Genomic DNA, 72,089 nt, shown 5'->3' with positions numbered 1-72,089 from the left:
TTTGCTGTATATGAAAGTTGTGGTAATTTAGTTAGCCTAGTAGGGTTTATTATCTCCAGAGATGATTTTCTAATTCATATTTGTGAACCATGTTATGTATCCTAGCGTTGAAACTTCATCAAATTTTGTTCAAAAAATTTTTATTTCTGCGCATAAGGTCAAAATTACAAATAAATAAGTTCAATACATTGCAAATATCGACATAGTCAAGAAAATTTGCTAAAACATGAGAAATTTTCAAGCAGTTATCGCCAGGAACATTAAAAAGATGTCAGTGACAGAACCAACATAAAATAATTGGGAACAAATGATTGAGTAAAATTTCTTTTGTATTTCAACTTTCAACAAGGAAAGTTATAAAAAAACCCAGCTTATTGAAGAAATTCTATTTGTTTAGTGTGCAGAGGAAAATGGCATAGCGAAAAGCATTTTATTCGGTAAAGGCAAGCTGTTGAGGACCTTTCCAAGAGCAAAGTTTTGATCCCCTGCGAGACTGCAAGATTTTTAAGAAAATAACGTCGTGTGAGTTTTTTTTTCTATGAACTGCTCAATATCGTTAATAAATTTAATTGAATCGGTTTTAAAATATGTTTTTTCAGCTAGGTGTCTTGGCTCAAAAAGAATCGGCTGATCAAAAAGAGTTGTCATTAAAATCTTTCAAACTGTTAGATGATCGGGTACTTGTATACACATTTTATTGGATCTGGCAAAATTTTGAAAACACTGTGTCCACCACAACCCCCAAATAAGGTATTATCCGTGTTCATAGTGCTGCACCCCGACCCTTTGTTGTCCTAGTCACATAATAAAGCAAAATGGGAAGAAACCTTCAAAGGTATAAATCTGATAAGGAATGCCCTTATATAGCTATGAGAGTTTAAGCAGCTACTTGGAGAATCTTGGAAAACATGGATACCATTGATGGTTTATAAATCTAATTTGGACAACAAACTTTCTCAATGATCTCCATCTCCAGCTTTTTACATCATTTTCTTGCTTTACGCAGGACAGTTTTTTAATCTTATCAAGATGGTTTGCCACGGAATTGCTTTCACACGAAAATGCGCAAATCAGGTCAAAAGATTACCTTATATTGTAAGGAATAATTGAAGAACTAACTGGTGACACGTTGAATGTACATGGATCCTATCGGTATGTTACTAAAATAAAATATGCAACAAACCTTTCTTATCGGTTTCCACTCCCCGCTTTTTTCAACATTTTTGTGGTGCAAACTAAACTTTTTCCAATCTGGGCAAAATACGCCACTGCGATTAGAGTTTGTTTTGTGTTTGAGATAATTAATTAAAATAACATTTCTCATTGATCAACAAAACTTATGACATCTCAAAATTTTAAAAAAATATAAAAAACTTAAAGTTTTTTTTTCAGATAAAACTCAAACAAAAACACCAACTCCGACTCTACGGATGCTCCTGTGTTCTGTTCTCTAACGATGATGATATTGGGTCTGAACATATGCTAAGGGATTGTTCTAATGTGTTGTTTTCTTACAACTTATATATACTTCAAACAGTTGTTACTCGGTTTGTACAATGAGTCAAAAAAATTCATCTAATAAAAAGAGCTTGTTTTATTTCGATGGTTTGTTGTTCGCATCAGTTTTGTTACTTTTTAGATTGTTTTGGATTTTTACAATTTGTTATAGTTCAATTAGAACTAAGAGTTGTTACTTGGTTTGTAACATGATTCATAAATTTTTCGGCTATTAAAAGGAGCTCTTTTATTTTTGATGGTTTGTTGATCGCATCCGTTTTATTCTTTATAAGGGTTCTTTAATTTTTTAAATTTTTTATAGTTCTATTGGAATTAACAGTTGTTGCTCGTTTTGTAATATGATTCAAATAGTTCGTCAAATAAAAAGCTGTTGAGGACCTTTCCAAGAGCAAAGTTTTGATCCCCTGCGGAATAGACTGCATGTTTTTGAAGAAAATAACGTCGTGTGAGTTTTTTTTTCTATGAACTGCTCAATATCGTTAATAAACTTAATTGAATCGGTTTTAAAATATGTTTTTTCAGCTAGGTTTCTGGGCTCAGAAAAGAATAGGCTGTCCAAAAAGTAATGTCATTTTAATTTTCCAACCTGTTAGATAATCGTGTACTTGTAAACACATTTTAATGAATCTTGCAAAAATTTTGAAAACACTATGTCCTACACAACCCCCAAATAAGGTTTTATCCGTGTTCATAGTGCTGCACCCCGACCCTTTGTCGTCCTAGTCACATAATAAAGCAAAATGGTAAGAAACCTTCAAAGGTATATATCAGGTAAGGAAAGCCCTTATATAGCTATGAGAGTTTAAGCAGCTACCTGGGGAATCTTGGAAAACATGGATACCATTGATGGTTTATAAATCTAACTTGGACAACAAACTTTCTCAATGATCTCCATCTCCAGCTATTTACATCATTTTCTTGCTTTACGCAGGACAGTTTTTTAATCTTATCAAGATGGTTTGCCACGGAATTGCTTTCACACGAAAATGCGCAAATCAGGTCAAAAGATTACCTTATATTGTAAAGAATAATTGAAGAACTAACTGGTGACAAATTGAATGTACATGGATCCTATCGGTATGTTACTAAAATAAAATATGCAACAAATCTTTCTTATCGGTTTCCACTCCCCGCTTTTTTCAACATTTTTGTGGTGCAAACTAAACTTTTTCCAATCTGGGCAAAATACGCCACTGCGATTAGAGTTTGTTCTGTGTTTGAGATAATTAATTAAAATAACATTTCTCATTGATCAACAAAACTTATGACATCTCAAAATTTTAAAAAAATTTAAAAAACTTAAAGTTTTTTTTCAGATAAAACTCAAACAAAAACACCAACTCCGACTCTACGGATGCTCCTGTGTTCTGTTCTCTAACGATGATGGTATTGGGTCTGAACATATGCTAAGGGATTGTTCTAATGTGTTGTTTTCTTACAACCTATAAATACTTCAAACAGTTGTTACTCAGTTTTGTACAATGAGTCAAAAAAATTCATCTAATAAAAAGAGCTTGTTATATTTCGATGGTTTGTTGTTCGCATCAGTTTTGTTACTTTTTAGATTGTTTTGGATTTTTACAATTTGTTATAGTTCAATTGGAACTAAGAGTTGTTACTTGGTTTGTAACATGATTCATAAATTTTTCGGCTATTAAAAGGAGCTCTTTTATTTTTGATGGTTTGTTGATCGCATCCGTTTTATTCTGTATTAGGATTTTTTTAAAAATTTTTTATAGTTCTATTGGAATTAACAGTTGTTGCTCGTTTTGTAATGTGATTCAAAAAGTTCGTCAAATAAAAAGCTGTTGAGGACCTTTCCAAGAGCAAAGTTTTGATCCCCTGCGGAATAGACTGCAAGATTTTTAAGAAAATAACGTCGTGTGAGTTTTTTTTCTATGAACTGCTCAATATCGTTAATAAACTTAATTGAATCGGTTTTAAAATATGTTTTTTCGGCTAGGTTTCTGGGCTCAGAAAAGAATAGGCTGTCCAAAAAGTGTTGTCATTTTAATTTTCCAACCTGTTAGATAATCGGGTACTTGTAAACACATTTTAATGAATCTTGCAAAAATTTTGAAAACACTATGTCCTACACAACCCCCAAATAAGGTTTTATCCGTGTTCATAGTGCTGCACCCCGACCCTTTGTCGTCCTAGTCACATAATAAAGCAAAATGGTAGTAAACCTTCAAAGGTATATATCAGGTAAGGAATGCCCTTATATAGCTATGAGAGTTTAAGCAGCTATCTGGGGAATCTTGGAAAACATGGACACCATTGATGGTTTATAAATCTAATTTGGACAACAAACTTTCTCAATGATCTCCATCTCCAGCTATTTACATCATTTTCTTGCTTTACGCAGGACAGTTTTTTAATCTTATCAAGATGGTTTGCCACGGAATTGCTTTCACACGAAAATGCGCAAATCAGGTCAAAAGATTACCTTATATTGTAAAGAATAATTGAAGAACTAACTGGTGACACAATGAATGTACATGGATCCTATCGGTATGTTACTAAAATAAAATATGCAACAAATCTTTCTTATCGGTTTCCACTCCCCGCTTTTCTCAACATTTTTGTGGTGCAAACTAAACTTTTTCCAATCTGGGCAAAATACGCCACTGCGATTAGAGTTTGTTTTGTGTTTGAGATAATTAATTAAAATAACATTTCTCATTGATCAACAAAACTTATGACATCTCAAAATTTTAAAAAAATATAAAAAACCTAAAGTTTTTTTTCAGATAAAACTCAAACAAAAACACCAACTCCGACTCTAACGGTTCGTGTTCTGTTCTCTAACGATGATGACACATGAAGTTTTTTCGGATACCAGATAATCAACATGAAAACAAAATAACTGAAAAACTTTCAACATTAATTCCTAAGCATAATAAATTCTCAGCATTAACAGTCCTCCCCCGATTTCCGATTTTGGGGGGTTGGTGGACAGCGAAAAGAACTAACGAATAGATCTATTTTAATGCAAATCGTTTCTTTTAAATTTAGTTCAATTTTTTTCGAACTGTAAGTTAAAATTAGTTTTGCATTTGGAAACTAAATTATTGGGTCTGAACATATGCTAAGGGATTGTTCTAATGTGTTGTTTTCTTACAACCTATAAATACTTCAAACAGTTGTTACTCAGTTTTGTACAATGAGTCAAAAAAATTCATCTAATAAAAAGAGCTTGTTTTATTTCGGTGGTTTGTTGTTCGCATCAGTTTTGTTACTTTTTAGATTGTTTTGGATTTTTACAATTTGTTATAGTTCAATTGGAACTAAGAGTTGTTACTTGGTTTGCAACATGATTCATAAATTTTTCGGCTATTAAAAGGAGCTCTTTTATTTTTGATGGTTTGTTGATCGCATCCGTTTTATTCTGTATTAGGATTCTTTTTTTTTTAAATTTTTTATAGTTCTATTGGAATTAACAGTTGTTGCTCGTGATTCAAAAAGTTGCTCGTAATATGATTCAAAAAGTTCGTCAAATAAAAAGAGCTCATTTCGTTTCGATGGTTTGTTTTTCGTACCAGTTTTATTACTTTTTGATTGTACACGTGCTATGTTCAAAGCTTCGCTATAACTGCCTACCCTTTCTTAGCGCTATAAAATTCTCCTTTGCCTGATTTATGGATGCCATAGATGCTATCGATGAATTCTAAAACTAACATGGACTAAATATTCTTACTGATTTTTGTCCGGCCTTTGCATCATTTTTTTATTTCACAACGAACCTTTGTCAATCTGAGCAAAATAGGTTGTACTAAATTGTTTTCACGCTAGAGTTTCAATACGAATAAGTTTTTTTTGGTTATAGATAATTGATTGATAAAAAGTTTTCGCATTTATAAAAACTCATTACATCTTAAAATTTGAAAAATTTAAATTTAAAAGTATTTTCAAATAAAACTCACACACAAACACCGACACTACAGATGCCTCTTCGTTTTTCTAACAAATACGGCTCATAATTATGATCTTTAAAGTGTTATGTTCTATTTATTAAAGTTTTTTTCAATTGCCAGATAAAGAAATACGAATAGAAATTAATTTAATTCCATACCCGAAAACATTGCCAGTTTTCAGTGAAGTTTTTTCCAAACAATTTCCGGTGTCAACTGACTGTCTGAAAAATTCTACTTTGTTTCATTTCCTGTCATTCTTCTTCTTTATGTCTCGAAATTCTTTCAAATTGTATATTAAAAATGATTCTCCCGTGGAAAATTAATTTAATTGGTCCAAAACTATGTCAAGGGATTGTCCCAATGCGTCTACTTTTTTAAAAAAAACTTTAGATTGCTGAAGTTGGTTACCAGGAATTTCTACGTCTTATAGATGATTTGAATTTGCTGATGATACATCAAGTCAAAATGGCCAAAATTAGAAAAGTTGAAACTGTTGCCGCCAAAAAAATTGGTAACTTGACTTTGTTCAAACAAAACGTCTAAAACAAAAACCCTCCGATGAAAGAGACTGAACGTGACTTCATATTACTTGAATTACATTACTAGAAACGAGTTTTCTACACACAGGACAAATAGTTTTTACTGGCTTTCTGTGCAAAGATTTTGCAATCCCTCTGATAGAAATTTTTCCTTGCTCAGAAGCGTCCCCCTTCTCCCGCCTACTCTATGCAAGATAATTTGAATTTATCAACGACAGTTTAATGGTGGAAGTAAATTTTGTACAGTTACTGGAATTCTAAAAGATTTTCTTTGTTGGAGGATTTCCGTTTTGGTGGTGTTCTTTGACATTAAGTATTCTATGACAATGGGTTTTCTTTGACAATTTTTTACAATACCGAAAAAAATAATCAAAATCTAAAGTGTGACATTTTTTTGGAAAGTTTAGTTTTCAGTAGTCACCTTGAGAATGCCATGACATTTTTTTCAATTTCAGACGTTACTGCAGATAATCGTCCTAGGTCTCAGACGTCACCTAAGAAACCTGTTCTCCTTTAAAAAACTTTGATTCAAAAACCCGAATTTTTCTTAGCATAGCTGGAGAAAAAAAACAACCGTTTTTTTCTGGAAGTTCTGGCATTATTTCAAACCTTTCGGACAAATAATTAGTGATTGTGTTGCAAATAATTGATTAAAAAAGAGTTGATAGCAATTAAACCTCAGGCGCATCAAAATTAAAAACTGAGTGATCTTTTATCTTGTTAGAAAAGGACACGCTATTTAACAAAAAATGCTTCAATAAAAGTTTTCATTTTAAAATTTAAATTTTCAGAATCAGATATTAGAATCTGTCGGAATCTGTTTCAACGTTCCTTAAAACCGTGCTCTCTTCGGATCTATTCTGTCCCCCCAGCATAGCGAACATAAATTTTCTGTGACCTCCAGGCGCTATTTTCCTAAAAATTAACGTGCTATATAACAAAATATAATTTGTAACTGGGGGTCATAGAAAACAGTGGAGCCAAAACAGAATAGATCCCTTTCTTCTTTATAGATGAGTGGCTGCAATTATATTTGAAAGCAAATAAAAGTTTTAAACTCTTTTTTTAGTTTAATAGAGCAGCAATAATGTCTTTAGGCAAAAAAGAAAAATTGTTTGCTGCTCTTGTTGATTCATTGAGAACTGAAAGCTACCAGGGCAAAAATAATTTAAAACAACTGATCAAAAAAGCAAGTTGATAGCAAGATCAATTTTTTACTCGTCTTTTTTTCCTAACTCAGAAAAGTCTTGATCAAAACTTTTAACAACATAGCTTCTACAAAGCTCCGATTTTTTTCAATTTGTGCTTTGTCTCAACAGTTACATTTGAAGTCCCTTTTTGCCCTGGTTACAGACATTATCAAATAAATGAAGGAAGTTTTTTCCCAAAGGTCACAGTAGTTATCAACTGTCACATTAGAGATCAAAGATTTTCTGAAAAAGTGGTTTCTAACCTCACCTTAAAGGATGATGAAGATTGATGATTAAAGAATGATGGTTTAATACGTTACCTTAACATAAATTATTCTTCATTTTTCCGTTCAGAACGCCAAAAATAAAAGAAACAAACTGTTCAACTGAAAAAATCATTCTACAATAAAGTTTCAATGCAAGCTACTTGATTTTGTGCTCAGCAGCTCGTGTTGCTTGAACGCATCACCTTTAATTAATTACAAAATTATGTAGTGCCTTTCTTCTATTTGTGCCTCAGTAAAACTTGTTCGGTTATCGATCGATTGAAGTATCATAAAATATCTGGCAATTAATTGAGAGCAATTAAGAAAATCGAAAATCCTTGGTCTAATGTAACATTTTTTTAGTCTTTCTAAGTTCTCTGGTCAAACCTATTTTAAAAAAATAGCAACTATTTGAGTCTTTTGACAAAAAAATCGATTTACAACCGCACGTTCAACAGTTTTCGGTTTTTCTCAAACAAAAACTCATAAAGCTTTATTTTGTTTAATAATATAGTGTAACTAATTTCGAGTAATTTGCTTCGGGTAAAAAATTCAAACACAAAATCCATTTTTTAGTCCATCTGTTGATTTGGTTTTGGGCATCCTAACCCCTTACCACCATCAAACTTTCGCCGCGAAGAAAACTTTTTAAGCCGTTTTTACCTATCTCTAATTATTGAAGAACCCAAGAAAGACAAAGAGATCAGAAAAACAAGATGACATAGAAAAACTCTCAGAGCTATCAATTTGCGCTGAACATATTCAAGGTGCCAGGATTGAATTTCAAAAACTTATTCGATCTTCCGCAAATTGCAATTTCAAAGAAAAAAGCTTTAGAACGTTGAATTCTCTCATCAACAACATCAAAGAAACAAAGGACTCAGTTCGTCTGAAGCCACTGAAAAAGTTTTACTTTAACGCCCTCACTCAAGCACAGTTTCATCGATAACAAAAGGACGGTCCAATCTTCTCTCGAAATTGCAGATCTTCGAACATGAAATCAATAGCTTGGATGACGATGGACAACTCAAGCAGTCGTCTACACGATTACGAGATGACATTAGTGTCAGTTCGAAGTGCTTCTCACGATTTCTTGAGTGTAATACATCATCGCCAACACCAACCGAGAAGTCAGCGCAGGCTGTTTAGGACAACAACATTGAAGCTAAAGCTCGACTTCGATCACCACCAACACCTTACAGGACAAAACCTGCCCTTTTTGCCAACAAACAGCTGTTATGAAAATTTCTGAAAACTAGACAAACCTCAGCAGCCAAAAAGGTCGGAGCGAACCAACAACAGGATCTATCCACAAATCTGCTTGTCTTTGACAACATTCAAACTGATGGACTGAATCCCAGCGTAGCAGGAGATATCACATTATTTCCAACAGAACAACCGATAGACGTTAAATCTGATGATGATGTAAACTCCAACCAAAAAATTAACGATTTGCCAAAAATTTAGCCGTCAATAGCCAAGAGCATAGTTGTTGACACCAAACAAAATAACATAAACAATCAAATGCAGAACAAAAAGCTGAAAATACTTCAGGATATAGTAAAAACAACGTTGAGCCTAACATAAGTCAATAACAAGAAACACCCACTAAACATACCTGCACACGTATCAATTTGCTAAAGAAATTGGTATTCACAACAAAACTCACAATCAATTTCCTGTACCTGCCATTATTGATAGCATGCCAAGTTTTACAACTATCTCCCCTAGTGCCATTCAACAGGTAACACGGTCATATGAACAAACCCAGGAGCCTTTTTTAGCAATTCTAGCTGAAGGAACTTATCAGTTATTTTTCAAAACCGTGAAACGGGTGTTTCTGGAAATTTGAATGCCAAGAACCAATTGGAAGTGCATGTCTTTTCCACAACATGAGATAACATATGCAGCCAAACAGCGCCAGCGGTTGTTAGATAAAAAACAAAAAATCAGGAACTGCATGTTGACTCTGGAGATTTTGACATCAATGTACAAAGTCTCAAGTAGCAAGTATGACAAATTCAAACACAGAAAGTACAGCAACCTGCAATTATTACAGAAAAAAAAACATAATTATTATTTCCTCCTGGTACTATGGAAGAAACTACGACTGCTTCAAAAGTAAGGAACATTTACCCAAACAGTACCATTCAATTCTCAAATGAATTTTCAAATAAACCCTTGTACCTCGCAACACATAGTGACGTCAAACGGAAAGGGGAATAACATATATACTGCAAAGGGAGAGCAGTCAAACCATCCTTCTAACATCGTCAACTTGGTCGCATCGAAGAATATTGCGCAAAATACAGAAGATCAGATAGCTGGTAATTCACAGCCATGGCAGAGTTGACACTAGCAGCAGCTCCTTGGCAACCACTTAGTTCACAATGTGATTGAGAATAACATCGAACTGAGTCATTTTATACAACCATACAGGACGAAAACAATTAATGATTGTAATTCTGCATCGATGAAACAGTTGCGAGGACTAACGAAATAACACAAAAGGTACACAGCTGATCATTTAACATTAAACCACGGCCCCCCCGCCAAAATAGTTCATAACAACAGAAATAACTACTAGTATGAAATTCCCCAATTGCCAGGTCCAAAAATTGCAATGTTTAATGATGACAGCAACCCAAATCCTTCTCATTTTGCTCAATTAGCACAACCTTTGCCACCACCAGTTCCGGAAAACATATGCAAAAACTACATTGCCAACAACGTTGTAAGCAACAAGCAAGCCATCACTGCCGCAATTCAATGGTAACTTTCTCCGATACTACGAATGGATTAAAAATTTCATTTCTATGGTTCAAAATAATATTGTAAAACTGACCTACAACGGATCATATATCTCCAAAACTCAGTCTCTGAAAAAGCAAAACAACTCATTGAGTCGTGCTCACGTAACCCAGCGTACTAAGAAACACCTCTAAAGGAAATGATGAACCATTTTGGAGACCAAGTATTGTAGTAAGCGCCTTGATAAATCAACTCCACTCATGGCACGCCACTAATTCAAATGATAAAAAATTACAAAACTATTTGTCGCATTCTCAAATCATCTAAAGCGCTCAGTTCAAACATTTGAATACCTTGGCTTTCAGGTAGACCTTTGGAGCTCTACACTGCTTAAAAAAGCAAAGGAGAAAGTGCCTTACAATATTTTGTTGAAATTGTCTGAATATAGGCTTACAACAACAGCTGAACCAGCGTCAGCTCGTTCCTTTCAACAGTTTTCAGAACTTCTTGCTCAAATTTAGGAAACCATAAATCGCGAACAAGCCTTTAAGTCAATTAGACAACAACAAAACAACATAAATAACGTGAAGAAATTTAGTGTTCCGGATGCTCGCATTAAGCCGACATCAAAAATATTTAACCAGAACCTATCTGACAGTGACCGACCTAGCGCTGTTTTGCAGCCTATAAATAAACTTTAAATAACCACTCCTAATAGAGGCTAGTCATCATCGGTAACGGTCTCAGACAACACAAAAACGAACGGAAAGCAGCAAAACAAGCGGCATTGCCCCATTGCAATAATAACCATTTTTTGGTAATTTGTCCCGACTACCAAACGCAATCATCACAAGATCAATGTAAACTTTTTTTTATCAAAAATCAATTGTGTACGAAATCTTTGAGCACTAATGACCTCAGACAAAACTGTTTTTCAGAAAAAAACTGCCAAGACTGGAACGGCTGACCTCTTTCTACTTTACACGACACTTCAAAACAAGTCAAGCGACCGCCAGCAGCATGTTCAACAGAATCAGCTCTTTTCAATCCTACACGGCATTCATCAAATGAAGCGCCAGAAAGCCAAAATAAACAGCAGCACTGTCACTCTGGACAAATTTTGTTAAAACAAAAGAGCCAAAAACTCAAAGGAATAACCTCGATTTTCCTTCGTACAATCAAAGCTTCTGCGTAAATCAGAAACCGTCTCCTCTGAGAGATTTGTTTGAACAACTACAGCAGATGCAAGTGTCTTTTGTCAATTTCAACAAAGTTTCCAATACGTATGCACTCATAGATCATGGCAGCCGATTCACATTAACTAAACTCCAAAACGTGAATATCCAAGAAGAACGAAGTGCCTCTCGCAAAGACAACAGTGCCAGCCATTATTACTCCATATAAGTCATTGAGACAAAGCATTGAGATTACTCTTGCATACAGCACTCCTGCAATGAACATCAAATATATGACACATTGAGTAATCTCCTTCATATACAATTCCCTCAGAGAGCTGGTGGTAAAATTGGAGCCCTCCTAGGTGTAAACACCCTCATTTGCACTCATCCAATCGAATTAATACCGGGAATCTTCAATCAACCGTTTGGTGTGAAAACCAAACTAGGATGGACATTAATTGAGTATGAAACTGCTCTCAATGCTTCAGAATCTATATGTAGCTGTCATTCAACAGCAACAAAACCATTTGTTTATCATGTTTCATGACAGCAGACAAGAAAACCACATTTAAGTGAACTGGTTGAGCAATTCTGAAAAATTGCGAGTGAAGGAACCAAAGTCAAATAATAAAAAATTAAAAAATTGTTTGTCGCATTCTCAAATTATCTAAAGCGCTCAGTTCAAACAATTGAATACCTTGGCTTTCAGGTAGACTTTCGGAGCTCCACACTGCTTAAAAAGCAAAAGAGAAAGTGCCTTACAATATTGTGTTGAAATTGTCTGAACATAAGCTCTCAATAACAGCTGAACCAGCGTCAGCTCGTTCCTTTCAACAGATTTTAGAACTTCTTGCTCAAATTTAGGATACCATAATTCGCGAACAAGCCTTTAAGTCAATTAGACGACAACAAAACAACATAAATAACGTCAAAAAACTTTAGTGTTCCGGTTGCTCGCTCTAAACCGACATCAAAAATATATAACCAGAACCTATCTGACAGTGACCAGCCTAACGCTGTTTTGCAGCCTATAAATACACTTTAAAAAACAACTGCTAATAGAGGGTGGTCATCCTCGGTAACGATCTCAGACAACACAAAAACGAACGGAAAGCAGCAAAACAAACGTCATTGCCCCATTGCAACAATAACCATTTTTTGGTAATTTGTCCCGACTACCAAACGCAATTATCACAAGATCGATGTAAACTTTTTTTCATCAAAAATCAATTGTGTACGAAATCTTTGAGCTTTAATGACCTCAGACAAAACTGTTTTTCAGAAAAAAACTACCAAGCATGGAACGGCTGACTTATTTCTACTTTACACGACCGTCCAAAACAAGTCAAACGACCACCACCATCATCTAATGATATGCCAGAAAGCCAAAACAAACAGCAGCACTGTCACTCCGGACAAATTTTGTTAAAACAAAGGAGCCAAAAACTCAAAGGAGTAACCTCGATTCTCCTTCGAACTATCAAAGCTTCTGCGTAAATCAGAAACCGTCTCCTCCGAGAGATTTGTTTGAACAACTACAGCTGATGCAAGTGTCTTTTGTCAATGGCAACAAAGTTTCCAATACGTATGCATTCATAGATCAAGGCAGTCAATTCACATTAACTAAACTCCAAAACGTGAATACCCAAAATGAACGAATTGCCACTCTCGAAGACAGCAGTGCCAGTCATTATTACTCCATATAAGTCATTGAGACAAAGCATTGAGATTACTCTTGCATACAGCACTCCTGCAATGAACGTCAAACCAGGCAACATCTTTGAGCTGAATCAAATATATGACACAATGAGTAATCTCCTTCATATACAATTCCCTCAGAGAGCTGGTGGTAAAATTGGAGCCCTCCTAGGTGTAAACACCCTCATTTGCACTCATCCAATCGAATTAATACCGGGAATCTTAAATCAACCGTTTGGTGTGAAAACCAAACTAGGATGGACATTAGCTGAGTATGAAACTCCTCTCAATCTACATTTATGAAATCCCTCTCTAAGAATCTACATTTTGCTGTCATTCAACAGCAACAAAACCATTTGTTTATCATGTTTCACGACAGCAGACGGGAAAACCACATTTAAGTGAACTGGTTGAGCAATTCTGGAAAATTGAGAGTGAAGGAACCCAGTCTGTTCTCTCAGATGAAGACAATGATACCTTAAAAGTTTTTCGGAAAAAGTCAATTTTGGTTTTCCCAGGAAAATGCCTCACCTTTTGGAGAAAAATTTCTACTCTGCTCTTAAACAGCTCGTGTTTGGAGAAAAAAACCAGTTAAAAATCGGAAGATGAATGAAAAATACGATTAACGCTTTCAGCAGACTTAAACAAAAATTGCATAAAACCCGCCAAATTGACAGCACCTGAACCTGAAAAAATATGGTACCTGTCTTATCATCCGGATCAAAATCCAAAAAAACCTCGGAAACATTCGACGCGTGGCAAATGCCGCTTGAAAGTATCGAGGACAGTCATTGAACAGCAACCTCTTAACAGGTCCATATCACTTGAACAGCTCATTAGGCATACTGCAACTGGATGTTTTCGTGAACATCCAGTTTCAATACTTGCAGATATTGAAATCATTTTTATGCAAATTGCTGTCAAACAAGAAGAACAATCAGCACTTCGCTTTCCTTGGTCAAAAAACAACTTCATTATGCAATATCAGTGCACTTGCTTGATTATTAGGTGAACTTGTTTTCTCTCAATGCCCATAATTGTCCTTAAAAAATGTGCTAAGGGCAAGGCAGAAAGTTCTTCCAATGCTTTTGCTGCACTAGCGAAACAATTTTACAGGGGGGCGACTACGTTCATTTGCTGCCCACTGTCGCTGAAGCGAAAGACACTTTAATGCAAGTAAAAGATTGCCGCCAACAAAGAGGTTTCAAATTGACCAAACTGTTATCAAACTGTCCTGAAGCACAAATCACATGTGAAGACTTTGACTAGTCAAATGATTTCTCTTGCGCATTAGCACAAAAATGGAATTTTGGTGATGACAAATTTTTCATAAAACCGTTGGAAGAATTTCCAAAACATGCTTTAATGTATACCCAAAGAAAACTTTTCAGTCTTGTTGCGTCGATTTTCGACCCCATCGGTATTGCCTCACCGGTGACTATACGCTTCAATGTTGTAATGCGTGAATTTTGGGAACTGGGTTGAAAAGGGAACTCACCGCTGCCAGAGAAATAACGTAAACCAGTACAAAAAATACTAAACAGTTATTTCGGTTCACTCCCAATTGAACACTCGCGAACACTCAATTTTTTTGCAAATTAACAAGAAATTGACAATCAATTGCACGTCTTTGTTGATGTGTCTACGTGTGCTATGGCAGCAATAATTTATCTTCGGAGTTCTGGCAATAACACCAAACAAACAGAAAGCAACTGCACAACCAGTAATTACAAAGTAAAACCAATAAAATCCTTGAGCGTTCCATAACTTGATCTTGAGGCCGCAATAATCAGGATACGATTTATCAAAACAATTCAAAAAGAGACAACACTCAAGATTCACGAGACACATTTTTGGTCAGACAGTCGAGTTGTTCTTGATTGGATTGCTTCTACGAAGAAAAAAAACTGTTTGTCATCTTAAAAAAACACATGCATCTTCCAAATATACTCAAGGACATTATCTACCAACAAATGAAAATGCAACAGACCGTGGAACTCGTGGTCTAGAACCAGAAGAATTTTGTTCTAAATAGATAGAGGCTCCTGATTTCCTAAAAAAAGGATTACTCCGATTGAAACTCCACTCACAACAAATTAGTTTCAGTTCGCACAACGTGTATAGCAAATCCAAACGAATGGATCATTGACCCAGCACGTTTTTTTCTTGGACAAAACTACAGTTAACACTCGCAACTATTTACAACTTTCTCTTCAGAATTAAAAAATAACGAAATGGCAAAAGGCAGTACACTGCAGACATCAGTCAAGCACTTAATCCGAGTTTCACAAGAAAACGTTTTCCATCCTTGCTTTTCATTCGAGAACAAAAGAACATGAACCAGACTATAAGTGCAAGGTTCGATCCTTAAACCCATACCTAGACAAAAACGGAATACTTAGATCACAAGGCCGACAACAATTCGCTCCTGAAGAATACAGTTAGCTAAACTAACAATAATTGTTAATGTCAAAGACTAAACAACACGCCTGTCTTTTTAGCATGCGCATCGAAATTGTATATAACAAGTTGCCGAAGCCGTCAAAAATTCTGTTTAACAACGATACGTTGTCTTCGGCCTCAGGAGAACGTTTCTAAGCCTCCGATTTCATTTTTTTTGTTCCGCCGTTTTGATGCTCAAAAAATCCAGCCGTTAATGGCTCCACTGTCACTGTGCAGGTTTCCTTATACTCACTCGCGTTTCCATTCACCAATACAGGAATTGCTTTTTCGGACCCTTCTATATCGAAGACAACAAAGACAACCTCACCAAGTTCTGCGGCCTCAGTCACACATGCCGCGACATTCTGAGTCATGGTTTGATTTAAATACTTTTCGGACATTTTTATCTACGCTCTCCGACGTTTCGCATCACAAAGATGTCAACCAAAACTTATGAGTGACAAAGGTTAGGCATTTGTTGGAGCAAACGAAATTAAAGCAATGCGTCTGTAGTCTCGACAATCAGTGCATTGCTTCTGAAATTCTGATAATGAACACAATTGGGAAATTTAACCCACCATACCAGCCGCAGTTTGGTGGTGCCTGGGAAAGGTTGGTCTAAAATGCTAAACCCATCAGTTTGATCATTCTAGGGAGCAAGAGGCTTACATCAGATGACTTCCACACCATCATGATTGAGACCAAAAGCATGCTGAACTCTCAGCCCCTTACACATATGGCTGACGTACCAGACAATGAAGAGCCCATCGCCCAAACCAGTTTCTCGTGTAGAGACCTAACAATTCACTGCCACCAAGAGACGTTTTATCAACCATGCCAGCATCCTTCTATTCGTGGAGAAACGTACAGCAGCTTATGAACCACGTCTGGAGACGCCTAGATAATGAATACCCTGCCATTTTAACGAAGCGATGCAAATGGTCAGAACCGAGTTTGTTGAATGCTACTTGTTGAAAGTCAATGACCTGCTGTGGATCCTCAAAGACCTCACTCCGCGTGAAATATGTTCTCTGGGGCGAATTTTGGAAAAGATGGATCTGTAAGCGTTGTCCAGGTAAAAACGTCTTGCGGTACGTACGTCCGCCCCGTTAATGGTCTCGCACGTGTTTTGGCTGAGTAGCCGTTTTTGCTCACTTTTTTATCGGAACTCGGAACTGAAATCTAGGCAACGCGAGCTAGCCTCTGGTCTCTTGGTTACATCATTCGCCCCTTCATTGGTTTAATTTATGCGTTTCCTCTCCCTGTAGACTGTTGATGATACATCAACTCTGGATGGCCGAAGCCAATATTGGAGAAGTTGTAAAACACTAACTCTCTGATAAAAAAGATTGAACAGTACCTTATATTTCCGAAGTTACATTACTAGAAACGTGTTCTCTACACATAGAGTACAGAATTTAACTTTTGTTTCGGTTTGTACTGTGATTCGATAATTTTCGCCAAACAAAAGGAGCTCGTTTCATTTTGATGATTTTGAGTTAATATTCTTGGTGATTTTGTTTCAGGATCATCTGCTTGTTTGCGCATTTTTTTTCTACCGTTTTGGTTGTCTTCATAATCTTTGATCCGTCTTTTGTTTCAAAAACAGAAATTGATAATTCAAATTTTAATTACACTCTGTTTCTTTGATTTCCAAAAAACAATTTTCTGAGGGCGAAATTTTCACACTGCAAAAGTTTGGTCCCCTGGATTTTGCATCTTGAGATTTTAAAAAATTGCCGTTTTGTGAGATTTGTTCAAATAGCCTGCCCAATATCTTATACCCTTGAAAAAAATTGGTTCGCGCTAGTGCATGTTCAACGTGATTTCTGACGAAGCTATCGTACAGCATATAGGCGTGAAAGCTATGCCAAGATTATAACAAGCGCAAGAACATTTTTCGGCGCAATCAGAAATATGGATCAGAGTTCACTTTAGTCTGGGTCAGAGCAGAGGTTGTTTTTGGTTTTGTATGGTCCGATCAGAGGTCATTTCAACCTGAAGCAGATTTACGATCCTCTGACAAACTATTTATTTTTGTGACACACACAATGGAAGGTTTACGATATATCATTTTTTTTGTTTTCTTTTTGAAAATTCAGCTCGTTGACTGAGGTACCCCTGAAAACTTGTAGAAATCTGAGCAAATTAAGTTATATTTGTTGCCTCAAATTGGCTTTTGATCAGTCAATCTTTCGTGCATTCAAAACCACCGCTGAGCAGTAATATTCGCTGAACTCAAGCAAACCTCTGATCAGATTCAGGATAGACTGTTGTCCAGACTTTCAAAATATGTGATGGCGGATCGGACTTCCGACTATGCACTGGAGATGCATTCTCAGATAATGCTTTAATCTGGAACCTCGACAATTTTGGTTCCTTTCTTTGAGTCAAAGGGTATAGTAATTAATCCGCCTACAAGGTGCCTGTTTTGGCGACTCGCGTCCAATATTGTGGCGTGGAAAATCGCCTCGGGTGATTAGCCTTTATACGTTTCTAAGCCGAGTGAGTCCAGCAAAATGTACATAAACAGAACTATTCTCTCTTTGGCCATAAATTAATTAATTAGTCACACTTAACGACACAATTGATAAAAAGGATTAGTCATCCTAGCAACAACATTATTCTCAACATTGTTCTCATTTGCATTGCACAGATTCATTTAATTCTTGTTACGAGTTTTGAACATTAGTGTGCGTAAATAAATAATGTTGCTGATTTGATTCAATTGCTCTCGTATGCTCGATCGCCTCGTTGCCTGCTATAGACAGAACGTATTGCATTGATTAATGATTTGATTATTATCATTATCCTAGTTGTCGTTTAATTTGCGGCTTGTTTAGATTTCGTTCGCACCAGAAAGATCCATAGCCAAGACTAAGTATGTACGTGTGTTTGTAAAAGGCTATACGAAGTATATAGTTAAAGATAGTCGTAGTATTGGCATAAACAGGCCGTGTGGATTTCTGTTCATTATTCTTCTTAGCTGATAAATGCATGGAAAGCAGGAATAGAACGAACCTTATCGGCTATATGCAACCATACACACGGCACATTCATATATATGAATAGCTGAAAAATATTTAGTCACTTCTTTTAGTTCAAACGACATTTATTACACACGAGCATATTATAGTACACGAAACAATTATTTCAACTTTCATTATTCCATTTAGACGCATTAAAAGCGGGAACAAACATAATTATTTGTCAATCTGCAGTGCTCATATGCAAAATTACCGGACTAGTTCACGTGTACTGCAATCATTTCAACAAAAGTCACCAAAATCTTCAGTTTGAAAGGTTAGCATACTATTTGAACTAAGCTTTTGTTCATTTCTGTCGTTTTATGGAGATTTAGAGACAATTAACGGGGACAATTAAGCACTATGTTATTGATTGGGGGTATTGGTTTGATTTTGTTTGTACTAAAAAGTTAGAGCCGGTCAAAATCGGCGAGGGAAATGGTTTTGAATGGAAGCAAAGCGGGCGGGGGAGCGGTATAGGGACTGTATGTAGGGGTGGAAATGGGAAAATTGAGGAAAGGGGGGCTCTAGTTAGTTTGTGAACTGAAATGAACTGGGACTACTGGAGATAAAATTTTGCGTGACCTGTAGAAGAGAGAGAGAGAGAAAGAGCAAGAGAGAGAGAGAAAGAGAGAGAAAGAATATAGAGAGAGTATAAGCAAGAAAGAGAGAGAGAGAGAGTACAAATGAGAGCTACTAGCTAGTGATAGTTGTAAAATAGTATAGACTAAGCTTGTTTTTGCGGGAAAACACTCATAGAAAGAAAATCAGATAGAGCGAGTAACTATTGTCTGTCTATAGCTGTGGTGTGAAACCTCCCGGATGTAATATCTGAATTGCAGATTACGGTACGATTTACGAATTTGAAAAGTATCGAGAGACACCACACGTCCAAATACACACATACACATACTCTCTCTGTCTCTCTTTCTCTATTGCATTCACGTGTCGTTCCTAACACACACTCAAATATACCACAACTGCAGCCCTGCAGCCCCCCGCGCAATCCTACTCACGATTTCCACCACCCCAACCACCCCAATTAAGGCATCAATTCCTCGAACCTCTCTCTACAAACACGGCTCAAGATCCCGACATTTTCCACCTCCAGCCAGCCAGTCAGTCAGCCAAACAGCTCAAGACTTAAAACACAACAACAACAATCATTGTTGCCATATCTAACAGCCAACGCCACATAACTTGACTGTAAGTTGTTTTTCACCTTTTAATTATCTTAATACGCGCATTTAGCTGTGGTTAAAAACCAACACACACATTTTGTCGCGTCCATCCTAAAAGATAGAAACGTGTGTGTAATTTGTCTTTTTCAACTCTCTCGCTCTCTCACAAGATAAAACAAGCACTTACCATTTTGCATATTGTTGGAAAAGCTTATTATATTTGACATATCGTCAGAAAACAGGTAAGTGTGCCATTTCTGCTCCCCTCCCTGATTTAGATATAGCCTTAATTATGAGTTTACGGCCGAAACGAGTCGGCAACGTTTCTTGGGCAAATTGGCAAAACTATACTTGTATCACAAGTTCTGATAAGTTTTATATCAATCTGGCATGAGGGAAGTTCTTGGGTTTCATTTTGTAGAAAATAGCTACCTCTTTTTTACAGAATAAAAGCAACCGTTCGCTAACTTTTAATGTAGAGAATATTGTCCCGAGAAGGCAACGCGAGCCGTTTGATTCGGGACGCTCGACAGCCATTGACTATAAAGGCGAATCCCAATAACCTATCAGGGTTTCGTTCAATACGATGTCGGGGTTGTAATTATACATTTTAAAAGCACTAACTTCAAAAATTGTTCAGCCCTGTCATGAAAATTAACATAATAAACTAAATGACCGCAAACTTTAAAAAAAATGAATAATTTTGTTTTCTCAAAATTTTATTTCAAAAAACATTGCTATCCGTCTCTTTATTTTCTGCTGAAAACAGTTCTATCCGTCTCCTTGTTTTCTGCTGGTTAAACAGTATTGTAAGAACCATTTTGCCCTATATGGAAAAGATTTTTGGGAAACTGAAGCCTTCATGAAATCTAGAGCTCTCAAAATAGCAAAACTTAGCTTTAAAAATGTAAAACTATAAGCAGAAAAATGTATTATTTTCTCAATTCGATATTTTTTTTGCAAAAATTTCTTCTCATTCAATCTGAACTACCAATTTTAGTATTTAATCAGAACTACAAATTTTGGAAACGTAAAAAAACTAGTATCATGAAATGAATATCAAATCAACCAAATTCATTATTGAAAAAAAGAAATCTCGTTTTTATTTGTATTCTTTATTCGAACTAATCTTTTCTAATATAATACAATTCAAACTACAATTCGAACTAATCTTCTTTAATATAATAAAGTTTAGAGGAAATTGAAAGTAAGAGTGTTTATGGATTGTCAGGTTGGATAATTTATTACGTTCACAATTTTTTGAAAATGGAGAAAATAATTTTTCAATTCTGCAGTTTTAAATTTCTCTTCGAACTGATCTTTTCCAGTCTTTGGGTGTTTCTGTAAAATGAAAAACTAAATCCTCTATTCATTGTGAAGTTCACAGTTTTCTTTTGAAAGAAAAAAAATTTGTCTCAAAAAGATTTCCTATACTTTTACTTAGAAAAAATACTTTTACTTAGAGAATATTGTCCCGAGAAGGCAACGCGAGCCGTTTGATTCGGGACGCTCGACAGCCATTGACTATAAAGGCGAATCCCAATAACCTATCAGGGTTTCGTTCAATACGATGTCGGGGTTGTAATTATACATTTTGAAAGCACTAACTTCAAAAATTGTTCAGCCCTGTCATGAAAATTAACATAATAAACTAAATGACCGCAAACTTTAAAAAAAAAAATGAATAATTTTGTTTTCTCAAAATTTTATTTCAAAAAACATTGCTATCCGTCTCTTTATTTTCTGCTGAAAACAGTTCTATCCGTCTCCTTGTTTTCTGCTGGTTAAACACTATTGTAGGAACCATTTTGCCCTATATGGAAAAGATTTTTGGGAAACTGAAGCCTTCAGGAAATCTAGAGCTCTCAAAATAGCAAAACTTAGCTTTAAAAATATAAAACTATAAGCAGCAAAATGTATTATTTTGTCAATTCGAGTTTTTTTTGCAAAAATTTCTTCTCATTCAATCTGAACTACCAATTTTAGTATTTAATCAGAACTACAAATTTTGGAAACGTAAAAAAAACTAGTATCATGAAATGAATATCAAATCAACCAAATTCATTATTGAAAAAAAGAAATCTCGTTTTTATTTGTATTCTTTATTCGAACTAATCTTTTCTAATATAATACAATTCAAACTACAATTCGAACTAATCTTCTTTAATATAATAAAGTTTAGAGGAAATTGAAAGTAAGAGTGTTTATGGATTGTCAGGTTGGATAATTTATTACGTTCACAATTTTTTGAAAATGGAGAAAATAATTTTTCAATTCTGCAGTTTTAAATTTCTCTTCGAACTGATCTTTCCAGTCTTTGGGTGTTTCTGTAAAATGAAAAACTAAATCCTCTATTCATTGTGAAGTTCACAGTTTTCTTTTGAAAGAAAAAAAATTTGTCTCAAAAAGATTTCCTATACTTTTACTTAGAAAAAATTTTTCTGTTGAAAAGGGAAAAGGCCAAAATTTACTGATAACCATTGTTCCTCAAAGCTACTAAACGGGAGATTTTACGAACATCTTTTCACGTTTCTGTGCATGTTAAAAGTATATAGTGGCAAAGTGCAAAAACTGTCAGAAGTATTAAAACTTTATAAAATTATTCAAACGAAAGTGTTGCTAAAAATTGGGGTTTTAAATGTATTCAGAACCAGAATTTTTGTGGTCATCAATTTCTACCTTGTCTGTGCAATTTTTGAGAAAAAAAAACAAGCCGGAAGGTAATGCTCATGAAACGTCAAAAATGACAAGATATTCTAAAAATTAATCAGAAAAACAAAAGGATCAAGACACAAATCAACGGTGGGGAACACTGTGTACAAATCAGATGCCAAAATGAATTGTTGGGTGGCGAGATTTGTATTTGTTTTGGTGTCTGTGTGTTTTTGTGTGTGCGTGCGCGCCTCTGTGGCTGTTTGTATGGGTATGTGTATTTTCATTGTGTTTAGTATATGTGTAAGAGAGAGAGAAAGAAAAAAAGATATAGTGTGAAAGAAATAGTTCCTACAAATGTTGGGCACAGTAGAAGTGGAGAGGAACCCCTGGCAGAAATTAAGGCTTTTTGAAAAAGTACTTTTTTCTACAAATTTCTACAAGTTTTCTTCAAATTGCGGTGTTAAATATTTCCAATGCCAAGGATGCGTGCTTTTAATTCTCACTGATAACACTTGAGAAATTAAACCTCTCCATATGCTCATGAAACATCAAAAATGACAAACATTTCGAAAACCTTCAAAAAATTCAATTCAGATTTTACTGTCAGTTTTTTAAATAAAACTTTCCATTAAAATTGTTTATTGACATCTAAAACTTTTTTTTTTAGAAAAAGCAGTCAAGCGATATTAAACGGTGACGAATTGTGAAATTTGATTAAATGTCAAAAAAATACAAATGTGATGTAAATACCAGAGCTGCTTTTAAATCTCGCTGTATTACTGATAAAAATTTAATTGTCCCCTTGTGCCAGTTTTCCCGAAATATCAAAATTGAAAAACTTTCAAAAGTTACGTTTCATCCAAGTTTTGTGTAAAAATTACAGTTACCGGTACAATTGCCTCAAAAAGTCAACACCTAGTTTTTTAGAGAAAAAAACAAAGAACACCTAAATGAGCAATGGCGAACCTTGAGTAGTGACAAATTGTCAATTTTTTGGTGTTGGGCTTTGCATTTGTGTGTTGGTGTTTGTTTGGGTAATGTCTGTTGTGTGTGTGTGTGTGTGCGTGTTTGTTTGATTTTTCTGTCTTCCAGATTGTACTACACTTATCTTTCCAGAGTTGGTTTGAAAAAAGACGGCATTATTTTTGGATTCAAACAGCACAAGTAATTATCTTTGGAATACCTTGCAGAATTTAAAAGTTGTTTTTGCAACCTTGAGAGGTATGATGGAATTTTCTGTGCTATGCATTATCTCGCGCGAGCCGTCTTGTTTTTATTTTGTGCGATGTTCTGCCATTGATATTTTCTCGTCTGTTTGTCCTATATAACTTGATTATCGTGTTTAATGTATTTAAATTATATCTTGATCTTTTATTAATGATATACGAGTTTAAAGTGAATGAGTTTTTCTTGAATGAATTTTTGAGATTTTTTAATGACTGTTTGGGTAAGTTTTGGCCCGCCAGTGCTGGGGCGTAGAATGCATTTTAACCGAAAATCTCAATATTAATTCTCATTTATAGCAAGCAATTGTTAATGCTAATGTCAAAGATTTTGAGCTGGCAGTCAAGTTGGTTTCGCAGTATTTTGCTGGAATCCGTTGTATTTGTTTTTATGTAACGCTTCTCATAAAGCTATTGTTTCTCACCTCGTAAGTCTACAGTTGTTCCCATTTAATGTGCACATAAAAAGGCTACTACAGATTTTCAGAAAGAATTTAGTTTTTCTTTTACTTTTTTACTTTAAAAATAATTGAAGACCAACTTATAGTCTTTTTTTGGTTGTAGCTTCCCGTTGAAGATGGATAATTTAATCATTGTCGATGTTTATAATAAAATTTGTCGATCAGAGGTTTTATGTTTTGATAATTGAGTTTTTTTTATCGGATAGGTGATTAGTTTTCATCTCACTTTTGTATAAATCAAACAACCATTTAGTGTCTGTGTCTTGCTTATGTATCTCTTTGATTGTCCATAATTTACTGTATTCGTAGGTTTTTTTGGCAATATGTAGCAGTCAAATCATTTTTTTTATATTCTCTCCACGGTTCTTTTTTTCTCTACAAGTTGTTGCTAAGCTCACTAGGTTTTGGTCACAGCTTTGAATTTTTCTGCATTGTCTTGGTTTAAAAACTTTTCAGACTTTATTAACTCATTTTTGGGCATATTTTGTATTTTAAAGAATTTTCTTCTGTTTGTTTCGATAGCAAGTTCCTCGGATCACAATTTTTTTTTTGATTGTTGGTCTTTTCTTGCGCAACTAAGTTTGTTTGATTTTTGGTTTCTGTTGTCACCAAAAAGAGGCAATATTGCTCCATAATTTCCCTGTTTTGAGGTCTTATTTAGTCCGCGTTATGTTCTTTTCAGCATCTGAGATTCCTTTGAATTTTCAGCGTTTCCGTTTAATTTAGTTGACAATAGCTCAGTGAAAGACTATCTGCCCGTACTGAGCCCCCAGAGACCATCAGGCCTGATTCAGAAAAAAATCAGGCAAGGTCCCAGGCCTGATTCAGAGTCTGATCATGTCAAATACAAGGCTGCTAAGAGAACACTCCAGAGTCGATCTCTGAGGTTTCTATTGACATAGAAAAATCAAGACTTGGGGGTCTCTACCCAGAGAAATCCCAAGTCTTGGGTCTCTCTGCGAGTTTTTGAAAAACTTTCAAAAGTTACGTTTCATCCAAGTTTTGTGTAAAAATTACAGTTACCGGTACAATTGCCTCAAAAAGTCAACACCTAGTTTTTTAGAGAAAAAAACAAAGAACACCTAAATGAGCAATGGCGAACCTTGAGTAGTGACAAATTGTCAATTTTTTGGTGTTGGGCTTTGCATTTGTGTGTTGGTGTTTGTTTGGGTAATGTCTGTTGTGTGTGTGTGTGTGCGTGTTTGTTTGGTTTTTCTGTCTTCCAGATTGTACTACACTTATCTTTCCAGAGTTGGTTTGAAAAAAGACGGCATTATTTTTGGATTCAAACAGCACAAGTAATTATCTTTGGAATACCTTGCAGAATTTAAAAGTTGTTTTTGCAACCTTGAGAGGTATGATGGAATTTTCTGTGCTATGCATAATCTCGCGCGAGCCGTCTTGTTTTTATTTTGTGCGATGTTCTGCCATTGATATTTTCTCGTCTGTTTGTCCTATATAACTTGATTATCGTGTTTAATGTATTTAAATTATATCTTGATCTTTTATTAATGATATACGAGTTTAAAGTTAATGAGTTTTTCTTGAATGAATTTTTGAGATTTTTTAATGACTGTTTGGGTAAGTTTTGGCCCGCCAGTGCTGGGGCGTAGAATGCATTTTAACCGAAAATCTCAATATTAATTCTCATTTATAGCAAGCAATTGTTAATGCTAATGTCAAAGATTTTGAGCTGGCAGTCAAGTTGGTTTCGCAGTATTTTGCTGGAATCCGTTGTATTTGTTTTTATGTAACGCTTCTCATAAAGCTATTGTTTCTCACCTCGTAAGTCTACAGTTGTTCCCATTTAATGTGCACATAAAAAGGCTACTACAGATTTTCAGAAAGAATTTAGTTTTTCTTTTACTTTTTTACTTTAAAAATAATTGAAGACCAACTTATAGTCTTTTTTTGGTTGTAGCTTCCCGTTGAAGATGGATAATTTAATCATTGTCGATGTTTATAATAAAATTTGTCGATCAGAGGTTTTATGTTTTGATAATTGAGTTTTTTTTATCGGATAGGTGATTAGTTTTCATCTCACTTTTGTATAAATCAAACAACCATTTAGTGTCTGTGTCTTGCTTATGTATCTCTTTGATTGTCCATAATTTACTGTATTCGTAGGTTTTTTTGGCAATATGTAGCAGTCAAATCATTTTTTTTATATTCTCTCCACGGTTCTTTTTTTCTCTACAAGTTGTTGCTAAGCTCACTAGGTTTTGGTCACAGCTTTGAATTTTTCTGCATTGTCTTGGTTTAAAAACTTTTCAGACTTTATTAACTCATTTTTGGGCATATTTTGTATTTTAAAGAATTTTCTTCTGTTTGTTTCGATAGCAAGTTCCTCGGATCACAATTTTTTTTTGATTGTTGGTCTTTTCTTGCGCAACTAAGTTTGTTTGATTTTTGGTTTCTGTTGTCACCAAAAAGAGGCAATATTGCTCCATAATTTCCCTGTTTTGAGGTCTTATTTAGTCCGCGTTATGTTCTTTTCAGCATCTGAGATTCCTTTGAATTTTCAGCGTTTCCGTTTAATTTAGTTGACAATAGCTCAGTGAAAGACTATCTGCCCGTACTGAGCCCCCAGAGACCATCAGGCCTGATTCAGAAAAAAATCAGGCAAGGTCCCAGGCCTGATTCAGAGTCTGATCATGTCAAATACAAGGCTGCTAAGAGAACACTCCAGAGTCGATCTCTGAGGTTTCTATTGACATAGAAAAATCAAGACTTGGGGGTCTCTACCCAGAGAAATCCCAAGTCTTGGGTCTCTCTGCCAAGAGAAGGTCCAAATCTTGGGTCACTCTGTGCAGAGTACAACCAAGACTTGGTGACCTCTTGGCAGGCAAGACACAAGACTTGGGATTTCTCTTGGCAGAAAGAATGCAAGACTTGATTGTTTCTGGACAGAGGGTTAGAATGGTGCATTTTCTAGGTTCATGGGCACTTTTAAAATGAGTTTGAGTACCCTCAAGTAAAAATAAAGTACCAATTATGATTATGAAAGCTATTTAAACTATGTTCGTGGCTCTTGGTAAGGTATGGTCACCTTTTCAAGGCCAAATAGGTCCTTAAAAATAGAAATTCAATACTCACTGTTGAAGAGAAATGAAGAGCTATAGCTAAGAAAAACCACTACAATACCAAACATTGCAAATATACATAAAACAACATCCCAAAGCAAAAAAAAATTGAATTGGATTTTAAGGATATAGGAGAACTTCGATTTTCCTTACTTTTTTTATAGGTTTAGGCTTTTATTTTGGGATCTAATCACCAGTTCTGCAGGTGGACAGCTTTATGTGTGAAACAGTCAAAATTTTATTTGATCCACCTAACCTGCAAACGTTTCGTTTTTCTTTTTAACTTCAATTTACAGCTAGTCTTTTTTTGAGACCTAATACATAAGCATGGGTCCTATTTGGAAATGAAACACTCAGTTTTTACTTCTATCTTAGGGATATTTTGTAAATTAGTGAACGTCAAGAGAAGATACCGATTCTAAGACTTGGCAGAGAAACCCAAGTCTTGGATTTTCTCTGCCCAGAGAAGCCCCAAGTCGTGGGGTGAAGTTCACGAATTTCACCTGCAAATGATTTTTTTGACAGAAAACGTGTAATTGGGCGCCAAATTTATATAAAAAAAGTTGCCCTCATTAAATTTAAAACATCAGATCTTCATGATGTCAACCTTAACTTTGCTCAGAGAAACCCAAGACTTGGGTTCTGCGCTGCCCAGTAAAACCCAAGTCTTGGCCTCTCTCTGCCCAGAGATGTCTCAAGTCTTGGCTCCGCTACCCAAGTATTGGCATCTCTCTGCCGAGACTTGGCCTCCGGAAAATCTCTGAATCAGTCCTGATGGGCTCTGGGGGTTCGGTACGGGTGTTGTTTTTCAAATGTCCAATTGAGTTATAACATTTTGCTTTTTCAGTCATTTTAAAAGTTTGATTGTTTCGATTGGCTTCGTGTTATCTTTATCACATAGTGCTTTGTTTCCAGATTCAATTTGCAATGTTCCTTAAAACTCGTCAATCGCATATCAAAGTTTCTGTATCAAAAATGTGCCCATTTGTGCTCAAATTTTTGTGCGATCATTTCTTCCATCAAATCCTATTACTAGAAAGACTTAACTGGTTCGTAAATTTTATTACACACTCGTATTTTATAGGAATGAAAATGGCCCGTGCCTCTTTTATACGAAAAACCCTTAAGGCCACCATTAGTGTATTGTATGCTGAGCCTCTATGACGAAAACTTGTGAACTGAATTTTTTGGCACTGGACGTCACAAGGTTTACAGATTTGAATTTGCGTCTTTGTTGGAGTTTTTTCAGAAAAAGCCTAAAGTCTTTTTCCGAGCCTAAAACTTCTGCAGCGCATATTGTTATACCTATGAGAATAACTATAAGTCTTGAGGATAAATATACTTACGCAACAAGACTAGCAAGCGACTTGTTGAGTTCACGACTTGTTAATTTTTCAGGTTATCATCCGCATAGTATCATCCAGAAAAGGCTGCCCCAGTTTTAAGTTGAATTTCAAAAAACAATGAGATTCAATTAAAAAATAACTGATAAGCTGAGAAAAGGAGAATTACCCTTTTGCCTGTGTGTAGGCCTCCTTACTATGCTGATGTCTTATTGTTCATGTTTGTCCAAGTCTTCATTTGAAATCAAAGAAACTAGAAATTTCTACAAAGTTTTTTTTACAAATTTCTACAAATTTTTGATGAAATTCATGAGAATGGAAATAACTTCAGAATGGAAAATTTTTTAAAATTCCAATGGAAAAAGGAAAAGAAAAACTTTGTTGGATTCACATATCCGACTAAATCACTATTAATTGAATAGATATTTTTCACAAGTTGTCCGAATAAAATTTTGGCGTAGATTTCAGAATTCATCAAAACTTTTTGAAAAGTTCGCGAATAACTCGGTTGTTTGTAAAATGTTTTTTGTTTGATTTGATCTTAGTTTTTACAATCAACTGGCTATGCTCAAACTCAAGGCAATGAATGGACTGTCAAAAACTATTTAAAATATTTTTTAGGATTCGATTAGTTAGAATTGTGACCCCAAGAATTGTATCCCCTCACATCACTCTCTACTAAAATTTGCTCACATCACTCCGCTATTTAGAAAAGGTGATACTGACAATCCATTAAACTATAGACCAATCTCTTTAACACGCGTTTTGAAAAACTACTTAAAAAGAAAATTGAAGAAAGAATATCCTCACAAAGCCAATATCTACAGCAAAACGCCATTTGGGTTCAGGAAAAATTATTCCACGATAGACGATCTGGTATATAAAATTTGACTGGTTTAAATAAATCAGAAGGCTTCAGCAAGGTACTGTTCTCGGGCCCCTTTTATTCAATATGTACGATAACGACCTGCAATTCAAAATAGCCTTTAATATAGTTCAATACACAGTCATTTTCTCCGAAAAAAAGCTCAAGATAGCCCAGAAATTCTTCGAAAGGATGTAAAAAAATTGGTTGATTACTTTGATTGCAATTCTCTTAAGCTCAATGCTGACACAACGGATTTCATTTTATTTGGCTCCACGGAATCTAAAGATATGTCAGTTACAATTGATGGACAAAAGGTTAAAGAAAAAACGGAAGTAAAATATTTTGGGGCTAATATTGATAAAAAACTCACCTTTCAATCCGAGGTAAAAAATATTTTACGATGCTTGACAGAAGGCATAAAATCAGTCTATACATTACGGAACTGCGTTCCTGAAAGCTTCAAAAAAAACACTGATTAACTCTTTTGTTATAAGTCACCTGCAATATCCAGCAGTAGTTCTATGCTCATTATCTCAGAATCTGATAACAACTCTCGAAAAAACAATTAAACTGGGCAGTCAAAGCTTGGTAGAATCGTAGAAAGTTTGATTCATCTCACGATCTTAAGCTGATCAGTACCATATTACCTGTTCGAATGTTAATAGAATACAGGGTTGCACTATAGACTAGACAAATTTTTAGTTATAAAAAGCAAGCATTAAGAAATACTTCTGGCATTCCAATACCAACGGCCAACTTTTATTTTCACAATCGGACGAAAAAATTAGCAAATAAAATCATTGCTAGAACTAAACGCATTGAACAGGGGCTGATCAATAGTGGTGTAAGATGTCATTATGAAATTTTGAGGGCGAATGAAACCTTGTCCAAATCTTCCTTAGCTGCCAAAAAAATATACAAAAATGACTTTTTAGTAAAATTCAAGAAGGACGCAGGCCAAATTCAGTTTGGCCAATTAACGTTGCGTGAATTTAAATTTAGTTCATTATGTGTGCTGTTCCTACCTATCTATATACTAATCTATCTATCTGTCTATCATTTCAATTTTTCGGTGTTCACAATTCAAAAATAACTTTTTCTGTTTATTTATTTATTACATACACTACCTGCATGATGAATTTTATATATCATTTTAGGAATTTGCATGTTCCTTTTTTAATTGCTAAGAACATTGAAAGAGAGCCGATATTAAAATCCAAGAAACTAACTTAAGAGCTAAATAAAGATTGTAATGTTTCTCTGAATGCATAAAAAATGTTTCATAAGTGCCTTATAATATATTAGCTTTTTAACTGTATCAGATTATTATGCAGTTTGGTTTTTAAAAACAACTCTAACTTATTTCAGGTACAAGGTGAATTTGCTATTTGAAAACCTAAAAATCATTTTATTTAACCAAAACGAAAAATTAAAAGAAAGACAACAAACTCAAAAGGATTTTTTTTGTTGCTTTATACCGTATCCAAAACCCACGTTGAGATCAAGCTTCTCTATTTCTTTTTTGTTTGAAATATATTAAACAAATTTTTTTAGTTCGAAATAATTTAAACAAAGGAATTAAGCGAAGTGCGGTAGAGGAAACATGATTTAACAGAAACAGCAAAAAATTGTTGAATATGAGATTGATAAATTGAAAATGTAAAAAATTGTCAAAATTCTATCCTTTTTGTCTAACATGATTACGATTATTTTTTATAGACTGTAGCCGAGAAATGGTTTGGTATTCAATGTTCAGAAGTTGGGGATGGTTTTGAGCCGCTGTGTTCATACGATGTGCTCAAACACTTCCCAATTTTTGATATCAAGGGGATTCAAATAGAAGTTGCGATCTAAGTTAAGACAATGTAGGCCAGGAAAAGAAAAGCGTGTAGTTTTAAGGCGTGATTTATTTTTCCAACTGCCTGTAAAATGTGAAATTGGGTCTTGAACTAATTTCCGGTTTTTGAGAGAATGATTGACTTTGAGTCAATTCGACTTCTCTTATTTGCTTAATTTTTTATGAATGCCATTAGAAACTGACAAGGCGTCTTGGACGTGAATTTTTGCAACTGTTCATGTTTCAACTGGGTTTAACGTCTTTGGCACAATTCAATCACTTATTTTTACTGATATATCACTTAATAGATTTCTAATAAGGCATAAATTAATTTATTTAAAGGTTTTAAGTTACTGTCAATGCTTTTTTTCTTAATTTAATTCCCATTTGTTTTCGAAATTTAAAACATTTTAAAGCGTTTTAAGTTTGGCGCACAATTGTGGTAGTTTTTTGTAGTCTTGCGTCATATGTTATCTTTGTAGTCTTCGTACTTTGTTTCGATATTAGGGAGTGGGGGTGTGTTGCTTCAATTTACTGTGGCGTCATAACCTAATCTCTTTAGTTTTCTTGAGTTTGAGCTGGTATTGTTATGTTCATGACACTTTTGATTTCGTAAAACTTGTATTTTTAGTGAGATTTTAATTTTTAGTGAGGCATAGTTGAAGCTATGGAAGGGTTTTGGGTTTAAGCCGATAGCTTTTTTCATTTAAGCCCCATTTCCTTGCCAGAAAATAACTAAATTTTAAAAAATGCCTAAGTTTCCCGGTTTTTTTTCACCTTATTATAAGAATTGGTTTGTAAAGCGCTCTGTTTTGTTGCTAAAATGTTTTCCATGACTGAGCTTTAGAAACGGGATAAAAAGTTGAGTTTCATTAGAGGCTCTTATCTGGCTTTTTAGTCTTTCAAGTGCTTAGAGTGATGAGCTTGCTAAGAGGGTGGGCCTGATTTAACTGGATTTCAATATAATGCCTAAGTTTCTGGTTTTTTTCACGATTTTAGTATAAGAATTGGGTTGTGTAGCGCTATGTTTTGTTGGTAAAATGTTTTCTATGACTTTGAGCTTTCAAAACGCGATAAACAGGTGACGCCCAGCGGGCATTGAGTTTCATGAAAGGTTCTTATCTGGCTTTAGTGGTCTTTCAAGTGCTTGGATTGATGAAGCTGCTGAGAAGGCCTAAATTTAAGGTGAACACGTCATTGTTAGGCGCTTTTTTGCCCAAAGTGGTGCAATTTTTTACGGTTTTGTCATTTTTTAGTTTCTTGGTATAGAGTATTCATAAGTTGAAGTTTTTTTTTAAATTTGATAAAGGTCTTTTGGAAGACATTTTCTTTTGCGAGTTATGTGTTTCAGTATATCAAACTTAAGCACGCGAAATGATACTGTTTTTTACAATTTCTTTCAAGTTTGTTATTTTTTGCGTTTTTCGACTTTTAGGAGCAAGTAAAAGAATTTTAGGACTTTTATACTGGATAGTAAGGACTTTTAATACTGACGACTACGACTGGATATTTTCAAGATATAAAGAATTGGTTTTAGGGATATAGATATCGTGAATTTTGGAGACTTGTCATTAAGATTTACAATTTTTTTTTCGAATTTGTTGCCAATTTTTGCTGTTTTCCGAGTTTTGAATCTTCAGGGGTTTGTGACAATTCCCTAGGGTCTGAAATAACGTTATTGGATAGTTTCTAGTGGCAATAAAACAGGTTTCAAGATATTAATATTTCGAATTTGAGAGACGTTTTAGTAAAATTTGCTATTTTGATTTTTAAAAATATAGTCATTTTGAGTTTTTTATCTTTAGTGGCCTATGAAGCTTTTCAGTTCTTGAGGATGGGTAACTGGTTAGTTCATAGTGTTAACAAATTGGTTTCTAAGATAATAATATCAAGATCCTTAAGGACTTTTTTATAAGATCATTGTGAGGACATCATCGTCAAGAACGTATCTTTAGTTTTTCTATTATTTCTGTATTATTTGTTTTTGTTCCTACTAGTTCTTGCTTCTTGTTGTCGCTTTTAGGTCAGCCTAATTTCTGTTAGCCTGCAATTATTTATTCTGTAGATGTTTTATTCTGTAGAGCAAGAAAAAATGTTTTGAAGACAGGCAAATTCGAAATTACTTAGTTTTGCGATGAGTTCCGTTTTTCTAAGATTTTGGATTGTTTTTTGTCATTTTCAGTTTTCGGAGTTCAGTTCGCCAAATATATTGTTTGAGCTTGGTGTTGTTTTTGCTAAAATTTGAACATTACAGTTACGGTATGAAAATAACTGTTACGAGAAATCTCATTTTTTTAATTTGTAGTTTTTTTGTTCGTCTTTTTTCCTGCCCCTGATTGCCTCGTGTATATCTAGCAAGTTTTCACTACTTCCCAATTTTTTTTTTTTGATTTTTTACATTTTTTAACAGAGCCCTTGGCTTTCGACATGATGATCATAAAATTATGTACACTTTTAATTTTATTATAAATTGCTCTCGAACGAAGTTTAGCAGTTATATTAGTCCTGTGGTCTTTGTGCGACTTTTCGCTTGACTGATTGTTTGTGTGACCCTTTTAACTTTTCATCCTCAAAAACGAGATTAATAGGTAAAGACCTGAGGGGAATACGTGGCTGAGCGGCTCTCTTCAAAAATATCCTAACTAAGTGTGATTCACCAAAACTGTTTTGAGGTGACATTTTCATGGTGAAGGGCGGTTCTTAATCTTAAAGTTTGACCTCTTTGAGTCAACACCCCCACCCCAACTGTCCCCCGTACCCTCCAGCTGGCAATTTGTGCCCCCTCTCATGCAGATCTCCCGACCCTACCCCCCTCAACCCCACGCTTGACACAAATTCTTGGATTATTTCAGGACTTGTCCGCCTATGTTTTTAAATTCGTTTTTACCTTTCGATCAAATTTTTGTAAGTCGTGACTTCCGCGTTGGACTTCTGACCTACCTCACACACTAACTGTTTCAACTGAATAGAATTTAGAATTCCCAGCAAATTTGTTTGAAAACGTTCATAGCCAAAAAGCGGAATCAAAAAGTCAGGATAAACCAATAAACCCCGGTCACTAAGTCTCCATGTTTAAATACTTAGCGCGTTAAGTTATTAGTGTTTTTTTAAAGTGAACTGCTAACCGGTATTTGTATTAATTTGCTTGTTCTCCAATCTGGAGCCTGAATTAACCATATTTATTGAGTCTAAGGAAACTGCAAGAAAAAATTAGATCATTTTGACACTTAGAAAAAATGTTGGACTTTCGTAATTTTTTCTCTTTTTTCTTAGTGTTTGAATCTCAAAGGCGGTCGGTGAGGTCAATGGTTGCTCTTTTCCGACAATCTTCCGGCTATGTTCTAAATTTTTTGAAAGTTTCATTATAATTAATTCAGTTTTCCAATTGTAACATTTTTACGTGGATTTTTTTTTTCGTAAATTAACCTGATATTATTACTAAAGGCAGCCGTTTTGTCAGAAACTTTTCAATATCTAATTTTTTTTCTTATCTTTGGATTTCCTTGGTTTTTCAAAAAGCCGTTTTATTATTTCTAGCTATAAAAAGTGCAAATGGTTTTCATTAGTTTTTATTGGTCAGGACGACTTCGACACCGAGTTCTTGAAGAAAAGTGGTTTGGATTTTTTTGCCATTTTTTGTGTTCTTCCGGCTATTTTTATTTTTTGTAGGTTTCTATTTTCATTTGATATCTGTCAAGGAATTGATGCATTTATTAATTTTTTTAAGGTCTAATTTTATTTGTAGTAAACTTAATCTGCTGAAGTCGTTGGATTGTAATTCAGGTCATTTCTTGCTATGTCGCGGCGTCTATCGCTCAGCTTATGAATTTTTGAGCGTGATTTCACTCCTCTATACTTAGTTTGATGTTTAGTTCAATGATTTGGTAAGATTTCTGACCATGCACGACCTATCTTGCTCAACAAATGAATTGTGCTTTCTCTAAATGAATTTACACTTGTCATTAGAAAAATATGCGCAGGTCATCTGAGCGCAATTGATTAAAGTTTTAAATTCCATAGAGAACTCAGTGTTGACATTGGTGAAGAAAACTTCTTGAGAAAAACATAGACGGTCACTTTTTACCGTTTTTTGGCTGCCTCTTTATGTTGCTATGTGGTAGAGTAAAGTCAACCGCGGTTTTTCTCGCCATCTTGATTAAAATTTTATTGATTAAATTTTTAACTTTTAATTTTATTAAAATTGATTAAAATTTCAACACGATTAAATTTTTAATTGCATAGAGAATTCAGTGTTGAAATTGAGAAAACTTTTTGAGAAAAACGAATAGACGGTCACTTTGTATCATTTTGTTGGCTGCCTCTTTATGTTCCTATGTGGTAGAGCAAATTCATCCGCCTTTTTGGCCATCTACTCTCTATCTAATTTTAAGGCAATATTTGAACCTCAAAAGTGATTTATTAAACTGAAAAAAAATCCAAAATGACGAGGCCATACTAAAAACTGTATCTTACTTCGAAGCTGTTTTTTTTTCAACGTTTTAAGAGTTTATTTTTTGTAAGACAGCATAGATTTCATAAGCGTTAGATTTGTCAAATTACAAAAACACGGGTTCCAAAATTTTCTTGAAAACAGAAAAACGGACATTAAACTCAGTAGTTTTCCCCGTTTTTGGTTTAAACTTCAAAAAAAGTTCGGTTGTTTGATTTCAGTTGCATTGAAAAAGAAAATATTAAAGTTTCGTTTGCAAGCTGGTTTTATGATATGAATAGAACTCAAGTAGATTTTAATTGGGTTTTATTATCGGAAATTTTCTTCAATCCTATTTGAAGTAATTTGTAGTTGTTCTATTGATATTTTAGGAACTTCAATATTTAAAAAGGAAACTTCGATATTTGCTGAAAAATATAAGGCAACAAAACCGATAAATTCTCAGCTCTACTTACAATTAATTTGCCTTTAATTTCAATGTAGTTTTAATATTGCTCTATTGCGGTGCCTCTTTGCTTTGTGCATTATATAGAGCAAATGTTTCTGGGGAAAATTACTTGCATAAAAATAAAGAGTCGAATTATGGCTCGGTTCATTTAAAACTGCAATATTTTTTCCGGTAATTAAAGTTCTACCAAACGGGTTTGTTTGGTGTTTTTCAACCAAAATATTATTTCATCACGTAACAGTTTTTGGCGAATTATTTGGTATAGTATCGTTTGTTACTAACTGTGCTGGAATTGTGTTTAACTATCACTCTCTCCGTTCAGCTTCCAAAACGGCCTCAAACAAGATTGAACCGCAGAATCAACAAGATTACCTGGTGAAGACTTTATTGAATGTCTGTTTTCTTGTACTTTAATCCTTGCATTGAGAGTTTGTAATCGAAGTTTTTGTCAAATTCCTTACTCGGACTTTGGTCACATTGCGTTTCAGCGCTGTACCATTGACTTTCAATAGTAACAATTACTGTACCAGACAAATAGAAACTTTAGTCAGTCTGCCCGGACTCCATTAAGAAACATCTCAGCATGTCCCTAATCTTCTCACGTTATTTTCCAACACTGCGCAGATTGTTTCTTATTTCTCTTATTATCAGACTGATAGTACAAAGAACATAGAAATTTATGAACGTTTTGAATAACTCGATCACATGCATGAGAACTATAGAATGGCGATACCCTCAAAAGCTATTATAGCTTCAACTATACAATATGTTGGTGCATTTACATCTTTCGGGTGGAAGCGGTGGAGGTCGGTGGAAGTAGTTGGAGGTAAAAGGGGGTTGATGATCGATCTGCGTTGTCAAAATTAGTTGTGGTGTCTGAATAGTAGGCTCAATGGTCTTCATTTTGAAGTGTATTTCACAAGTTGACTGAATGTGGTTTTTTTTCAAGTTGTTGGTAATCTTTGTTTATTGATTGGTCATGACATCGGAAATCAGAATCGAGTTGTCCGTTGAAGAATCGGTTATCAATCAGTGCAATGAGTCCTTGCTTCACGCTATTAATCACACTGAAACATCTTTGGTGCATGGTATTGTTCTCTTCAAATCTTATGTTGCGATGGATAACGAGAAGGGCGAAGTGTTGAACCAGTTAATGTCTCGCAAAAGAGGGGTTGATCATATCGATCATTCGGTGGTGCATAAGCGGAAAACGAAATCGTTCGAATAAATGTTTCAAAAATGCCTTATAATGTATAAGCTATTTAGATATGTCAGATTATTATGCACTTTTTTTGAAAAATAACTAACTTATTTCGGATACAAGGTGCATTTGCTATTTGAAAACCTAAAAAGCAATTTTTTTAAACTAAATTGAAAGATTAAAGGAAAGACAAAGAACTAAAAGGAACTGTTTTGCTGGTTGTTTTATACCCTATCTATTACCAACGTTGAGATCAAGCTTCTCTATTTCTTTTTTGTTTGAAATATATTAAACGAAACATTTTTCAAAATTAATTACAGAGGAATTAAACGAAGTGCAGTTGCGGAAAGAATTTTTTTGGGAAAAATCAAAAAGGAGTGTGGAAAGTCTTTGAGTTACTTCTCCAGTATAAAATTTGTTAAATATGGGGTTGATAAATTGAAAGTGTAGAAAATTATAAATTTCAAAAGTCTATCCTTTTTGTCTAACATGATAACGATTAATTTTATAAAGTTATATAGACTGTAGCCGAGAAATGGTTTGGTATTCAATGTTCAGAAGTCGGGGATGGTTTTGAGCCGCTGTTCATTCGATGTGCTCAAACACTTCCCAATTTTTGATATCAAGGGGATTCAAATAGAAGTTGTGATCTAAGTTAAGACAATATAGACCAGGAAAAGAAAAGCGTGTAGTTTTAAGGCGTGATTTAGTTTTCCAACTGCCTGTAAAATGAGAAATTGGGTCTTGAACTAATTTCCGGTTTTTGAGAGAATGATTGACTTTGAGTCAATTCGACTTCTCTTCTTTTCTGCTTAATTTTTTATGAATGCCATTAGAAACTGACAAGGCGTCTTGGACGTGAGTTTTTGCAACTGTTCATGTTTCAACTGGGTTTAATTAACGTCTTTTTAGCACAATTCAATCACTTATTTTGACTGATATATGACTTAATCGGATTTCTAATGAGGCATAATTTAATTTAAAGGTTTTAAGTTACTGTCAATGCTTTTCTTAACTTTTTGGGAAATATCAAAAAAGGGAATATGGAAAATCTTTGAGTTATTTCTCCAGTATAGAGGAAACATGATTTAACAGTAACAGCAAAAAATTGTTGAATATGATATTGATAAATTGAAAATGTAAAAAATGTGAAAATTCTATCCGTTTTGTCTAACATGATTACTATTGATTTTTATATAGTTTTTTCAAAGGCAGTAGCCGAGAAGTAGTTTGGTGTTCAATTTTCAGAGGATGGGGATGGTATTGAGCCGCTGTGTTTTCAATCGATGTGCTCAAACACTTCCCATTTTTTGATATCAAGGGGGATTCAAATAGAAGTTGTGATCTAAGTTAAGACAACGCAGGCCAGGAAAAGAAAATGGAGTGGTTTTGAGGCGTGATTTGTTTTTCAAACTGCCTGTAAAATGAGAAATTGGGTCTTGAACTAATTTTCGGATTTTGAGAGAATGATTGACTTTGAGTCAATTCGACTTCTCTTCTTTTCTGCTTAATTTTTTATGAATGCCATTAGAAACTGAGAAAGCATCTTAGACGTGAATTTTTGCAACTGTTCATGTTTCAACTGAGTTTAACGTCTTTGGCTCGATTGAATCATTTATTTTTACTGATATATGGCCTCATCGGATTTCTAAGGAGGCGTAAATTAATTTACTCTCAATGCTTTGCTTTTCTTAATCTTAGTCCCATTTGTTTTCGTGAAATCAAACATTAGTGAGCGTTTTCGGATTCGCGCACATTTGTGGTTGTTTTTTTGAAGTCTTGCGTCATATGTTATTTTTGCAGTCTTCGTATTTTGTCTTGATATTGGGGGGGGGGGAGGGGGTTGCTTCAATTAACTGTATTGTCATAACTTAATCCATTTAGTTTTCTTGAGTTTGAGCTGGTGTTGTTATGTTCATGACACTTTTGATTTCGTAAAACTTGTATTTTTAGTGAGATTTTAATTTTTAGTGAGGCATAGTTGAAGCTATGGAAGGGTTTTAGGTTTAAGCCGGTAGCTTTTTTCATTTGAGCACCATTTTTTCCAGAAAATAACTAAATTTTAAAAAATGCCTAAGCTTCCTGGTTTTTTTCACCTTCTTATTATAAGAATTGGTTTGTATAGTGCTGTTTTGTTGGTAAAATGTTTTCCATTACTGAGCTTTAGAAACGGGATAAAAAGTTGAGGCCCAGTGGGCATTGAGTTTCATTAGAGGCTCTTATCTGGCTTTTTGGTCTTTCAAGTGCTTAGAGTGATGAGCTTGCTAAGAGGGTGGGCCTGAATTTAAGGTGAACAGGACATTCTTAGGCTCTTTTTTGTCCAAAATGGTGCATTTTTAACGGTTTTTTTGTCATTTTTAGTTTATTGGTATAGAGTAATCTTAAGTTAACGTTTTTTAAACTTGATAAAGGTTTTATCGGAAAATTTCTTCCTCTATTTGAAGTGATTTGTAGTTGTTTTTATTGATATTTTAGGAACTTCAATATTTACAAAAAGGAATCTTCGATGTTTGCTGAAAAATGGAATTAAATTCAATGTTCATACTCTTTTGCTTCAAGCTCGTTTGTTTGCTGTTGAAGTACTGTAGTAAAGAAAAAAAGTTGAGTTTCGTTTGGAGTTTCATTGAAAGAGTTTAATGAGAATAAAAATTTTAAAATAAGGCAATGAAACCGATTAATTCTCTACTCTACTTTTAATTAATTTGCCTTTAATTTCAATGTAGTTTTAATATTGCTCTATTGCGGTGCTTCTTGGCTTTGGCGCCTTATATAGAGCAAATGTTTCTGGGAAATTTTCTTGCTTAAAAATAGAATTATAGCTTGGTTCATTTAAAACTGCAATATTTTTTCCGGTAATAAAAGTTCTACCAAACGGGTTTGTGTTGTGTTTTTCAACCAAAATAGCATTTAAACTCGTAACAATTTTGCGAATTATTTAGTATAGTATCGTTTTTTACTTACTGTGCTGGAATTGTGTTTAAAGATCACTCTCTCTGTTCGGCTTTCCAAAACGGCCTCAAACAAGATCGAACCGCAGAATCAACAGGATTAACTGGTGAAGACTTGTCATTAATGTCTTTTAGATAACTTTATTGAACGTTCATGTGTTTATTTGTACTTTAATCCTCGAATTGAGAGTTTCTGCCAAATTCCTTAAATTCAACTTTTAAAGCACTTTTAATGCGTCATTATAAATAAATGCTCCTAAATTTCACCGTTTTTTTCTTTTGCTCTATTGTTTCGATGACAATTTTGCTCAAAAGAATCAAGCGCTGCTATTTTCCAGCAATTTGCTGGGTTTGTCCTAATGGCATTGGTTGACGTATACAGAAATATCATACGAAATATGCTATGATATGAGGAGTTATTTCGTAAGCTTGTTTCAGGAGCCCCCAACAGTGCCTGGGTTTGTTCAGAGACCGACTTCCAATTTTGTGATCTGCGAATTAGAAAAGATTCAAGACACTGAACGTTAGCTTGACTTCTACCTCTAAAAACAGAACCCAACAATAATTCCCTATTCAAAGAAAATTGTCTGAACGCGTTTTGTCATTGTTCGGTTCTAGAGCTGAACAAAATCTGAACAAAAATGGTAGTTTTGAGCGAGAAACGAGAATCCACTGCGGCAAAAGTGAAGCTTGCGGTTACCAACGGTGCTTCGATTAACGGAGGCCTATCTACGACTTCCGATCAGTGCTTGAACGGAGCTAGTGAAAATAGTCTAGAGATCGCAAAGTCATCACAAATGAAACGGAAACTTCAAGTGGTTGACAATGATAACATTGCGGAGGACGCTAAGAACTCCCCCGAAAATGGGTGCAGGTATGAAACATGAATTAAAACGTGCTTGAGATCAGTTTTGTCAATATTTGTTATGTGACGCAATAGCCGTGATTGCCTATACTTGGTAGGGTAGTCATTTCAACCAAATCAATTGCTATCATTGATGAATAATACATTTACATATATTTAATAATTGCGTAGATTGTATGTAAATGCTAGCTAGTATGACGAAATAAGGTGTATTGTTCACAAAAGTGCGCCGTTTTGCTAAATCTAAATCTTAACATACAGGTTGCACTTTGAATGTGTTGAGCAACGTTCTAATTTTTAGACCTTCTGGCAAGAAACATTGCAATACAAATGAATCGGTTCTTTCTCACAGTGACGTCAAAGCGGATCCCGATTCAAAGCTAGCTGAAGGCGGTGCTGGTCCAAAATCAGTGGAAAATTCCAACACAGACCAGCATGCTGAGTTAGTGTGTATTATTTGTATTGATTGCGTAACACGTTTCCATAGGTAATCAAGTGTTGCGTAATACTTTGCATTCTTGTCTATATTGTGACATATGAATTAATAGCGCCCTTATTCTCACGTCTGACATTAAACTTCATGACATAAGTTATTTGGTTGCTGGGTTTTCTTCTAAACAAGAAGCCTCATTGTTCAGATTGCTGTCTTATGAATTCTTAACTAGATTTGACAACTTTATGTGCATCTTGAAATATCTGTATTGTCATATATTAATATCAAGATCAAAGCCCCCCCTTACTCATTCTCAAAGACAGATCTATTAAATTGAATTTTGGATGCTCTTTATGGGCCTTTTCATCATCGATGCCTTAATTGTAAGTCACTGAAGAGTGAGATGGTAAAAATGATCAGTTCTAGACTCAAAATCTCCATCTAGGCACCAGGAGTTGGAAGATAGAGTCCTTGAGAGGTAGAAATTGAGATCATTTTGATTTTGGAACTGTATCAATGAATGGAACTGTATCAACCGCAAAGATATTGGTTTTGTGTATTAAGTCAAACTAAGTCGCGTTGTTTGGCTCAATTAAATGCATTCGAGTATTTTTGTGCAGTTAAACAACTAAAACTCCTCCATAGAGCACGATAAATATAGAATGTGCAAAATATTGTCTCTCAATTTATTGTCTAGTTACATGAAAATGTATCAGCGCACAAAAATCGAGCGATCACTTGAAAAACCGAAACATGCTTAGTTATTTTTCAGCAGATATAAAATGTGTTTTGTGCCAAATTTGTTCATTGAGGTTGGATTGAATAGTAATAGCATCGCAGTCAGTAACCGTATGAGAAAATATCACCATGTAACAATATTGATTTGGCTCTTTCTCTTTCTCTCGTTGAACTTTAAATATAGCATGTGCTCTTTTCTTCACTGCTGAGCTGCTGCCAAGTTTAACCATGGAAGTATGGGAAAGGTACCGAAAAAAATCCACCACAAACTAAATGCCGGGTAGGAATACTCAGGACTTGAAATAAACTTTAACAGGGTCAGGTAGTTTATTCGATCCATGGGACATCATAGAGTGATTTCTAGGCTGTAAGCTCTAAGCTGACCTTTTAAAAATTGCAATTTTTGAACTTAAAATACAAGTTTCCCCTCGTTCCCGTTTTTACATCCTATAAAATTTGTTTCGGCTGCAAGAAAGATCAATCTAAGCTTATTGGTGTGCACCATTTCTGTTTTATGTGATGATATTTGGTAGCCTAAGTTACTCAAAAAAAAGAATCTATTCTGTTTTGCCCCCACAGCTTAGTGGGCTGATATTTTTTACGCCCCCAGGCGCACGTGCTATATAACTGCAAAAAATTTGTAACTGGGGGGCGTAAAAAACACGGGGGGGGGGGACAGAATCGATCCAAAAAAATTGCCGGCTAAAGCTTTCAATTAAAGCCAAGTAAACACTATCGAAGTCACGTTAAGTATTGAGCTCGCAGTGTGTTATATTGCACATCGCCAACTATCATTTCTTCATTGTTCACACATTTTGCTGAACGGGTAAATCATTTCACGTCGTTCGATTGATGGCACACTAAAGCATCACGGATTGTTACGAACACAGTGCACATTTTTAGTCTGATACATTTCCCTTTCCTGTATCAGACGAATATTAAATGAACCAATGCTGAACAGTGACAAATTTACGGCATAGAAACCCTAATGGCGCTGTTGCAGCAATGTTGCAGACTAGGCGAAAAGCTTTGAGGTCATTGTTGTAATTTGTGCAAAAATTGACTGAACTTGGGTTGCCTGAAATGAAAACCAAGATATTCAAAATCTTGACCCAAATTAGCGAGCAGAAAAATAGATTTTTAAGCACAAAGAAAATTCTTTAGGATAGCAGTTGGGTAATAGGAATGTTGAATCCCCCAGTTTCGTCAAAGCGAGTACAGCAATTAAGGTGGAGTATGCTTGCGCGTGTTTCAGGGAGGGGGGGGGGGTGGGTGGGGTGGGGTGGGTGAGAATGATGAACAGTGTTGCTAGGGACTACTTTTTTATTTTAAGCCAATCAGTCAAGACAGTTAACCATTTAGACAATTAAGTTGATGCGCATTAAAAACGCATGTTCTTGAAATAGTTTCTCATTTATTGCACGTTTTTATATCATCATTGGAAGAACTAGATGACTCAACATTAATCTTGTTTCGGCGCGTGAATGGAACCAGGAGTGACTTTTCAGGAAGCGAGTTTAATTTACGCTGACTTCTTGAAAGCACTGAATTCTGACTCGAGTACTAAATGAGCTCGTTGAGAGTAAAATTCCTATCCAAGAATTCCCTGAGCAAAGTGAAATGGGTAAAGCTGCAATGGCTTGCGTGGATGAAAAAGAAACGGGAATTAGACGATCAATTTGAGCTGATTTCGTTGGATGATTTGATAGATTCTCGTCGAGACAATATGTTGCCTTACTTGGAGATGTTCATTCAAGAAACGAGAGACAAAAAGGGCCAGCTTTACTCTTCCGAAACGTTGCTTCATATTGCACAGATACTGCAAATGCACATCAAAAGCAAAGACACCAAACTAAGTATTTTCTACGGGCGAGAATTCGCCTCATTTCGATCTGTGTTGCAAAATAAAGTGAAAGAACTCAGTGGGTTAGGTTTCCGAAGACCTGGCATTAAGTCAGCAATAATAACGGAAGAAATGGAGCAGTACTTATGGTTTCAGAATATATTGGGAGCTGATGATCCTTCGAAGTTGCTGGCAACTGCCTTTTATATAGTGTGCAAATATTTTGGTGTCCGAAACCGTCGTGAGCATCATGATTTGGCATGGGGTCCCGAATCCAAAATTAAGTTAATTGGAACGGAACTGCTTCCCTTTTCGCATTATAGTGCTAAGTACTTCTACTAATTTTTGGTAGCTGTTATCAATTCCTTTAAAAATACTCCGCCAGTAAAAGAATTCAAATTTATGGTGCGCCTCCAATTTAAGCTGGTTGGGGTCAAAAATTTGAAATCTCGGCATTTATGAAAAGACCCATTTTTGCTTCTTTTGGGCCTAATGATATTTGAGAGCTCTTTGTTTCTTTCTTGTTTAATTCATTAGCAAGACTTTTATTGAACTTTTAAAACTCGGCGAGACAATAGTGGTTGTTGTGACCTGATAATTGTCTCCTAGTTAGGTGACAAGTCTTTGAAAAAGGTCTCCTCTAAGTTACAATGGTTCAGCGGGACTGAAAAGAATGTAATAGAGCGATGCTTTTCGTTGAATAACAATAGCGGATATGAACGGGGGAAATGCGTTCAATGCTCCCAAATACCAGTGAGTCACCAAAGTTTGATTATCAGCGATGCCAATCATGCAGCTCAGAGAGCTTTTTAAAGCCAACAAGGTGGATTATTAATTTGCGTTTGCACTAGCTCAAAATTTTTAATTGGAGGACTCCGGAGGTCGGGAGCTCTTAAAGGAGGTTTTCGGAGGTCGGGGGGTTTGAATCCATTACTTTTGTGATATTTTTGCACCCATAAAGAAACATTTATCTAGGCTACAGCCCCTGAATTAAATTGCCCCACCTGTCGTTCGAGAGCAATTTGTCCAACGTTTTTTTAAATTGCTTGAACGTTTTTGTTCTAGAACATTCTTTTGATTTCACTTCTCGAGTGACTTTTTCTTGCTTGACTTCTTGATTTTTGCGTGACTTAGAAAATAAGTGCTTCTAAAACAAAACCGATTGTAAGATGATTCACAAGGCCCTGAAAGCCGAGTGGTTAATGATTCAGTCTATTACGCCAGAATCGATGATGTTTGGAAATAATCCTTTCCTATTTTTTGTACGCTCAAGACCTGGCAATTGTTTAGCTGAAATATGTACAAGTCTTTATCCCAAGTAGCTAATATCAACAGCTAATGCAATTCAAACAAATATCTGTTGCCTGGATTTTGTTCCATGGTTGTCAGTGTTTAAGAGAAAAATTGACAAATGTAGCTTAGATTTTAAAAGCCTCGACAGTTCAAAATGAGAATTTTGTTTTTTGATAAATAACGAGAATCCTATTTTGACCAAAAAAAATCTCAAAAAATTGTTTTAGATTGATGACATTTAAACTATGGAATATTGGAAATGTCGCTAAAATTATTTTTCCCTGATGAATAATACCTTAGGTAATACTCAAAGGTAACACTAGAATTATTTTGATCTTGTTTCTTCTCTGTTAGATACACTTTGTTTGCTTATTTTAACTATTGGATAAGAAAATAATTGTTTTTCTTTATTTTTTTTGCTCCGTGGTTGGAGAACTAATCAATTTTATTAATGCAGATGTAGAGTGCTTGCTATTAGTAATTTTATCAAACTGATTCAAGCCTATACTTATTCGAGCCTTATGACCGTTAAACACGATGAACTCTTTTAAAACGAAATACCGGAAATGTTTGTCCAAAAATTGAGAATTTATAGGCAGCAGTTTAGATTCAACAAATGGCTTCCAATTCTAATCGATAATGCCGAGTCGATACGATGTTCAACGCAACATCAGTTAACATAAGTCAGTTAAATTAGCATCGGCGGCAAAAAGGCTAAAAACGAAACGTTAGCCTTTTTGCGGGCCAAAATTGGTTAATTCAGTTAATATATGACGTAATCGAGCCTTGCTTCGGCCCTAAAATCTACAGTTCAACCTTTGGGCTGTTTTATTGATACCTCGAGATTAAGACGGCTTATTTCTGCTCTATAACAAGTCGCTGCTCCAGCCACATGTATTAGAATAACTGATGCATTTAATTTGTTTTTGCGTGAAACAGGGGCCCGAACTAGCGACTTTGTTCATGTATTGCTCGTTTCCTTGTATAAGCAACAAAAGGTCAGAAAACTGAGGACACAATTCTCCAAAAACTTCTATTTCTTGACCTTTTGAAGATTAAATATAAAAAAACTATGAGAGAAGTACTGTTGTGAACGCCAAGGTTTCGATCTGTCTTCGCGATATGAAAACTTTGAAATGTTCAAGTATAAATTCATTTTTGCGAGAGCTGTGCATCAATATATCTCTCGAAGCTCTCCTTGGGGAACGTTGATCAGCCAAAATTGGCCGAAAAATTTGGGCTGTCATGAAATTAATCACGTTTCAAAGATTGTGGAAACAATAAATGGGCAAGTAAAATGGGGGATATTTGTGAATTATTTGACATTTTTTCTTTTTTAGCTGGAAATTAATTGCGAGAATCTAGTGAAAATTTGCGAGAATCTTTCTTAATATTGGTTATAACAAAAGTGGATTGAAATGTTGAATTGATTGAACATTTTTTCAAGCGGGTATTCATTTTTTCCAGGTGTCACGTGCGTTGCAGGGGTACCACGTTTCAAATCCCTCCAAAAATATTAACCATTGGTCAAAACCATCGATTAAATATAAAAACTATGAGTGAAGTACTGTTGAAATATTTATCAGCCAAAATTGGCCTAACAAAAAATCGGGCTGGCATGGGTTTCAGCACGTTTTATAGAAGGTTGAAACTATAAAGGAGCCTGGAAAATGAGGGACATGTGAATTGGTTGACATTTATCTTTTTTAGATGAAAATTATTTGCGAGAATCTAGTGAAAATATTCTCAATATTGGTTTTGCCAAAAGTGGATTGAAATGTTGAATTGATTGAACATTTGTTTTAAAGCGGCGATTTTTTTCCGTGTCAAGTGCGTTCCCGGTACCGTATTTCATGTCACTACGAAAATGATAGCCATTGTATTTGCTCCTTTTAATTTTCCAGACACTTGTTACAAAGCGGTTGTCATATTTGCTTTAAAAATGGAAAGGGAGTTTCCGGTAACGTGTCCGGACAAAACAGTCCCAGACAAAACAGTCCCAGACAAAACAGTCCCAAATTGCAAAATATTCCCAGACAAAACAGTCCCAGACAAAATAGTCCCAAGAAACCAGACAAAACAGTCCCAGACAAAATAGTCCCAAATAAAATGTACCTAATGCCATTATACCCAATGTACTTTGAAATGTTCGTTCAATAATCCGACAACAAATTAGCAGTCGCTATTACCCGTATGTTTTAACATACTTAATGGCCATGGCCATGCCTCAGCGGCCCGTGGGACTTGATATGAAACTATCACAACCGAACATGGGATTAAATTATCCGCTTGTTAAATCATACGTGTGAGAGCTATAATAATGGCCTTGGGACTATTTTGTCTGGGACTGTTTTGTCTGGTTTCTTGGGACTATTTTGTCTGGGACTGTTTTGTCTGGGAATATTTTGCTATTTGGGACTGTTTTGTCCGGGACTGTTTTGTCTGGGACTGTTTTGTCTGTTCACCTCCGGTAAAGGGGCTTTGTTTTAAAATATCTTAGTTTTAAAGTCTCCGATATGTACTTAAATGGTCATTTAGGCGCTCTTCGTGTTTCTAACGATATTCTCTTTTTCCTTTTACTTGTCTGTGTCATAATTTTCTTGTTTGATTTTTTGCGTACCTCACTCAGTTTTAACAAGATAGAGTTTAATATTCGTTCAACAAAATTTGCAATCGAAGTCAAACACAAAGCCAATAGAGTAATTGCTTAATGGTGTTAGTGTTAAACTTATCATCCTAATAATCAGAGACTGGGTGGGGGTATATTTATCTAATCTAATGAAACTGCGGAATAAATTAGAAAACGTTTGCCCTTCAAACAAATACATGATATCAATTTTTTGATCTGTATCAATCACAACGTCATTCAGTAGGGTAACTGGTGGCTGTTTTTAGCAACTTTTCGGCTGTGTAGAAGCTTGGTTACTCATTTTTTTGGTGTTGTGATGGCTGAGCTGAGCTATTATTGGTCTTCTCATGATTTTATTTTCTCACCAATATGTGGGTGGTCACGCGCACTTCAAATCGGCTTTTGTTAATTCATTAAGCAACCTTTGTAATGATTTGCGTGAGTGAATTCTTTTTTTCACTTGTTAGAGTGACTTTTTTTTCATGACCTTTGTGTCAATGGTTTTTGTCGCATTTGACTTTACTCGTTCACAAAATGGCCTGTTCTCTCTCGAATTGAATTTTGGTAACATAATTAAAGATCTTGAGCTCAATTGTGGATATCTTAAAGTAATCGAAATTTGTTTGAGAGCAGCTTTACAGTGCATGAGTTTAAACCAATTAAAGACATCGCAAGTAGTAGGAAAACAGTGTTTTTGAAAAATTATCAGGTCGTGTTTTTTCCTGGTCCCATGTGAATTTAAGAAATTACAAGTTGTAGAGAAACATTTTAGAGAAAAAAATCAGGTTCTATTCTTTTAATTACTGTTTCTAGGCTATCGCTGTTATTTTTTGGCATATTACCTACTATGCTTATTTGCTCTCGAACGAAGTTTGAAGCAGTTATTGTAATTGATAATTTTTTCTCTCGTTCTACTTTATACGCTTTTATTGAAGCATTCGGAGCAGCGAGTCGACGTAATGTAATGTTAAAATCAAAAACGAAACTTCAAAAAATACCCATAAAGCTCTTTAAAGCTTTATACTCAGACTTTTGCTTACTTTATTAATGTTTGATAGGTGTAATGCACTAACCCCTTCTATCTCCCAGTTAATAACCGTGATTAATTTGGCTTGTTTGTTTCATAATTTTGTGTCTGTTTTTAATTAAAATGGTGGCAATAGCATGGATTCTGATCACAATGGAAGTCATCGATATCCAGCTATTTTACGGCAGTCTGCTGTGTATGTTTTGCTATGTGATGAAAACCAAGCGCATTTATCGGGAACACGGGTTAAGCGAATTTATAAAGATACTAAATATTTAAGGAACAAATTTCCGCCTTAAAATTGAAAAAAAAAATCTGGCGTATTTGCATTATAACTCACCAAATTAGTGAAGTGAAATCTATGTAATTGTGCCAGTATTTGTGGCTTTATTATCAATGCGCTTTTAGTTAGAAAAGGAGCCGATTGCTTTGAAAAAGTTTCATTTAATTTGCATATTCTCAAATATTTAAGTATTTTTCAAATTTAATTTTTTGTGCGAAAAGGAAGCATTACTTAAGAAAGCGATGGTTCTCCTTACTTCATATTCAATGGAAGAAATACGAAACTCTATCTGCATCCAACTAAAAGCAAAAACTGTCCGTTTGAAATTCTCAAACTGTACATATCAAAGTTGCCAAAACGGGCTACCAAATTTTATTGTCGAGCACTCAGGCTTATAGATGATAAGACGAAATGGTTTGCTATTCAACCTATGGGCGAGAACTCACTAAGTGATATTATACAGCAATTGGCGAGTAAAGCTGGCTGGGATATGAGTTATAGATGGACGGCCATGTCTGTTCAGTGCAAGTTGATAAGAACTCGTAATCCTGAAGTTATAGACTCAAGTGAAGCTCAAGAGCGTCTTGAACCAAATGTTGCAACTAAAAGAAGCTTGTCCGAATCAGAGGATTCTGATAGCATGGTCGCAGCAAAACTTAGCAGGAACAAAAATATCTGCAACTTTGAGCTGGACGAAAATATCAGCAACTTTGAATTAGACAAAAATATCTGCAATTTCGAGTTGGACGAAAATATCTCCAACTTCGAGTTGGATGAAAATATCTCCAACTTCGAGTTGGACGAAAATATCTCCAACTTCGAGTTGGACAAAAACATCTCCAACTTTGAGTTGGACAAAAATATCTGCAACTTCGAGTTGGACGAAAATATCTTCAACTTTGAGTTGGATGAAAATATCTGCAACTTCGAGTCGGACGAAAATATCTCCAACTTTGAATTGGAAGATTTAGATACACTATTGAGTGAAATGTGAGATTTGTTTCTTAAACTATCAATGTGCTTTTCAAATGTAAAAGTTGTTGCCACTTCAAATTTTGATAGGAACATTGTTTACGACACGTAAAACCAAACCATTCAATGTAGCTATCAAGTTAACCGTTTGACTTTGTTTAGGGATCTCAAACCCGATGTTGAAAAGAACCCTGAAGATTGTGAACAGAGAAAACTGGAAGCTGCTAAAATCAGAGCTATGCTAATGCTGGAAGAAACTAACTTGCTTCTGTTAAAGAAGTTGAAAGCTTCCCAAACACCCAAACCAGCTCCATCGTCGAATCCTGCTCCCCAGACTACAGCCAGTGCTGCTGTTGTTGCTAATTCCGCTGCTACCTCAAACACGAACAACAATACAGGCAATAGCACTGCTGTCACTGCAACTGGAAACCTGAGTAACGTGCCCACTGTCAGCACTCCTGCTCCTAGTCTAACCCAAAGCACCGCTACGGGCCAAGTACCCTCAGTGCAAAGTGTGAACGCCCTTGTGAACAACTTGCAGAATCATGCGAACCAGAACCTGCTCACTGCTGCTCAACAGCAGCAGCAATTGTTGCAACAGATCCAGCAATCAACTCAAATCAAGGCAGCGGTTGCCCAACAACAGTTGGCAGCTGCAGCCGCTAACCAGAGACGAACTACTGTTATTCCAACTGCAACCAACTCTCAAGTTCCGACTGTTAACACGAACCCTCAGTCTCAACAAGCTGCTGCCAGATCAGTTGCGTCTCAGCTTCAGAGCAACTTGGCAAGTGCCGCTAAAGTTACCTCAGCTGCATTACCGCCCAACGTTGTGCCCAATGCTCTCTTCCGAGGACCCCCTCCTTCGGTTACTCCCGGAACTACTAACAACTCGACAGCACAAAACAGGAGTACTCCCACTCAGCCGCAACAACAGCAGCCCACAGTACGTGTGGACCCGGCGGCGGCTGCAAAGCGTGAACAGGCAGCCAAGCTTGCCCTGAAGAAGCAGCTTGAAAAGACTCTTCTTCAAATACCTCCTCCGCGACCACCCCCTTCCAACTTGGATTTCCTGGTGTGGCCCACGATCGAGTTTCTCTACTTGACTGGCCTGGAGGAAACAGTGGAGAATGTTTTGGTCAACACGCTTATGAAACCTTGCAACGATAAGAAGAAAGACGGCAAGAAAAAAGATCCCTTGCAGTGCGCTCAATGCCAGACAGATTTCACAACTGCCTGGAAACGGGACTCGGATTCTGGAAAAATTATCTGCGAACAGTGTTTGGTCAACAACAACAAGAAGGCCGTGAAAAAGGAGCACACCAACCGGCTGAAGTTGGCTGTGGAGCAAGCATTGCAGCAGGAGAAAGAAGTGATCCAGAAGCTAAAAGAGGAAGAACGAAAGCAAGCTCTTGCTAACCAGGCGGCCGCTCTGCGAGTTCAGCAACAGCAACAACAAATACAGCAGCAACAACAACAGCAGCAACCACACCAAAGCAACAATGTAAGCGCAGTGGTTGGATCACTCACAAATGCAAACGGATCAAACTCAATTTACGCCCAGCAAAACAAACAGCACCCTCCCCTGTTTATGAACCCGACCTTGAACTCCTCACCATCCGTATCATCAGTCAGTGTGAACTCGGCCAGGCCAACAGTCAACGTCAACCCACCACCAACCAAGGGTCGAATTTTGAACCCCGCTCCGGGTGGCAGATTTCTGAACCCAGCCCCAGGAGGCAGGCGATAACTGATGTTGACCTTTCCTGCTTGTGGAACTAACTGATAGAAAACTTAAAATCTTATTCAAAAAGCAAAAACATACTTATCAAATCTTAGATTGTGGAGATAGAAGAAAATGATTGTATCGCACCATAGCTTTTGTTGTTTAAACTTGTTTGTATCTAGATAGTTGTTTACGCTTCGATTAAGTTAAGTTGCTTCTTAAGAATAGAATACGGGACTACAACCACCACAGCACGTGGTCTGTGACGCTCTCTGATAATTACCACAGTTGACTTCCTTTTCAATTTCCTTTTATGCGATTTACTTAATGCCATTTGGTGCTACTGCTGCTGATGAATGTGTTAGTGATCATGGTGTACTTTTGTAGCATTAGATGAAGAGAGCAACACATTACTATCACAAATTTCATCAAATCCATCTCCACTCAGACAACATTGACCTCAAAAACTGTATCAAATGATTGATTAATGTGTTTACTCGCTCTACATTCTCTATAATCAATGCGAAATTTTCGCTCTTGTCAACCAACATGCCGCTCGACTTATACTACTGTAATTTTGCCCTTGAATTAAGTAACAGTGGCAAAAGGTTGTGATAACGAGACGAAATTTTCAGCTCAAATAACATGCCTGACGATTGCATATTGTAATCCCGGTTACGTCATAAAAGCCATTCATTCGTTCATTCCACAAAATAGATATATATCCGAAGTGCGAACTATTTTCTTCTCCGTGTTTACGTTTAATGCAATACCTCCAAGTCTGTTCTAAATTGGTGAAGGCAACAATAACTACTACTACTGCAGTCAGCAATGCGTCCATGTTTCAATGTAACAAACAACCTGCACCCCCTCCCCCCCCCCCCCCCTCAACTCCCTCCCCCTCATTATATCCCCAGTAGATTGAAATATGAGTAAAGAGAGGCACGCTAATCCCAAAAGGGGCTTCACTCCTCGAAGTTGCTTCAATCAGATTTGCCGTGATTTATCTTTGAAACCTCAACTTAAAGCCTGCACACACAAATGTGCGTTTGCTTGCTGACTTGTAATCACTTTCAGAATTTAATTTTTTCATAAGAAACTTTTGATAATTATGAATACAGAAAGATCAGTGACCAGTTGTAACAAGTAATACGTACTTTAAATGTCGCTCATATCGCTGCAGTGCTCAGCCGCTTTTTGTCAACAAAACGCTTTAGTTCATTTAATTGAGACGCTAGGATTTTGAAAGATTTAAACGCGCAGTCAAGTCTTGTAACACGCAGTCAAGTCTGATAAACTGCAAAGAGACAGATAATTTCAATTTTCAAGTTTTTCCTGTAAGGTTTCAATTTGCGCGCAAAAACCATTGATAAGTCATGTATGGAACGGTTTGATCCTAACGAATTGGAATTATCTCTGAAAAATTTTACAAGATTTTGTTTTAGAAATTTTGTATTCGAAAGCAATATCTTTGCAAAATTTGAGTGAAATAGTATAGACCACTGAATGTTAAAAATATTCAAACTACAGAAAATCACCAGGAGTTTCCAAAGGAATTGGATGCATCTAAAACTAAAACGCGCTGAAAAAGTGTGATGCAAATATGACTGATTTTTTTGCAGTAAAAAAGGTTTTTGTGCGATGCCTATTAAAAGATACAACCCCAAATTGATTAAAGAACACCAGTAGAACCGTGGTCAATGTTTGAACAGAAAGCAGTACATTTTTCATAGTTATAAGGGCAGGGTAAAGAAAAGGTTTATTTGCTTTGAGAAAACGCTTAAAACAATATGCAACATTTTGCGCACACTTGAAAAAAAATAATCCCTGCTTTTCTAAGCTTTTGAAACTGATCAGGAAGTTTTGAACCAAAAAAGAGCAAATTTCATAGTTTAATAGTTTTGATGGAAAACGGTCAATTTTGCTCATTAAAATAACTTAAATAATTACTAAAATAATTAAAAATGTAAATATTTCTATTCACACACGCAAAAAGTAGAAAGTAGTTTGTTTTGAAAAAGCTCTTATAGCTTTGAAAATAATAACGGTATAATTCTGACCCTTCAAGAGAAAGAATTCAAAATTTCCTGTTTTTTTGAGGTGGTTGCTTAAGAAACTGAAAATCTGAAAAACCTCTAAACTCTGAAAGTTTTCACGCTAATGCTAAAAAAACAGGAAATATTGAGTGACTTTCAGCAATTCTAAATGCAGAAATGGGCGCTTAAAAGAGTAAAAAATGCTATCTGTACCTTCACAACTTATGTATTGTTAATTGCAAAAACTTTAATTTGTCTCTGAACTTTTCGTCTTCTCTGAATAAATTGCCAGAAAATGTTGTCTGACCTTTCAATTGCCAGTTTTTACCTCACACTAGTCTTCAGTTCAATTAAAAATCAGTATCTGGTGTAAATTAGCTCAAGTAATTCTTGTAATGATTTTTTGGAAAATCAATTGCACATTTTTGCACCCTGCAAACAAAATTATTTGCCGTTCTAAGTGTCTGGCTTCAAGTTTTCCATTAAAAAACTATAGAAAAAAGTTGAGCTGCAGAGATAAACCGAAAATTTATTTAAAAATCATGTCTAATTAAATTATCTGTCTTTATGAATCATTAGAACTGCTTGCGAAAATTAAGGTTACTCTAAGTTAACACTTCAAGATTCACCAAGACAGTGCTGCTGTTATAAAGGACAAGCAAAATTGGTCTGGTTATATATGCTACGTTTATTTGACTTAAATTGTGTTTAATATTTTTGTCATTAACCTCCTTCACAAAAATTCTCAGGCATTTAAATCAAAGAACCAAGAAAAAAAATGAGACAAACTTAAGTTGAAGAATTTGAAGGTAGTTAGTTAGAAATTAGCTACTGAGTTAGAGAGGAAAGCAAATAGAACGACAACTCCCCAGATAAAGTTCAAACTTTTGATTCGACAAAGGTCTCTAATTGAAAACTGTAACAAAAAATCGAACAGTGATTCTTGATAACTACATAAATAAGGACAATTTATACTACTTACAGATATGTTAATTGAAAAAAAAACAGTATCTCATTTATTTACTTTCATAACTTTTCCAAATTTTCATGCAAAAAGATTTTCTTATCTAAAACGAAAGACCAAAAAAAGTAAAATAATAAAGGTTGTGGCACAGTCTTAGTTTGTGTGTGATATCCGTAGATATCTTATGTTCGTTTTTTTATTTGGTGCAGTAAAACTTGTATGATGTGCTAACTTAGTTCATTTCAATTTGCCCTTCATTTCATATTTTAAATCTTCTTCAACTTTCCTGTCACGAGTTGCTCTTTACTCATTTACCTTTTTTTCGCCTCGTGATCAGACATGACTGATCACACGTCCATGCTTTGTTGATAAGCACTTGAATTATAATTTAATTTCCTTAATTCAAACTCAGTTGTATCTTTCTCTTTGTATCTCGCACCGCAATTAAGCGAAAGTAGTTAAAGTTCGGATGTCGATCCGCGAATCGCACTTTTGAAAGAAGTAAGCTAACGCGCACTGCAAGTGACTGTTGAATTCAAATAATTTATGACATGGCGCAGCCAGCAAACAAACTTACACCACTCAGGATAGACACTTTTGGAACAAGCCAACGCCCGATCCCCCTCTTCGATGGAAAAAATGGAGAATGCAATATAAATTGGCACTGCTCGCAAAGGAGAATATAATCCTCGAGACTTTACTTGGACCAAAACCCGAGATAGTGAAGTGAAGAAACAATGATGCATTCATCGGCACAATCAGAAAAGAGAAAGAAATGCCCGAAACGCTCAGCAAAAACGAATTGGCAAAACAAATGAAAAGAACTAATCGAAATTGGCATAATGGGTGGAGACAAGCCATGGCCACTTGCGGATCGAAAAACAGTCTCACTTCCCTACTTGTGCATTGGGGTGGGAGGACTTCGAATTCTGAACTGTAAAATCACTCATTTAATGATCGATACCTCGTCAACTGCAGAATTTTGGAAGATTGTGGAAACCGCATTCATTCGACCTCGAAACATCACGTTCGATCGCCACGTTTTTCTAATAACAAAACAGCTTTGGGGTGAAACTGTTTGGGGTGTGTCGTACTTTATTATTTTGCTGTGATGATTTGCGGTGCGAGATTACAAAGAGAATATTATTTGACTATTCGCGGCGCGAGATCTACTTTCACTTTTGTTTCGCTTACTTGCGGAGCGGGAAATGATTTGTAATTGAGTGAATGAATGCTCGCGCTGCGCGTATGTCACTTTATTCCTAATTTGGATTAATTGTTTGTTGTTGCTGGTATTTTGCAGGGCGAGAGAGGTGCAAAGTGGATTTTGTGACGCGAGTGTACTTTAAATTGTTTAATTGACAAATACTATTTGAGGCATGATTTTGCGGAGCGAGTGAATTGCCAAATACATGTTCGCGTACTCGCGTAGCGCGGGTGTTAATTGAATTTACTGAGTTATTAGTGGTCCCAATTTTAGGTGTAGTTTGAAATGCGGGATCAAGTATCTCAATTTTAGATGTGTTTTGCGGGCCGAGAGTGTAATTTGTTAATAACTGGTGTAAATGTGATGCAGGGTGTTCAGTGTTTAATTCTAATGCGTTAACTGATTTCGAGATCAGTTTCAATTTGGCAACAATAAATTCTTCATCGCATGTAGAGATCTTTTTATCTTTTTGGGATGGATTGCGGGAAATATAATCGACCAAACCCATTTTTGCCCCAGGAAGGTGTTCGATATCAAATTGAAAAGGAAGAAGGCAATCGACCCAGCGGGTCAATCTACTATTGTATGATTTATTAGATCTATGTTCTTTCATAATCGAGAGAAGTGCTCTGTGATCGGTAATTACATTAAATTGTTTTCCATACAGTTAATTTTTAAAATATTCTGTTGACCAGACTACACCCAAAAGTTCCAGTTCATTTACACTATAAGGCTCTTCACAGGAATTTAAAAATCGAGACGCAAATGCAATTGGTTTCCACCCATCTACAGTTAATTGTTCGAGAGCCGCGCCAAGACCTGAGCGGGATGCGTCGCATTTCACGCGTGTTTCGAGTTGCTGGTTGTAATGACTATTTGCAGTTGCGTTCGCTATGCGAGTCTTAATTTCTTGAAAGCAGTTTTCATGTTCAGTTGTCCAGATGAATTTTGAAGACTTCCGCAGTAGCGGGCGAAGAGGATGACTTATTTGGGCTAGATTAGGGATAAATTTCCCAATATAATGAACGGATCCCAAAAATGAACGGAGTTTCTTTAAAGTTTTCGGAGCTTCGAGAGCCAGAATTGCCGCGGTCTTAGATTTGAGGGGCAAAATACCTTCTTGTGATGTGTGATACCCAAGGCAATCAATTTCTAATTTACCAAAGTGGCATTTAGGAAGATTTATCCTAAGATTTTTGTCGTCTAAACGTTGGAGACATTTCATGACATAATTTTTGTGATCAATCAGAGACCCTTTGCTAACAATCAAAATATCATCCAAAAAGCAATATGTATTTTCTTAGCCAAATAGAGTATAATCCATAGCTTTTTGAAATTCAGCTGGCATATCTGTAAGTCCGTAAAATCCTGTTTGAAATCTGTAAGTGCCAGTCATATCTCCACTAATAATATTAAAATTACAATGACTAGCTGTGTTGATGTCCAGATTTAATTGACTATAAGCGTATTTCAAATCAATCGTAGAAAAATACGTTATGTTTTGCGAAGCGGGAGCACTTATTTGCTGAGATATCGATTCAATTAGCGTATCAATGTTTGGCATTTGATACTTGTTCTTGTGAATAGCTTTATTCAAAACTTTTGAATCCAGTGCAAGCTTTATCGTTTGGTCTTTTTTAACTGTAACCACAATAGGTGACATGAAATAATTATCAGGACAGCTTGACAGTTTTATAATGTGTTTTTCAGCTAATAGTTTTCTAAGTTCTGTATTAACTTTATCTTGAAGATTGATAGGAATTCGTCTACCTTTTTGATGTCTAGGTTGGAAATTCTTGTGAAATTTAGATTTTGCTACATGATTTTTTGATCGTCCAATGCGTGATACCAAACCAGGAAATTTTGTGGCTATCTGTTCTTTAAATTCAGGGGATGCGATATTGTTGACACTGTTACCTTTAATAAGTGTAGACTGAGTTACAGCAAGTCCAAGTTGGTTGAACAAATCACGACCTATTAAGGACTTTAAACCGTCGGCCACAACTGTGAAAGTTGCTGTGTCGCATACCCATCCTTTGCTCGTTACGGGGGCTTGAATCTTCCCCAGTACCTGTATTGGTTCGTTAGAGAAGTTTCGTAGTTGTGGTGGTGACGATTCGTGAATCCAGAAAGCGCGGGGGCTGCTTTGTACCACTTGCGACGCGAGTGAATGATGAAGTATTTTGCATGCACTCCCGGAGTCCACGAGTAGAGTTGTATTGACATTTCCAATATTGAGGGGTTCAAATTTCTCCACTGCGGTTTCAATCAATGCGAGTGTGTTGTCCTCTTCACCGCTGCTGTAGTCTGATTCATAGAGTTTTGCCGGTTGGACAAAATTTACCGAGTCCTCTGGGTGTGGCTCTTCTTCTACCACCCGATCCATCTTTTTCTTGGGATCTTGTGGCTTTACGTTGATGTTCTTTTGCTGTTTACGGCAGACCTTTGCAAAGTGATTTAATAACCCGCAATTGTTGCATGTCTTTCCTTTTGCAATGCACTTTTCGCGATGATTTGGGAGCCAGACTCCGCCACAATTCGAACAATACAGTGTTGATCTATTATTTTGTTTTGGAACTTTATTATTGTTCTGCCAATACGGTCTTCGTGAGTTGTTGTTGGATTGAATAGCATTGACATTCGCCGGAACAACAATTTTATTGTGCTGTTGTATTTGATGTTGGTTTCGCATCCCGAGTTCCATATTGATTGCGAGTTCCAACGCCTGTCGCGGTTCTACCGTTTGTTTTAGTAGTTCTTTTTGGATTTCGGGATCGATCACATTTGTGATGAATACATCGCGTATCAGAGTTTCTTCTTTGTTTTCAAAATCACAGTTTTCCGCCAGTTCTTTTAATTTACCATAGAAATGCTCTACAGTTTCTCCTCTAAGCTGTTTTGTGATCAGGAAGACATGTCTGTCAAATGTTATGTTGCGTGGGCGAATGAATGCTTCCTCCACGTTTTTCCAAAAATCGACAGTAGCTAGAGTGTCTTTCATGATATGCGGGTTCTTACAATTAAGGATACGACGTCCCTCTATTCCGATGCTCAAGTAAAGAAGAGAGACTGTTTTTCGGTCTGCCAATGACCAGGGTTTGTCGCCACACATGATGCCTACCTCAATAAGTCGTTGGCATTTGTTTTGCCAGTTCATCTTTTGTTGCGCGTTGCGCACGTTCCTCTCCCTCTCTGATTGTGCAGATGCACCCACAATTGTCTCTTCGTAGATTGGCTCTAGAGGTAGTTCTACCGTATCAGGTTTTGGGCCGAGTAGCGTGTCCAAAATGATGTTTTCTTTGGCTAAGAGTGCCAGTTTGTATTGTACCCTCCACTTCTCCCAGTGGAGTGGTGGATCCGGTGTTGGTTTGTCCCAGAAAGGGTCGATTCCAAGGGGTGTTCTTTTCGTTGCTGACTGCGCCATGTCGTACTTTATTGTTTTGCTGTAATGATTTGCGGTGCGAGATTACAAAGAGAATATTATTTGACTATTCGCGGCGCGAGATCTACTTTCACTTTTGTTTCGCTTACTTGAGGAGCGGGAAATCAAGAGAAGGTTTTGCAAACTGAATTGAATTGCAGAAAGTCAGAACAATGAAATTAATAAACTGAAGCCACTCGAGCACAACGTGAATGCGTGATCAGACATGTCTGATCACGAAGCGGGAAACTAACCAGACAGTTGAAACAAGATCATAAGATAAAGATTAAAATAATGAACTTAATTAAGGGCATCATATAAATTTTACTGCATCAATGAAATTGAAGAATAAATAAATGTTCGGGTATCACAGGGTGAAAACAGCTTTGGGGTGAAACATTTCAACGCAAGCTAAAAGAAATAGCTGAAAACTGCGACTTCGAAATTAAAGAGGAAACCCTGATTAGTGATGTATTCATCACCAACCTGATTGATCCGGAGATTCAAAAAGAGCTCCTCAAACAGACAGTAGATCTCGCGCCGGGCAATAGAGTTGGCCATCAATATGAAACTCGGGATGCGAAATCAGCATCCAATTCAACCGCATAATGCCATTCAGTTTCCGAACAACCCCCGATCATCAAATTGGTCATTGTCGAAAAATTTCCAGAAGCCGAATAATAAACCTATTCTATTTTGCTCAAATTTTGGTGTGAACTGACTACCCAATCATCGCAATAAATGCATCACGAAGGGCAAAACTTGTAACAACTGCGGGTTAATGAACCACTTCGCTAAAGTCCGCAGAAAATAAAAGAACGCAAAACCTGAAAACTCTAAGAAGAGAACCGTGAACATAGTGGATGAAGAACCGCACCCGGAAGATTCAGTAAATTTTCTTCGGTTGACCAAACTCTACGAATCCGACTACAGCAGTGGGGAAGAAAAAACGGTTGCACTAATCAAGAACGGCATAGCAAAGATCGAACCCCTTGATATGCCCATCAAAATCGGCAACATTTCAGCTACACTTTTCGTGGACTCCTGGAGCGCGTGCAGTATTCTCAATCGATCACTCGCGTCGCAAGTAGTGAAAAGCAGTCCACATGCTATTTGGATTCATGAGAAGGTCAGTCCACAACTTAGAACATTCTCAAATGAACCAAATCACTTTGAAAAAAAATACAGACCCCCATTACAAACAACGGTTGCTTATCAACCTCAGCAACTTTCACTGTCCTTGCGGACGGTCTCAAATGTCTAATCTGATCTGTTCGACCAGCTGGTCCTAGCTGTAACACAATCTTCTTCATCTCAAGGTAACCAAGTCAACAACATTTCTTCATCGTCAGAATTCATCAAAAAACATATCGCAAAAAACTTTCTTAATTTGATCTTGCGTGTCAGAAGATCAAAAAACCATGAGGCTAAATCTAATTTTCACAAAGAGTTCCAACCTAGACGCGAAAGGGGTAGACGCATACTTATAAACCTTTGTTCAAACTATAAAGATAAAGATAATAAGGAACTCAAAAATTTACAAGACAGAAACACATAAAAAACTCTCTAGTTGCCCTGACAGGTATTTTATATCTCCCATTTTAGTCACTCTAACGAAAGATCAAACGATTAAACTTGCACTTGATTTCACTATATTAAATAAAGTTGTTTATAAAAACGAATATCAAATGCCTAAAATTGATACGTTTATTGAATCTATTTCTCAACAAATCAGTGCTCCCTCACCGCAGAACACAACATATTTTTCTACATTGGATTTTAGGTACGCGTATAGCCAATTAAATCTAGACCCTAACACAGCAAACCATTGTAATTTCAATATAATAAGCGGAGATATGACAGGCACGTACAGATTCCAAACAAGATTTTATGGCCGGCAGAATTTCAAAAAGCTATGGATTATACTCTATTTGGTTTAAAAAATACTTATTGTTTTCTCGACGATATTCTGATTGTAAGTAAAATATTAGAGGAAGAACATAAACAGTACGTTTTCAATTGTCTCAAACGTTTAAATGACGAAAATTTTAGGATCAACCTTCCAAAATGTCCTTTCTATAAATTTAAAATAGATTGGCTCGGTTAACAAATTTTACAGTCAGGTATCTAGCCTATCGAGAGCAAGACCTCCGCTAGTTTGACTCTTGAGGCTCCAAAGACTTTAAAGAAACTCCGTTCTTTTCTGGGATCAGTACACTACATCAGTAACTTTATACCAAACTTAGCTCAAATTAGCCACCCAATCCTTCCTTTGTTAGGAAAGTCATCAAAATTTATCTGGACTGAGGTGCATGAAAGTTGTTTTTTTTCGAAATAAAGAGTCGCATTGCGAATGTCAAGGATAATAGCCATTATAACCCGCAACTCGAGACGCTCGTAAAATGTGACGCCTCCCGTTCCGGTTTCGGGGCAGTCCTTGAACAATTAACAGTTGATTGGTGGAGACCCGATTTTTAAATTCATTTTAAAAACGATATAGTGTCAATGAACTCAAAATTCTTGGGGTAGTTTGGTCTAATGAATGTTTTCAAAATTATTTTTATGGCAAACATTTTACAGTTATTACAGATCACAGAGCTCTCTTTTCTATATTGGAAGAAAAACGATCCAATAAATCATAAAACGGGCGTTTAACTCGCTGGATTGACAGACTACTCTCATTTCAATTCGATATTGAACACATACCTGGAGCAAAAATGGGATTAGTATATTTAGTACATTACATTTCCCGGCATCCGAATCAGAAAGCTAGAAAATTTCTGTCTATGATGAGGAATTTATTGTGGCAAAATCAAAACTTAACTCTGCATCAGTTAATTCACTCAAATTAAAAACTACTGAATCTGCAAATAATTTGAACAAACTAATACAAGCACATAATCCCGCACATCAAATCGCATCTAAAATTGGGGTTACACATAATGCGATAAATTTAATTAGCACACACGCTACCCGTGTACATGAGCATGATTCTCAGTTATCACTCGCGCCACGAAATCAAATCGCAATTACTAGAGGTAATTTCAGCAATTTAAAATATGCATATCCCGCATCGCAAGTACCAATTAACACTTCACTCGCTAAGCAAAATACAAATCATTTTAAACAACCCTTCCAAACTCGGAATGAATTATCTCTCGCAACGCGCTAAACTCAATTCATCAGGTCTAATTTCCCGCAAATTAAGAGACATTCCACAAATATTTCTAAAAGTCACAACCCAGAAATAGAACCAGTGTTTTTTTGCCTCAAATCATCTTGGAAATCAGTTGCCCACTTTTTAATCAAATAACTCTCTTCAATTCAAAAACACCTTAGATATTAACTATATTGACTAGAATTCATCCAACATGCCTTCTAAAAAGCGCATCACTAAAGTTCGTTTAACTGACGCCCCTCGCACGGTGAATCCACCATCTACGCCTCCAACTATATCTCGAGCCGCAAATCAACGCTCTACTTCCCCAAGTGACACCCGCCCCGCAAGTTCTACCCAAATCTCAACTCCAACATCCCTAGCCCCATCTTCTAACGTCAGTACCCCCCTAACACCTAGCACACAGATCCTAACATTCAATCATATTGAATAAAATATTCATTAAGTCCCTAATTGCTTCCCTAACAAGCAAAGACGTTGTCTTAAAAGAGGTACGTGATTGTATGCTCACGAAAAACGAAAGTCGCCTAAAAGAACTCAACCCATACATACAATCTTTTTGGAGAGACCTCCATGTCCGTTCCGGCTGTGTTTGTAATGATGAAATGGTGGCTTTAACAAACGTTCTCCGAGAAGCGTTAATTGATGGCATCCACGCAAGTCACCCAGGTACCTGGGAAATGATTTGCATGGCCACGCACTGCTGGTGGCCATACATGAATCGCGAGCTTATAGTTAAAGCAACGGAGTGCAAACCGCGAACAGTAATCGGTAAGAATCTTAAATCTGTATTTCCTGCTATACAATTTCGACCCCATGTACCGTGTGTTGAACCAAACGAAGAACTTCAAAATGATTTTGTAGGTCCAATTTTCAATGAAAAGAGCAATGAGATATATTTTTGAGCCGCTATTGAACATTTTTCTAAATACGCCACTGCATGTATTTATGAAAAAGCTAATGGTCCGAACGTTTTATAGTTTTTGGACATGTACATTGAAAATCACGGATTTCCCAGATCTATTCGTTTGGATCAAGCAAAAAGTTTGCTTGGCAATCAAGTAATGAACTTCTGCAATAAAAATGTTAATGAAATTATTGAAGCTCCAGTAAACAATATTCACGCTATTGGCTTGGTAGAAAGACTCATTCAAACGATTAAGAGTCGACTTGCATTTATCTAAGAAGAAAAGTTGGCTAATAACGCATTTCACGTAAAGTATGCATTAAAGATTATCATTCACCAATTGCGGATATGTCAGCAGAATACAACAAAAATATCGGCCTTCGAAACACAATTTGGCCCACTGGGTAGTACCCCTCTGGGAGCAAACTCAACTAAGCCTAAGTTTTCTAACCTCTCATATAAAAATATTGTGAACCACTATTTAGATGAAGACACAGTCACCCCAGAGGAAAATCTACCGGTCGAGAAATGGACAAATGGCTGCGGAAGCGACATCGATGTAGAATCTGCAGTGACGCGGGCTACGCGGGAAGCTCATGAAAGAGAAAAGGAGAGCACGGACGGCCAGTTTCGCTTCCTTAGATCCGGCTATCCTCCAATACCACTTAAAGAACGAGATGTTCAGCTCAAATTGGCCAGGAAGATACACGGCAAGCGGCGCTCAAAGAAAAACTTAGAGGACCTATACGAGGATCTTGCTTCAGGCTAAAGCATTTTGAAAGTGAGCCCTACAACATCGACAACAAAAAAACCTGGAAAACCTATTGTCACGGTACGAAATAACGACATAGCAAAATTTGGAACTTTGCAAGAAAGACAGACTCCACTGACAGTCTATGCGGACCGACGGGGACCAGGAATCGGAGATAAGTTGTTGGAGGAGCACATCCAAAGCCATACTAAACAATTCACCCGGAAAATCCAGGGTGATAAAAATATGAAACATCGCAAGCGTGAACCGGGCAGTGGGGTTTCATCCTCAAGATCACACAGTTCACGCGCGATGCGTGGCACATCCCATAAGTACCAAATTTTCCCCCTCACCGAAATCAACGACAGGAAGAGAATGCCGCTTCAAACAGCGAGATTACTATCCTTCCCCAGCCTGCATCATTGTCCGCTCCAGCAACTTCAACTACACAGGGTAAAAGATCCTCCGATAGAAACCGCCGTAGCCCTTCATAAAACGGCTCCGTCAACTCGTCTTCGGATTCAACAATTGCAGCTCCACCTAAAAGTCCACGCCGAGAGGGAGACGTTGAGAACTTTCAGCCCCCACGTGCATCGGTTGTTGTAACTGTCCAAAATGATGCCGTCCAACAGCCTGAAGAAACCAATATTTCTCCAAGTATCGGAGAAATCTCGCCAGCTGCCCCGCAAGTTCTCTCAATTCTCGAACAAGATACTCCGACATCAAAAAATGTCCGACTAAATTCATTACGCAACCAAAACTGCGTAAACTGTAAACTTAAAAATTAGTATTTTTCTTTTTTTGGCAATGATAACCAGTACATATTTTGTTATTATTTATTTAACCGGAGCCCAAATATTAATTTGTAAACATTATTATTCTTATTATTATCAAAAAAACGAATCGCTAATGTCACAATTTTTCTTTGTTGCAACAAGAAATATGTGATACCCGTGGATGTCTTATGTTCATTTCATTTATTTGGTGCAGTAAAATTTATATGATGTTTTTATTTAGTTCGTTTCATTTTGACCTTCATTTCAAATTTTTATTCTTGTTCAAACTTCCTGTCACGAGTTGATCTTTACTCATTTACGTTTTGTTTCCCGCCTCGTGATCAGATATGTCTGACCACACGTTCATGCTATGTTGATAAGCACTTGAGTTATAACTTCATTTCCTTAATTCAAATTCAGTTGTCTCTCTCTCTCTCATTGTATCTCTCACCGCAAGTAAGCGAAAATAGTTTAAGTTTTGATTTCGCTCCGCGAATCAAACTTTTGAAAGAAGTAAGCTAACGCGCACTGCAAGTGACTGTCGAATTCAAATAGTGTATGACATTGTGCATTTTATCGTTGTCAAAGACGCTATGAACTATAAAACTAAGAAATAAAATCTTTCATCTATCTAATAATATTTACATTTTTGCTGACTTTAGATGGATACAAAGAAATATAAAAAGAAACAAGAAATGATAGAAAAAAGAAAAAATGAAGTATAGAACATTATTTGTCTGGCATCATGGTAAAGCTATAGACTAAAAATTTTCCTTTAAGTATAAATTAAAATTAGAGCCACAAAAGTTTCTGTCTTTCTCGGTCAATTATTTTTCCTTAAACAGAGAATAATAAGAACAAAAAATATTGGTTTCAATGAAGCGGCAGGTTTTGCTGATCAGAAAAATACAAATTTTGTCATTCTTAAAAGTTTGTTTTAATGCCGAATTTTATTATAGTACTTAATACAACGCATGAGTCTATCTGCTATCATATCTTCTGGTGTTTAAGTTTTGAGGAAAGAAGCGCCAAGCTAAAAAATTTTTATTTCAAATGCATTCCGTATTTAGCATAACGATTATGTTTTTTATTATGTTCTGTAGTGGAATTAGTAGGTAGCCTAAACTGCTGGTAACCTAATTGTTGTGATAAAAATATTAAATAAGAAAGACCCGTTTCTATAAACATAGTTAGCAATTTTACATTTCAAAGGGAATTTAAAAACATCCCACGAAAAAAGTCCCAAGGAACAAAAACAGTTTAGGCTATTGAAAAGTCTATTCCATAGAAGCTCCTGAGACTCGTCCTAATTGCCCTGGTATCTCTGGTAATAAGTCAGTTGCAAGCAAATATCATTTACGCAATTGATCAAAATCTAATTGTATCCCTAGAAAACAGCTAAACTGGGCATTACCGGCAGCACGTTTTAAAAATAATTTTGAATCAGTTCAAAATATGATGGGCAGTTGGAATATACTCCCTGTAAAACTCTCTTTGCAGACATAAAGATTACAATACTTTTGGAAGAAAAACAGTTGCAACTTGATTTTACACGGTTATCTGGACGTCCATTAATCACTTAGAATCTTTATCAGTCTAATAGAACAAAAAAATTGTTCTGGAACCCAAAATTTTTTTCTACTGAAATGCAAAACTCAATTGTGAGGTTGACAATGCTTGATTGGAATAAACTACTTTTTGAAAAAACATTGAACAAGAAACTTCAGAATTTTCGTGCTCAGTTTTTAACATGAACCCTTGTCTGTGGATGGTTATCTAGTCAATATATCTTGACGTTAATTGGGTTGACTTACAAAAAATATAAATTTGAAGCGTTTTTTTCGTTGAAGTATGAGACAAAATTTGAATTTACTTAGTTTCTCTGTTATATATCCATATGAGAAATTTGTAAATATCTACACTGCCGGATTAAAATCAGTTGTCTACTCGTTGGTATGACTCGGAATTACCTGCTCAGGCGTCAAATGAAGTCAATATTTTTTTGTTCAATTAAGTTCGATGTGCAAACTGCGTGCACGAAGTATGAAAGATCTGTATTGTGTGTTTGTACAGAAAGATCGAACTTTAATTAAATATGAAAATTTTAAAATGAATTTTTGAAACCAGAACAGCTATCTTCAATTTAGCTTCGAATGATGCCCTAGAATAGCTTTTGCCTTGATTTTAGTAGCAAGTCGACGTGGAACATAATTTCACTTTAATTTTTCTTTTCATCTTTTTCAAACGCCTGATTTGAACAAATGCGTTTAATGTATTCATGTTGGAATAAGTGAAGAATAGTCTGGAAAAAAATTAAGATCAAACTCCACTTTAGTTGAAGAATACAAGTGACAGTCGGACAAAAATTTAATCATATGCACAAAGCAGAAAACGGAAAGATTTTTGCGTTGTACGGGGAGTATATCACGTGGCCAATTTCAAAAAAATTTACAATAAACGCTAGATTTTGTCGAGTTTTTTCACGACCTATGTTTTAAGATTATTGTTGTAAGCGTGTGAGGAAACTTGTGGACACTGAGCTATTTAAATTCAACTTCTCTTCAAAATTGAATATAGGAGCTCTCATTTTTCACAAATCGTGTTTCTAGGGCCAGCAAACATTTCCACCACCTAAGACCATAGTTTCCACAATAAAAGCAACTCCTTTCCACAGCACCTTCTCCCAGGGTTATGGTATCTGATTACCGAAATGGAAGAAACACTAACTGCTAATCAACTTCAAAAATTTCCCTCTCGATAGTAGTAGTGGTTAAGGAAGACAATAAACGATTTTACATTTACCTATAGCATCATTCACAAGAACAATGGAATTCGAATTCGGTCTCAATTAATTACTTAAAAAATTGGCAAATTTTTTGGCTAATTAATTGCTGAAAAATTTGGATGTTTATTGATGAATACTCAGAACAAACTAAAATTCTACTTCTTGATATAAATAACGTTTTTCCATGTTTTGCGTAACTAAATTCCAGAGTCAAAAGTGGTATATAATTTGTGAAATGCGTGGACACGTTTTCATCATTCGATTTTATAAATGAGAAATTGAGGCACTAAAATTTTCTCTTTCAGACATTGGCCACCTAATGTTCTGGCCAAGTTCTGTGAGCATTTGAAACTGCTTTAAAAGAATCGGTTGCATGATAAGATGATTTCAAGTTTAACTAAGTTAGAACGATGGAACCGATAAAAGCAGATAATCAAAATCCAGTCAAATGCATACATTAAAAACTGAACGTTTCCGGGCTCGTTTGGACAGATTTTCTAACTTTAAATACTCCAAAAGCAATTTTTCTTCGTTCAAAGGGCAACTGTGAGATTTGTTTTATTAAGATTGCTGGATATTTTGGCGGACCATAATTGTTGGAGCGAAGTGCAGCAGTGCTATTAAAATTTAAGTTACCTTTATAAATCACTGGCCTTCAATATTTTTTGAAATAAACTTCCTCAATATCCACTGACGAACAATTTCAATAGCAGATTCTCTGTCAAAAATGCTCAAAAGATCTAGTTATTGATGATACTTTTCTAAGGTAGAAATAAATACAAACATTGATGCTGATGTAATTCAGAATTGAATGGCTGAATTGAAGTGTTTTTGGCAGGGTGATTGCGGTAAGAAGTAATGAAAAAGTAAAGCAAGAAACATCTGAAGAATGAAAAAGCAAGAAACATCTGAAGTGCTATGAACAAATATGACGTCTCTAAAAAGAAAGCAAAAAAATTTAGGAAAGCCGTTGTTCCTAAGTTTTTTGAGTGTTTGATACAGATATCATCAGTTTTACAATTTCAAAGATTTGCTTTTTTTAAGCACCCTGTTGGGAAAATAATTTTCTTGTTTGATAAAAAATAAGATTGATCAAAAAGATGGATCGAAGGAACGATAGAAAAAACGAATAAATTTCTCCCAAGAAGTATGGTGAGAATGAAAGTGAAAAGCAAAGGAAAAAGCAAGAACAAAAATTTTATTTTTGGCTCGCAAATAAAGAAATGTGCTCAACACTGATTCGAGCAGTTGATTTACGATACGTCGTTAGAACTTGAAAAAATAAAATACGCAAGTGATCAGTAAGAAAAGTGAAAGCTGATGTCATATGACATGCAATTAAATTAGTTTTGATTTTCAATTTCCATTCATAATTATATTATCTTACTTTTTTGTTGATCAGACATCTAAACAGCCGATTTTTTGGTCGCTATGCCAACCAGTATTTCGCCGTTAAATCGTTCTTCCTCTATAAAGATTTCTAATTTCCGCTTTATTAGGCGTGATTAAAGTATGAATCGGAAACTAATCGGAATTTATAGTTGAATGTAAACTAATAATTTGAACATCTGAATTTCTGTTTCTAGTTCAATTGATCAGTTGATCTGCGTTTTGCTAGCTAGAGTTGAGAAGAGTACTTCGCTTTTTGAAATTCAAATTTGAAACAGTAAACTCAATAAAGCAACTTTTGTAAGTGCATTTGCCAAGCGAATTTCAATCCGACTCAATAACTTCGGATTTGAGCACCATTTGTCTGATTAAATTTTTGGAGGACAAAACATGCCGCAGTCAGCAAAGGAGATAATAAAGAAAACACTACTAAGCTTGACGCTTTTTGGTAAAACCTGACAATAACTCCACTCACTAGGCAAAACTACGAGTTTCATTTCAAGAGCTGGCCATCCTAGCAAAGGATTTTACTACAGTGTATGGGTTTGTGCAAAGACTTCCCGTGTCAGTGGTACATCTGACTGAATTGATATACGGAGAAAAAATTGAAGGATCATCTGAAAGAGGAAGAAGGTTAGGGAATGCAAAATTGATGAAGAACTGTGAGGTATAGATGGGAAATCTGTGATAAGTTATAACCCTATATCACTTTGCATGATATAATTATGATATAAAGTTGTTCACAATTTTCCATCTCGCCTCCGTCTGTAAAGGACGTTACTGTGTTCACACCGCCCAATTTTTAACCAATTGTTCACTCTCTTTACAAAACAAAATTCAGTTGTTCTTCCACTCGCTCTTTCTTTGAGCTCACTTAGCAAGTTAGTGGAAACGCATTGCGTTTCATAGATAAGAGGAATTGCTACGGCATTCATCGAAAATCCAAAAAATGCTAAAGTCAATAATCACATTCGACTGTGGATTTGCGAGTTCACGAATTGAATTCTCTAAAGCCGAGCTGTAAATGTAATGCAATTACTAGGCTATCGAAACATAGCATAAAGTGGCGCAGTCGGAATCAATTGAACGTGCTATCCTCGCAATTGAACTCGGAAGTTAACTTTAGAATCCCACTGCGATAGAAACGATGGCGTATCAGCTAAAAACTGGCCATTTTGCCATTGCTATTCTACTAGAAGCACCGCCGGAAAAAGTAACACTAACACCTGTGCCTGTTTTATAAGAAAATGTGGAACGAAGTTCTGCTCAAAGCGATCACGATTGCAGAATACGTAAGGAACAACTTCAGTATTTTTGGCTCAACATATCTCAAAAAATTAAGGCCGCGGGGATCTTGTCCTGAGATTACCTCTAGAGAAGTGATAGTGAGGCAGCGTCGTTTTGCTATCTAGGTCATGGAACAGAAGTTCGCAAGATATTCGGTTCTCAAGAACCAATCTTTACGATTGCCCCAATAACAACGTGGAAACATTGGAAAGTTTTTGATAAAATTTTCACATAACAGAGGAACATAACTTTTGATGGTTATTCCTTCCTTTGGAGACAACGACTCAAAGAGAAACCAGTTGAAAAAGTATACGAATGTTTGCGCAAGCTCACTTTTAACTGTGATCTTGATAGCCAAAAATAATCAATTGTTTAGATGTCTTTTGCAATTTTGCTGGACAGCGATAAACAACGCGAACATCTAAAGGAAACAAGAGCCCCTAAAACTGCACTGGAGTTAGTTATCAACATAGAAATGGACTTCCAAATTGAACTAAGAAAGTCGGAAACTTTGCGTAGACCGAGTGGCTCTGGTCGTAATCCATCTCTTAACTTCCAAAGGAATTCAAACAAGCCACGCTCTCCTCCAGCGAATTTAAAAACCTACCAACTGCCCCAACTGTGGAAATTTGTGACTCCCCAATCAGCTTCGAATTTGCCCAGCTCAAAAGAAAACATGCAAAAATTGCGGAATTTTTAACCATTTTGGTAAAGTTTATTGGACACCAAAAACAAATTGGAAACAAAATTACGAAACATTGACGCCGAAGATAAAAAATCAGCAGCAAAACCTTAGAGCAGTCAAGCCAGTTAACATACAATCATGTTTCGGAAACATTGAAAAAAAAGTTAGTAGATTCCTGCAACAAATGAAAGATCAATTATAATCATGTAGCAAACTCCTTGGCTATGAACAATGAAAGCAGCTATTGGGTAAAACCTTCATTGGCGCACCATCTATTTTAGTTTTCAAATGATATAATGAAAATAGTTGAAGTTATTGTCACCACTGTGAAATGTAAAGACTGAAAACTTTAAGCTTACAGTAGTAGAAGGAAGACACCGGCCAAAAATCAGAAGAGACATTTTTTCTCAAAAAAGCCCATCCTTGATTCAATCAAAACTTGTACTGCATGTTAATAAAAATCAGTATTCACTCAAAACACAAAAACAATTTCATTTCTCTGATCTCATTTCCCGAATCTGTAAGTCCTGAAAGCACACAGCTAGTTCAATATTGCCTAAAGATTATACACCGACACACCAAAAAGTAATTGTATAAAAATGAAGCCTCAACCATTAGTAAAAACTGAACTGAAAAGTTTTGTTCGTAAAAAAAATTTGTGCCTATCAATT

At 35.8% G+C, this 72,089-nt stretch overlaps 1 protein-coding gene across 5 annotated transcripts; it reads left to right on the top strand.

Annotated features, from left to right (window-relative positions):
• The first annotated feature begins 18,201 nt into the window (after positions 1-18,201).
• LOC142335584 (uncharacterized) lies at positions 18,202-53,131 on the top strand. Of its 5 annotated transcripts, none has more exons than XM_075384113.1 (5): positions 18,202-18,802; positions 19,368-19,731; positions 40,662-41,097; positions 41,390-41,530; positions 50,469-53,131. In XM_075384113.1, exons 3-5 carry the CDS (start codon positions 40,865-40,867, stop codon positions 52,054-52,056), a joined length of 1,962 nt encoding a protein of 653 aa, XP_075240228.1. In that variant the 5' UTR covers positions 18,202-18,802; positions 19,368-19,731; positions 40,662-40,864; the 3' UTR covers positions 52,057-53,131. The 5 variants fall into 5 exon arrangements, with proteins under 5 accessions (XP_075240228.1, XP_075240227.1, XP_075240229.1 ...); XM_075384112.1 differs by having other exon boundaries at positions 19,327-19,731; XM_075384114.1 differs by lacking the exon at positions 19,368-19,731.
• The last annotated feature ends 18,958 nt before the right edge of the window (positions 53,132-72,089 follow it).

This window comes from Convolutriloba macropyga, chromosome 1 (assembly GCF_964194025.1).
Source record: "Convolutriloba macropyga chromosome 1, txConMacr16.3, whole genome shotgun sequence".
NCBI lineage: Eukaryota > Metazoa > Xenacoelomorpha > Acoela > Convolutidae > Convolutriloba > Convolutriloba macropyga.
The sequence above is the reverse complement of the archived record's forward strand: the minus strand, read 5'-3'. Positions and strand labels throughout refer to the sequence as shown.

Coding starts and splice junctions, on each gene's coding strand:
- LOC142335584 (XM_075384111.1), top strand. CDS start 43,827: ATGAGCTCGTTGAGAGTAAAATTCCTATCCAAGAATTCCCTGAGCAAA. Junction 44,344..49,570: donor TTTTGGTGTCCGAAACCGTC/GTGAGCATCATG, acceptor GCATTACTTAAG/AAAGCGATGGTTCTCCTTAC. Junction 50,325..50,468: donor GATACACTATTGAGTGAAAT/GTGAGATTTGTT, acceptor GACTTTGTTTAG/GGATCTCAAACCCGATGTTG.